This window comes from Mixophyes fleayi, chromosome 11 (genome assembly GCF_038048845.1).
Source record: "Mixophyes fleayi isolate aMixFle1 chromosome 11, aMixFle1.hap1, whole genome shotgun sequence".
Lineage (NCBI taxonomy): Eukaryota > Metazoa > Chordata > Amphibia > Anura > Limnodynastidae > Mixophyes > Mixophyes fleayi.
Genome location: NC_134412.1, coordinates 80,894,970 through 80,961,609, shown reverse-complemented (window position 1 = coordinate 80,961,609; position 66,640 = coordinate 80,894,970). Strand labels below are relative to the sequence as shown.

The 66,640-nt window shown below is 38.4% G+C and overlaps 4 protein-coding genes and 2 pseudogenes across 4 annotated transcripts; all 6 read left to right on the top strand.

Moving 5' to 3' along the window:
• Positions 1-6,038: 6,038 nt before the first annotated feature.
• Positions 6,039-6,984, top strand: LOC142106670 (olfactory receptor 5AR1-like; annotated as a pseudogene).
• Positions 6,985-17,948: 10,964 nt separating this feature from the next.
• On the top strand, positions 17,949-18,887 carry LOC142106669 (olfactory receptor 5AP2-like). The gene has a single exon (XM_075189659.1). The coding sequence runs from the start codon at positions 17,949-17,951 to the stop codon at positions 18,885-18,887; it is 939 nt and encodes a 312-aa protein (XP_075045760.1).
• An 11,429-nt stretch (positions 18,888-30,316) lies between these two features.
• Positions 30,317-31,255, top strand: LOC142106667 (olfactory receptor 5AP2-like). The gene has a single exon (XM_075189658.1). It carries the CDS (start codon positions 30,317-30,319, stop codon positions 31,253-31,255), a length of 939 nt encoding a protein of 312 aa, XP_075045759.1.
• Positions 31,256-40,693: 9,438 nt separating this feature from the next.
• Positions 40,694-41,623, top strand: LOC142106666 (olfactory receptor 5V1-like). The gene has a single exon (XM_075189657.1). It carries the CDS (start codon positions 40,694-40,696, stop codon positions 41,621-41,623), a length of 930 nt encoding a protein of 309 aa, XP_075045758.1.
• A 7,680-nt stretch (positions 41,624-49,303) lies between these two features.
• On the top strand, positions 49,304-50,228 carry LOC142106665 (olfactory receptor 5V1-like; annotated as a pseudogene).
• An 11,531-nt stretch (positions 50,229-61,759) lies between these two features.
• LOC142106664 (olfactory receptor 5V1-like) lies at positions 61,760-62,695 on the top strand. Its single transcript, XM_075189656.1, has one exon. It carries the CDS (start codon positions 61,760-61,762, stop codon positions 62,693-62,695), a length of 936 nt encoding a protein of 311 aa, XP_075045757.1.
• Positions 62,696-66,640: the final 3,945 nt, after the last annotated feature.

Below are 66,640 nucleotides of genomic sequence, written 5' to 3'. Positions count from 1 at the left end.
GAAATAATTTGAGATTATCCACTGATTGATACACCAAATCCACTGCCAAAAATGTTTTCCTTATGGCAGATAGTTTCCCCCCTAACTTGTTAATTAATAACAAATATAATAACTAATATTTAAAGGACAATTTTTGCACCGAGATGAGTCTGGGACTGTTACAGAGTCCCTGGGCCCTGGCCCTCTTTGGGGGCCCAGCAGTGGCAGATTATAGTGGGCACAGGCCCCATCCGCTGAGCCAACTATCCCGATTCGGGTTGAACAGTCCTGACACTGATTTATAGGGCAAAGCGGGGAAAAAAATCTCAGGCACAGACTTCCATTTTGGCAGGTGGTGATAGGGCATTGTACACTTTGATAAATCTTCCCCTTAGTGCCTGTTAAATCCCTTATTATTGTGGTTTTGAGAGAGATTGTAGCGGTGTCTTCGCCTTAGCAATATGGCGGTGAATGCCCAACATTACCTAATACCAGCACCACTTGGAAGCGGCACCCGTGAGCATTGTACCCACCCCTGCTGCTTCTTACCATGGCCGGCGGGAGGTGGGAGCGGCATCCGCGGCTCCTCAGACTGTTTTGTGATCCAACTCTGTTACAAGTTTCTGGTATTTAAAAAAAAAATAGTGTATACTGTGATGGGGAGCACCAAACAATACATTTAAATCTTAATATGCTCACCTGAAGCATTCACAGAATGTGTTTCAGGTGCGGTGATTATAGGACCCAGCCAGGGGCCAATATATTTTTTAATTTCAGAAACTAAGTAACCTCCCAAATGCTCCTCACTGATGCTGCCTATCCTATAGCAAGGGGTCATCCTCTCCTTGAATATAAATATCTAAAAACTAAAAGTTAAGGCCATGGTGCTTTCACTATAACTAATTGGTTATTTTTATTTTTATTTGCTTGAAAATTGATTAGTCGCTTCAATTTCGGACACATAAGCAAATTTAGAGTAGAAGATTTGTAATTCTCAAATGTTATCTTTTATTTCAGAACTGTGTAAAGTGGTGAAGGTTTAGGTTAAGAAAGTAAGAACAATTAAGGTGCGATATTTTGTAATAATTGTTTGTTGCACAATTAATGTTGCCATACTAGATATAAATTGTTTAGTGCCTCAGAACATTTATATCTAGTATGTGCAACATTTAATTGTGCAACAAACAATTATTACAAAATATCGCACCTTATATTGTTTTACTTTTTTCCTAATTCACCATGCACAGTTCAGAAAAAAGATAACAGCTTGGAATTACAAATCTTTATAAAATTTGTTATGTGTCCGAAATTGAAGGACTAATATTTTCACGGATCTATGTGCACAATGTTATAGTGAAAGCTCCATGGCCTATATTTTTTTTAATTATTTAATTTTTACATGGCCGTGCAGATTCAGCAGCTGGACAGTGTAACAATGCAAGTAAGATAGACTCTCATGGCTTGGGCTTCCGTAGTTACCACGATTTCTCGTCTTTCCCTGCTGCTCATAACTCGCCATGGGGTTGGAATTGACTTCTGAACTCTACTCCTTGCTACTTATTGCATGGCTGTCTGCTGCTGGGATAAGTGAAGAACAATAAGCAGTGAGATATTGTAGTGGTTCATACCCTTATGGTCAAAGCACTCTTACCATTTGTTTAATACAAATATTCATCATCATCATCATCATCATTTATTTTTATAGCGCCACTAATTCCGCAGCGCTGTACAGAGAACTCACCCACATCAGTCCCTGCCCCATTGGGGCTTACAGTCTAAATTTCCTAACACACACACAGACAGACAGAGATAGAGACTAGGGTCAATATTTTGATAGTGGCCAATTAACCTACCAGTATGTTTTTGGATTGTGGGAGGAATCCGGAGCATTCGGAGGAAACCCACGCAAACACGGGGAGAACATACAAACTCCACACATATAAGGCCATGGACGGGAATCGAAGTCGAAATATTAAGGGATGACTGTATGATATATTTTTATTACAGGATTTTCCCTAGCTTCTATAATGGAGTCAGTAAGTCATTTTGCAGCACTCATCATATAGTATAGTTCCATTATTAGATGTATTTCTTTTTAGCTTCTCACAGAGCTCTCCTTCAATCTGATGGAGCTGATAATCACACAGTACAATAGGGAGTATGAGCAAATAGCAAAGGATAGGTGTGACATAATTGAGGTAACATGAATGGGAGCATTGCAAGGTTAAGAGAAGTCTGAAAATATGTCAAAAACCCGGCACAGATGACAGACACAACTCACTAAGTTTGCTTATAACCTGCACAAAGGTATAACACATAACTATGTGTTCTATGTGCCCTTGACAGGGTTAACTAGGAAAATTGCCCCTGGGAAGGAAATTGGGAGTCAGTGAAGGGGTCAGAACAGGGCCGTCATCAGTTGGGTACGGCCTGTACAGTTGTGAAGGGCCCGGACAGACTAGGGAGCCAGGACAGACCCCTCAACCTGTCCGGGCCTTGTGGTCTGTTTCGGGCCCCTTAGACTGTCTGCCTTTCTCCCTCTGCGATGCGCCATCTCTCGGTTACTCCCATCACTGCGCGCCACGTGCTCCCTGTCTATCAGCGACCGGGAGCCGCCACATTCTGTGAAGAACAGGTAAGTAAATTGGGCATTTATTCTGATAGGGGAGGGGGGAGAGAGGAGCATTTATTCTGATAGGGGGAGAGGAGCATTCATTCTGATGGGGAGTGGAGTATTTATTCTGATAGGGGAGTGGAGCATTTATTCTGATAGGGGAGGGGGGAGCGGAGCATTTATTCTGATAGGGGGGAGCAGAGCATTTATTCTGATAGGGAAGAGGGGAGCGGAGCATTTATTCTGAGAGAGGGAGAGGAGCATTTATTCTGATAGGAGAGGGGGGAATGGAGCATTTATTTTTACAGGGGGAAAAAGAGCATTTATTCTGATGAGGGAAAGGGGCATTTATTCTGATATGGGGAGCGGACCATTTATTCTGATGGGGGAGTGGAGCATTTATTCTGATGGGGAAGGGGGGAGTGGAGCATTTATTCTGATAGGGAAGTGAGGAGCGGAGCATTTATTCTGAGAGGAGGGAGAGGAGCTTTAATTTTGATAGGGGAGGAGGGATCATTTATTGTGATGGGGGGCATTTAATGTGATAAAGGGGAGTGCGGAGCATTTACTTTGGTGAGGGGGGGTGAGATGAGCATTTACTGTGATGAGGGGGGGAGCGGAGCATATACTGTGATGAGGGAGGGTGGAGCATTTATTGTGATGAGGGGGGAGCGGAGCATATACTGTGATGAGGGGGGGTGGAGCATTTACTGTGATGAGGGGGGTGGAGCATTTACTGTGATTGAGAGGGGACGGAGCATATACTGTGATGAGGGGCGGAGCATATACTGTGTTGAAGGGGGGTGGAGCATATACTGTGATGAGGGAGGGTGGGGGGGGCATTTACTGTGATGTGGGAGGGGGGCATGTACAGCAAAGAAGGGGGGGGGCTGCCAGATTAATTAGTCCTGGGCCCCACAGTTTCTCATGGCAGCCCTAGGACAGAGGATTGAAACAGAGTCTAACCAATCCAGTAGAGCGAGATTGTGAGGCAGCTGTATGCGAAAAGAATAGAAATCTTTACTGTTACACAAAGGTCGGAACCTGATTGGTCTAACCTACCAACCCCTAATTGAGACAAGAGAAGCTAAGGGGGAAGAGGGAAGTGAGCATTATTCATATCAAGTCCAAGCTGTTGACAACCTTCTCCGGCAATTGACTTGAGTTGTGGTCTAGAGATCTCAATGTCCAGAGGGGGAGAGTGACAAATCAACCTTAAGGTGAAGTGCAAGGGACGTAATAGTGGGGAGAACAAGAGAGGAAGCTGCTACAGAGGACACGGAGGACACAGTACAAGAGCTCAGCTCTCAGGTAACAACATTTGTGTACTGTATTTTCCTGAAATGGAAAAACTTTGACATGAGGTGCTTAAGTGGATATTATTCAGAGATTGGTGCCCATGATTACACCAACTATACTGGGAACAACATTAATGCACTCATGATAATTTCCAAACTTGCATATTCAATGTCCCTTTTCCTACATTTCCACCCACAAAGCCCTGAGATGAGGAGCGTCTGAGCCAGCCCGAATGTGTCCTGGGCAGACTGTAGGTGCACTACTACAGACTGAAGCTAAAGACAGAGTGAGCCCAGTTGTGCACCCACATCACTAACACTTGTGAAAAGTGGGCTACATCTAGCACATGCATACACCTGTTCAAAGACCAATTAAGCACAAAAAATGTTTTAGGTTAGTGTCTCTTCAAGCAGAGGACACCACTGCCCAATGAAGGGACACACATTGGTCTTTGTTGCTGATTACCAGAAATGTCTGAACATCCCTCAATTCACACTTCTACTTTAGTCAATTTTTTTCACAAATATTTTATTTCTTTTTGAGACAAAAAAAAAATTGTTTAGAATCTTTGTTAAAATTGTTGTCATTTTATTCTTGAATATCTTGTACAAAAGTTACATTATAAACTACAGGTTTAAGCAATTAAGCTTTTATTAATAAACATTTAATATAGGAATATAATTAATTTGCTCGACACTTTGTTCAATACTCCGGGGACTTGACCCCAATAGTCTACAAAGCAATATAAACTCAGTATAGCTTGGAGATGAGATCAGACCAGACTTAATTTTGATCAGATAAGTCAGTATATTGTTAGCCTAAATATTTATTTTATTCTTTGTCTGCTTTTTCTGATGTAGAAGAATAATTAATAATATTTTGCATAATAAAATATGTTCAGCAATTTTTCCGGCATATAGGAGAGAGAGAGAGAGAATAGAATAACATGTTTCACTATACTATTTTGTCTACAGCAAAGAAAATTACTTTAAAGGCTCACACATGCGGTGATTTTCTATTTACAATGGCTTATTGAACTGTGTTATTCTAGTAGGTTTACAGATACAGAAAGTAAGTAATTTCATGCATTTATTTCTTTATTGCATTTAATTTTTGAAAATGAATTAAACGTTTTTATTATTTGACATATATTTAGTGATTTTTTTTAGTGATTTTTGTAGTGAGTTTTTATGCAAAATTGGTTTAAAATATGCCTGATTTACTCAGAAATATACTCAGGTTATATTATAGGTATAATCATTGATTAGATTATTAAAATAACTGGGATAGCTGGGCAGATATTTGGGAGAATAAATGAAAAATAGGCATAATCCTGAAAGTAGCAATGTGCGGCTGTGTTAACCACAATGGTCTATGTTCCAGTGTTAATGTAAATGTGACAAGTGCATAGTGTATATGCTATTAATACTGATCAATCTAAAAGTTTTGTCCATGGGTAGTATATATATATATATATATATATATATATATATATCATGAGATTAAATAACACAGAGTGGAGTCTGATATGAATATATCCAGTCCAATGAGTAGTAAATATAACAGAATATAACATCAAGAGATTATACAATGTATTTTTCTATACATCCCCGTGTCCAATATCTAAAAATATATCATTTAAAATTCACAGGTAAATATTTGCAACTTGTATACATGAAAAAATAGCAATGGCTCACTGCTGGTAAAAATAAAATATGATAAATACAAATGATATACTAATAAGTGGATAAAAATAATTATTAAGAATGAATAAAAGATCAATAGCTGCATAATCAATGCAATGTTTTGCAAACCTGTAGAGGATTATCCATTTAAAACAAATTAAACATGGAAAGTTTTAAATTGTATTCGATAGATTATATTTAATTTCCAAACAGTTACATTTTAATAAAATAGTATACTTTTAGACAAGGTAATTAAAAGGAAAAATCGTAGAAAACAGAATCATATGTTCCGGAGCTGATTTACAGTTTAATCGGGATCCTTTCGCGAAACAAAACAACATAAATAACAATATACACTGTATACAATTGTTATGAATATTTATTTCTTACATATTTATGTTAATGCATTGCATTTTATATGAACATTCTTATCTTTTTTTGTGACAGAAATAAAGAACAAAATGGGCAATGGCAATCATACCAGTATAACAGTATTTATTCTGGTGGGACTTTCAGACGTTCCCCAAACCCAGATACTACTTTTTTTCCTGTTTCTAGGTATCTATGTAATTAGCTTACTGGGAAATATTTCTATAATTCTTATATACATATTTTGTCCAAGTCTTAACACACCTATGTTCTTTTGTCTTACAAATTTATCCTTCTTAGAAATTTGTTACATATCCTCTACTGTTCCCAAAATGTTGTTCGATTTTTTTAGCAGAGCATAAAACCATCTCATTCTATGGCTGTGCTGTACAAATGTACTGTTTTTTGTTACTGGGTAGTGCGGAATGCTATATCCTGGCAACAATGGCCTATGACCGATATAATGCCATATGTCACCCACTTTTATATCGTGTCATCATGAATCAAAGAGTTTGCATATGTCTTATATTTGGGTCATGGATGATTGGAGCGGTTAATGCTGTAATACAAACTGCGCTTACATTTACACTGCCGTTCTGTGGTGCCAATAAAGTTAACCATTTTTTTTGCGACATCCCACCGGTATTGGAACTGGCCTGTGCAGACACCTGGATCAATGAAGTTATAGTTGTTGCCATTTGCGGCTGCGTTATTCTTGGGTCATTTATGCTAATTATCATCTCTTACATTTGCATCTTTTGTACAATACAAAATATCAGCCTTGTCTCAGGACGGAAGAAAGCTTTCTCAACCTGCCTGTCTCACTTCATGTCTGTAACTATATTTTACGGCTCTGGTATTTTTATGTACATGCGTCCAAAGTCAAGCTATTCTATGAACGAGGACAGGCTCATTGCTGTTATGTACACAATTATTGCCCCAACATTAAACCCGTTTATATACACTCTCAGGAATAATGATGTGAAAGTCGGTGTCACGAGGATGCTTCGTCAAACATTGAAATGCTGTTTGGAATAGAATGTTCATTCTCAGCTGTTCCATTCTGGTCACTCTAGCATTCTACAGTTTATTTGTAAGCCAATCAGTAAATAAGGGTCATTTAAAGGGATTTTTTATATTTATATCTTAATATACTTGAATTGTCCACCAATCCTCTCTAATATGATGGCTCTTCATAGTGGAAAACAGTGTGTGGCCCAGGCGCTATTCAGGGGAACGCCAACACCAAATGGCTATATGGTGGGGCACTACTCTTCCTTCCAGCTATGAACATTAGAGTTGCATGGTGTATCTGTCTACCTTGTTAGAAATTATGTTGGAAATTGTCCCAGTAAATAGGTGATAATAAAAGTTATTTTGAAAATCAGTTATATCTGGTCTACTTTCAATCTAAAAGTTATTTTGGGGTGCAGTGTGAGGTGTCACAATGAGAAAATGTCATTGTTTTATTGATATAATAATCAGATACATAAGATGCAACTTTACAAAATGATTCTTATTCTCATATGTTAGGAAGATGATTCTTTCAGTGAACATGTTAACATACAGTGAATACGACTAGACACAAGAGCTGACACATGTGGTTACTCTGATTAAAAAAAAAAAATTAAAACTCTTTAGTCAGTATTTTATATTATTTATATATTTTATATATTGTAGTTTTAAGCAAGAGCATAAATAGGAGTACTAAAACATGGATACTAATTTTAAAATCCTGGGTTGTCTACTTTCTGAAAATGTATAGATTGGGGGACTGCAATCAATCATGTTTTATTGAGCACACAAGATGTATCTATTCAGCATTGGGCCTGGCATTTTAGTTGGGTGGGGAGAGACAAAAAAAGGATCAGGTCCCTACAGCTAGAGAAATTAATAAAAAACGAAAAGCTAGAATAACTGGTTTGGAAAAGTGATTCTGATTTAATGCTATGTAGAGCCACCTTTTGCTGTAATTACAGCCATCAGTCTGTTTATATATGTCTCTACCAGCTTTGTGCTGCTAGATTGGGGAATATTTTTTCCTTGCGGAATTCATCAAATTCAGTCAAATGTTGCGGTGAATGGCGATGGACCACTCTCTTCAAGTCCATCCACAAATTTTCTTTAGGATTTAGGTCATGACTTGACCAGTTAAGGACATTCATCTTCCTATCCTCACGCCACTGCATTGTTTTCTTGGTGGGATATTTTGGGTCCTTGTTGTGCTGGGAGGTGAACCATCTGCCCATCTTCAGCTGCCTAGTAGGGGGCTGCAGGTTTTTCTTGAGAATTTGGGTGCACTTGGCAGCATCCATCTTCCCTGCATTCCTGACCAATCCCCCACTCCCTGCTGAAGAGATACATCTACACAAATTAATATTGCCATCCTCATGCTCCACAATAGGTATGGTGTGTTTTGTGTGGTGTGCTGTGTTTGGTTTGCCCCATAGATAGCGCTTGCTGTTCAGTCCAAAACATTCTATCTTGGTCTCATCTCCCATATAACCTTTTTCCACGTGGCATTAGGATCCTCCAAGGTTTTTTTGCAACGCTCAAATGAGACTGAGAATGGTAGTTTTTCAGTACAGGCTTCTTTCTTGCCAGCCTGCCATATAGGACAGCTTTGTGTACAGCTTCTGAGATAGTTGTCACATCCACAGACCAATCAAGCTTAGCCACAAAGACTTGTAAGTCCTTGAAAGTTGCCATTGGCCTCATTGTAGCTTCCAAGATCAATATCCTCCTGGCTCTGCCATCTAGCTTGGAGGGGCGGCCTGATCTAGGCAAGGTGTTGGTGGAACCATACGCTTTCCACTTCTTAATAATGAGGGAGAGTAAAAGCCATTGAGATTTTTTTGTATCCTCCTCCTAACTTGTTCCTTTATCCCGGAGCACCTTTCCAACCATGGTGAATTCTTTGCCTTACCATGAACTACTACTATTGGAATCCTCAAAGAACAGCTGGTTTTATGCTGAAGAAATAAAAACCACTACAATTGAAGTCAGGTGGTGGATATTTTGCCTGTTGTGTGATCTTGAAGGTCATTGGTTGTACCTGAGCAAGTTTATAATGGTCACTCTAAGGGTATGATGACTTATCCAAACCAGTTATTTTAGTAAATATATTATCTTAATTGTTAAGAAGTTTTGCAAATGTTATTTTCACTTTGACGTTGATTGTTATAATGTGTGAATACAGCTGGAACACGTTTGAATTAATTTATTTCAATTTCCATGGTGTAATGTGACAAAAGATAAGGATTTTGAGAGTGTGATGAATCTCTACAGGCACTGTATATGGATAGTCATAAGCTAGCAATTACAGCTTGCACGGATACCGGTACGAATTCCAAGCATGTGAGTGAATAAACAGAAGAAGATTCGGCTTAAGACATGAATTCAGGATCATGTAAGGTGGACAGATATGAGATAATGGGTAGAGATGACCCTGCACATGAGGTCATTTAGATCATACTCTTCTCTCCTTTAATCTTACTCTGTCTACTTCACAGCTCATCTCTACACAACAGACACTCACACATGGAGACCTATGAGCTTTAGATAAAACGAGAAATGTAGTGCTACAGACCTGACTGTCTCGAATAAAAAATATGATCTGAGTCACGAATCATCAAATATACAATTTATTATAATAAAGCATGTAAATAACCTAATATTGCTAAAAATAAACAATATATGAAACACTACCTCACATAAAGGGAATCACAGTGCACTGTGATGTAATGTAAACGAAGCTCATGAGTTGTCATTAAGAGATAGCCCTACTATATAAAAAAAATATGTTTGATGATTCATGACTTGGTGGGTAGCAGTTAGACCCCACATTGATACAATGAAGTTCATTGATACATTTTATCACTAAAGTGAATGTGGAGGGGTGGACAGGCAATGAACGTAAGAGGGAGGGGCGAGGAAGAGGGGAGGAATTAGATTAGCCCCCCCACTGGTTGTGTGGGTTGAGGGCTCAGCCACGGCATTGCTATGCCAGGAAGCACAACAAATCTGGGGCCATCCTCTGTAGGTGTGGGCCGATCCTAATAAGCCCAAGCTGTCCAGACCAAGGCTCCAGGTCAACCTCAGTCTGTCTTAACCATGTGCCATTGCTGTTTGACTTGATCTTTTCTTGTCTGCATTTATTCACTCAATTATTTCACACTGATCTTCATATGGTGTCAATCACTAATTGGCGCCTCCGTTGCCTGGAGGATTTTTTTAGTGGACATCAGGTGCCTCTTAGACTCCAGGCTCAAAGACGTGGCGCATTCCTCATTGTAGTCCTGTAGAGCCTCAAATTTCATCAGTGAATGTGACAATCTGATAGCTTTAGAAATATTGTCAGCACAGACTAATCTCTGCTTTATAGCACCAGTATTGTCCCACCAGCTCTACAGTATTTAGATGTCACCTGTAAGTGTAAATATGTTTCACTAGAGGTAAGTATACCATGTATGTTTAATTAAGAAATCACATAGTCCTGACTTTATTATTTTTATAGCTATATTTCAGTTCCCATTTTGTAATCCACTTTAAGTGTATACTGTAATGTATGTTGAATTTGGTTTTAATAAAAAAAATAATTACAGAAATAATGAATTTTATAAAACTTTTAAAATGTGAAGTTTTAACAATATAAAGTGTTCTAACAATCGTACATAATTATTTGAAAATTGGGAGTCTGCGTCCTGAGTGATCCATCATCTACATTATATCAATGATTGTATTTGCAAATTATTTTATGTGTTTTAATTTCTCTAGACACAATAATAAACCCTGAAGTATTTATATCTTTATCAGGATAAAGCCAAAAAAATATAGTGACAAATATTCTCTATATTTATATGAGCAAAGCACAGAAGTAGGAGAGCTCGCTTAGGGGAATCTGCCCCTGAGGAGCACTAAGCAATAAAAGCAGAATATGTGTAGCAACAATTCATATTTTACATTTTCTTTTAATAGTAAAGGTCTGTATTAAAAAAAAAATTTGAGAAGCAAAAAATTAGAACTTGATAATCTGAAAAAAAATAATGGTTGAATCCATGTAACTCTCAACAAAAACAATAGCCACAGATAAAGTAAGTTAATTACTTATATATTCATTCTCATGTTTTTGTTTTTTGTTTTTTAAATAACTTTTAGGGCATTAAACTAAAACTTTAGATTTTCATGCTTTATACTAAAATTACTTTAAATCAACTGTTATTGTAGACTGTAAAATACAGATTTGTTTTATTGTGTACATCGTAACATACACAAATCACTTTAAAATCTAATAATTTATGGACTGTTTAAGTTGTCTGATAAAGCAAAACAGCTCACCCTTCAGAAAAGTGGGTAGACTGTTTGTTCGCACACAGAAATTCAAAAAAATTCAAAACCAATTACCTGATCTCTAGTTTTTTTCTCCTCCAAAATACTCCAGATAAACCTAAATTTCAGATCCTTTGCATTTAAGTACTATAAATAAAATCTGACACCATTACATAGTTTTATTTCTTATTATCATACTCACCTTTTTCTACTTCTTCATCATCGCCATCATCGTCATCATCATCATCACATTATTATTATTAATAATAAAATAAGAAATCATTCAAAACAACTATGCAATTCCTGGCCAAAGATGTGAATTGAAAATCATCCCAAGCATAGTATATTATCTGTGCTTCAATCCTTTGTTATTACTTGTCACAACCGTATGTCCACACTCAACATTCCGTATAACTCTCTGTCTTCCGTATTTCCATCTCACTTATTTAAGTATAAAATTGTAATTAATAATAATAATAATAATAATAATAATAATAACAACAACAACAATAAAGAAGCTTGATATTAAATAGATAGTATTGTTATGAATAGTATGAGTGAATATGACATAACTCATTGAAAGCTTGAGAGCAGGATCCTCTTACCTCTTTGTGTGTTTCTTTATACACAGTCTTGCTTTATTACACTGTTGACTCCCAATTTAGAAAAGCTGACTCTATATAAATAAATGTTAATAATCATAATAATAATTATATTATAATCACCCTTTCTTCCTCACTTATCTATTGTTTATTATATATGTATATTTCCCAGTGTTGAGTGGTGATACTCAGGGATTCTTTGTGGGTAATCCAAATGTATCGTCAGATAACCTACAGCACTGCAGATGTTGCCCATCCGCTTTTGGGACTTCTGGTTTCTGGAGTTGAAGGTATGTGAGTTTTTTTATTTCTCCTTATACTATGATCACATTATAACTGGCCGAACATGGTTTTTGCTCATTCAAAAAGTAATTAATGAAGATCGAAGCAGTAACTCCGCAGGGCAAATGCAGCTTTGGACCTCCTGGTAGCATTGATTTGAACAGTTACACCTGGATTTTTGCCAAGGCCCATAAGTTGACGGAGTAAGATGGCTGTGGCAGAGGGGAGCTATTGGGCATCATTAGGCAGAGTGAAGACTTTCCTAGAAATGTATGGATTTAGTATTTTCATTTTGCAGAGTAAGATTACTGAAATGAGATAAAGGGGTAGGGTGGGCACAGTTTCAGGGTTGTTCTTGCAATGCACGGCCTCTGGCTGGTGGTTATATTAAATCTTATACGTTATATGGGATAAAACAGTTCCATTGCACAGTAGAATGTGTAAAATGTTTTCTTTAAAAATAAAAATAATACAGAAAATGAACAGTGTGCCCCTTCCTCAAATCCTCAATCAGCTTCAGTGTTAGGCAGCCTGGACTAATACATCATAGCCCAAATGGGGGAGGAGGGATCTTCTTTTCTTCTTTCTTGATCAAGTGGGTAACCCAAAATAAAAAATCCCCTCAAAAATTACACGCCCACATACTACCAACGACTAACGTGAAATGAAAATAGTCTGGCCAAATAGGGTCTCCCTTTATTAGCAGCTAATCTTAAGCATTTTGGACACTTCTGATTGACTGCTAGAGAGGGCTAAATCCTGGTAGTGCGCAGTTGGGTCTTTTTTTTTATGGGTATTTTTATGTTTTTTTGCCATTTTGCTATGATAAATCAAGAAAAGAAAATAGGATTTTTTACTAAGACTACAAGGGATTAAAAAAGACCCCGCTGCTATCAGAGAAGCCTTCCAACAATATTATTCAGCCCTTTATAACCTTCCAACTACCCCTGTCCCTTCCTCACAGCAATCCAACACCGCACTGATTTCAGACTTCCTTGCCACATCTAAACTCCTTAAACTATCCCCTCAAGCCCTCCAACACCTTAATGAAGAAATTTCATTAGACAAAATCCAATTCGCTATTAAGTCACAAAAAAGTGGCAAATCCCCGGGCCCCGATGGCTTTACAACCGCCTATTATAAAAAAAATTCGAGCTTGCTCGCTCCCCACCTGCACTCCCTATACAATGGTGCCCTTCAGGGGACCCCCTTCCCACCTGAAATGCTTGAAGCCAAAATAGTAGTGGTCCCAAAAGAGGGAAAAGACCCACTTTATTGCGCCAGCTACAGACCCATCTCTCTCCTTAACCTGGACCTAAAAATATACGCTAAAATCCTGGCAAATCGCTTAAATGAATTCCTCCCATCATTGATCCACTATGACCAGGTGGGATTTATCCCGGGATGCCAGGCAAGGGATAACACCAGGAGAGCCATTGATGTCATCCATATTGCGAACACCAGGAGAACCCCTACTATAATTCTCTCTCTGGATGCTGAAAAAGCATTTGATAGGATCTCCTGGGGTTTTATGAGAGCGGCTCTTGAGGCCTTTGGCTTCGCTGGTGACTTTCTCACTGGCGTCCTGGCACTGTAATCCTCACCTTCAGCTAAAGTCCTGATCAATGGTACACCTTCAAGCTTGGTACCCATTCAAAACGGTACAAGGCAGGGTTGCACTCTCTCCCCTCATTTTCGCTGTGGTAATCGAGCCACTGGCCTCTCAAATTCGATCTAACCCCAGCATTTGGGGCGTGCAGGTGGGGGACGTCAACTCTAAAGTTTCGCTATTTGCGGATGATGTCCTGCTTTCACTTTCTCAACCGGCCATTTCCCTCCCCAACCTCTATAAGGTTCTCCAGACCTAAAGCATGATATCTAACTATAAAATAAATTACACAAAATCAGAGGCCACGCTGATCCATGTCGTCCCCCCCCCTCCCCCCCGGGAGGCCTGCTGCAGTCCTCTTTCAAATTCAAATGGCAAGCCAGGAAAATAAAATACTTGGGAGTCTATCTTACATATAACCTCCTTTACCAGGAAAATTTCCCACCGCTATTCTCCAAAATGCAATCTGATCTGGCTTCCTGGAACCGTCTTGTTATCTCATGGCTGGGCAGGATCATAGCAGTCAAAATGAATATCATACCTAAATGGCTATATCTCTTCCAAACCCTACCAGTTTCTGTCCCTGCCACCTTCCTGTCTAAAATCCAGAAAGCTCTGACTTGTTTCATTTGGAACCACAGGCCCCCAAGGGTCTCATTCAATGTTCTGAAAAAGCCCATCACTGGTGGCGGCAGGGGACTACCTGATATCAAACTATATTATTTGGCATCCCATTTCTCCCAAATTGTTGCATCATATGCTCCCTCAGGTTCCACCTCGTGGCTTGACCTAGAGGCGGCATATATAGCTCTCCCTGACTCCACCCCGTTATGGCGTCTGCCCCCTATACACCGTCCCCCTCCTTCCAAATTACTACCTACCACTAAATTTGACATTAAGGTTTGGGATTCTTACTCCTTTAAACTAAAACTCACATCTGCTCTTTCCCTCCTTACTCCCATTTGGTTTAATACTATATTTCCTCCTGGCTTCTCCAAGGTAAGACATCGAAACAAGGCCAATGGCTCCCACTAGCAGAACTTCAGCCTCGCCCCCCCAGCTAGAATGCTTAATCCTTTCGATTTTTTTCAAATCACCCACTTTTTGCGATCCCTACCACCCAAATATCTACTACGTCCCCTCACCCCGTTCGAAAACCTTTGTAAACTCCACCCCATGGATAAGGGTATGATATCACAACTTTATAATATCTTTCTTGAATCCACTATCCACTCGCAACTACCACATGAAGATGACTGGGAGAGGGATATTGCCCCCCCCCCCGCCCCCCTGATGAGGAGGCCTAGGAGGACATGAGACTGGGGATATCCAAAAGCTCCATTTCAACCAAACTAAAAGAAACATCTTATAAAATGTATTATCGTTGGTACTATACCCCCACCCAACTTCATACAATGTTCCCTTCCTCGTCGCCTGACCATTGGCGGGATTGTGGCCGCAGGGGATCAATACTACACATCTGGTGGACTTGTCCAGTTATTATTCACTTCTGGGACGTGATCCATGGCTTTATCAACACCCTATTTGAGGCTCCCGTGGCGAAGGACCCTTGGATTTTTCTCCTTTGTTATCCTCCCCCAGACCTTGATAAACTTTCTAGAAAATTGACTGCACACATCCTTACAGCTGCCAAATGCCTTATAGCCATTAATTGGAAACGTAGCTCTCCTCCATCTCTATCTACTCTCAAAAAGCAAATATGGCAAGTGGCGGCGATGGAACAGATTACTTACTACTTACACGATAGAGGTTACACTTTCAACCAAGTGTGGGCTCCTTGGCAGTTCGCAGAACATTCGTTCCCCTCTGACCCTTAACGATCTCGTCATGACCCATGTGTGGCATTCAGGACTCTGCTTCTGTTCCGCCATTTTCCGATTCTCTAACATTCACATTTTACATTCCTTGCGACCACACTCCTGTATCAGCCTCTGTGGTCTCTCCCTCCCCCCCCCTTTTTTCCCCTTCTAATTCTCCTTCACCCTTTCCCCCCATTCTACCTTTTGTATTATTGGCTCATATTCCTAAACAAAAGCAGAAAATAAAAATATGGTCAATTTATGTTCCAAGTTGTCAAAGGGCACCTTCGCTGGACTCTATTACAATGTTAATGTCCTTCTGTGTATACTCTCCAAATGCTTGTCCTCATACTGTGTAAATCCATTATTGACTGACCAACCAAAATAAAGAATTTAAAAAAAAAAAGAAGTAAATAACAAAATATTTTATTTATTTACTAAAATGATGAGCTATGGATATACATAAGTCTGATGACTACCAGGCCCAGACTTATGTATGTTATGTATGTTGGGTTGGTGCCCAGTGGTAGCTTAGCCTGCAAATTATTTGCTAATACCAAGCTGTATAGAAGCAAAAAAAAAATGCAAAACAAAATAAAAATGAACTGAAGGACTGGAAAAGATTAGCTGACACAGGTGAAGCTGTTAGAAAAATGTGACATTTGCAGGTTATTGTCAACACATTATGCTGCTATGGAATTGAAAAGAATTGTGGCTAGTAGACAGGGTGGAGCTTAGGGAACGAAATGTTATGTGACTACACATTCCACTTATGCATTTCTGCACATGCGCTAGGGGTGACCGCCCAAGGTGCAGCACTGAAGGGGTGCAGTTATTTTAGGCTCATTTGGTTAAAATTAAAGGCTAGGGGGTGGCATTTTTGTTTCTCGTCCCAGGTGCTAAAATTTTAACTTGCGGCTCTGTGTAAGAGCTGTAGTATAGTAAATTAAATTTGAATACACTCTAGGGGCTATATTTACTAATGGGCGGATTGCTCAATCCGCCACTTTTCGGCTAGTTTAACCGCCGGATTTACTAAAGTCTAAACCGCCGTCAAGACGGTCAGGAATTACATTTTTCAAAACCACCACTTTACAAACCGCCATCCCGATTTTAACAATGAACAATGATGAACATGCAAACAGCCGGATTTACTAAGCTGGGGTTTTCAAAACCGCCGCAAAACAGTCATCCAAACGGCCAAAATGAAAGAGGTGATTGTGAATGGCGAGAGCGATCAAACAGCTGCTGTTTCAGCTATTTTGCCATTCAGAACATAGGAGAAAATTTGGAAAATCATTATTTATTGATAAAGGGACAAAATAAATTTAATATTAATTTATGAGATAATTTTTTTTCTATATATTTTTTTAAAGGGACACTATTATAGCATTATATTATGTAGAAAGTGTGAATATACAATATTATTAACTGATTGTTAATGGTGGATATAATTATTTATGTTGCACAATTGGTCATTACATATTGTCCAAATAGTATAATAATTAAATAATTTTATCCCCTTAATATAATTAAATATTTGTATTCCCTCATAAGTTAATATTTAATTAATTTTGCCCCTTAATCAATAAATAATGATTGCCAACATAATATAAATGTCAATGGTGCTTTCTCTTATGTTCTGAATGGCAAAATAGTTTTAATAGCATGATTAAGCTATCCAGCCATTCTGAAGCAGGTATTAAAACTGTCCTGTCCTGTCTTTTGGATGGTGGTTTTGATGGCGGTTTCATCCTAACCGCCGGCGGTTTTGTTTTTTCAATTCGTCATACATCGCCAGTCATTTAAAATTGAAGCCTCAAGCCGCCCTATATTAAATGCAGGAGTGTGAACCACTAAACCGCCGGCGATGGGTGGCGGTTTCAAACCGCCACTAAACACGATTCTTAGTAAATCTAGCCCTAGAACGTCTTTTAAAACTCGCAATAAGAATTAGATTTAGGGGTAAATGTATCAAGCTGCTGTTTCTGGCGGGTTGGAAAAGTGAAGAAGTTGCCAATAGCAACCAATCACATTCTAGCTGTCACTTTGTAGAATGTACTAAGTAAATGACAGCTAGAATCTGATTGGTTGCTATAGGCAACATCTCCACTTTTCAAACCCGCCGGAGACTCTCAGCTTGATACATTTACCCCTTAGAGTCAATATTGGTACCGAGAGGTGGCTGTATGGAGTCAATACAAGGCACCATGTAGGGAGTTGCTGATTTGGAAATGATAGACATGTTTTATGTTTTAAGTTGCCGAACAATGTGTTTTAAGCAGAATTAAAAAAGCCATCATTTTCTTTTTGTGTTAAATGAATGTCACCCTCTATTATCTCTCATCATCTACAGAAAAAATGGAGAAAAACAAGACCATAATCACAGAATTTATTTTCGCAGGACTTGCAGAGTCTCCAATACTGAATCTCTTTTTCACCATTGCATTTATAGTGATTTATATTGTTACTGTGCTTGGAAATATATCAATAATTATTGCATATAAATGTAGCCTAAATCTTCACACTCCTATGTATTTTCTTCTTGCCAATTTCTCCTTTCTAGAGACTTGTTACGTCTCGGACACGTGTCCCAAACTGCTGTCAAACTCTCTAGTAAAGCATAAGTCTATCTCTTTCTATGGCTGTGTCGCACAGATGTACTTGGGATTGCTCTTTGCTGGTACCGAGTTCTACATACTTGCAATTATGGCTTATGACCGATACAGCGCTATATGTCGCCCGCTGTTCTATAACATGATTATGAATAAAATATTGTGTATTCAGCTTATCGCTGTCTCGTGGATCATTAGCGCTATAAATGCGGCAATACACACTGCACTTATATTCACATTGCCATTTTGTGGTTCTAATAAAATAAATTCATTTTATTGCGATATTCCCCCTTTGCTAAAACTGTCATGCAGCAACACCAGGGTGAATGAAATCGCTGTTTTTGTCATAAGTGGGTGCATCATTTTTGGCTCATTTACACTAACAATGTTATCATATACAAAAATCATCTCGACAATTTTGAAAATCAAATCGACTACTGGTCGGAAAAAAGCCTTTTCAACCTGCACCTCCCACTTAATGGCTGTTACTATGTTCTACGGTTCCATTTTTTTCGTATATTTCAAACCCAAATCAAAGTATGAGATAGAACAGGACAGAGTGGTGTCAGTCTTCTACACAATCATCGCACCTTTGTTAAACCCTTTTATATACAGTATAAGGAATAAAGACATGAAATTAGCACTTCTAAAATTGCTACAGTTGATTGTGCCTAAAAAGTACTAACGTCAGTATCTATTACTGTATATGAGTAGACTTTTCGTGATACTCCCTATTTTTTGTTTATTAGAAATTAGATGTGTGCAGGGAACCCATTATTTAAAGTTTGCTTTAAATGAGTAAGTGCCACATGTTTTGTCTTTGTGATGGAAAGAATTAAATCTTTGTGCATTACCAATCCATGTTTATTGTTCACAAAATGCTGTTCCCTGATTCCCAATATCATCAATTAAGGTAAAGTTTATATATATTTTCACTCTTTTTAATTAATGACACAGACAAATTACATGGGATAGTGCTAAACCTGCTTTTCCTGTTTTAGACGTTTCGAACGTCCACCTCTAAATTGAGACACAATGTTGATTTGAACTCATGTTCCTAATCACTCTGAAGATGTCATATCACTGTTGACTAGTCATTTTAGAATGACAGACTATTACTATACACTCTACAAAGAAAACAACTTGGATATATGCATGACAACAAGTGGAAGCGATGTGGAAAAGAGATTATCATCATCATCATCTATTTATATAGTGCCACTAATTCCGCAGAACTGTACAGAGAACTCATTCACATCAGTCCCTGCCCCATTGGAGCTTACAATCTAAATCCCCTAACATACACACACACACACACACACACACACACACACACACACACACACACACAGAGATGTTTCATTAAAGCCAAAAAAAATCATCAGTTAGCTACTTCTAGCACTGCTTTAATTTGCTATTATAGTAATTGATATACTTAAAAAGAAATAATTACTGCAATATTTCTATAAGACCTAACGTTAGTGCTACAGTATACATTGGTACTATACATATAATAGAATTGAATTTGGGACACAGGGAAAGCATTTACCAAAGTGATTATTTTATCTGTGGCCAGTTACCTATAGACTGGTCAGAAATTTTGATATATCTTGTTGCCATCAGATACCCTTGGGAGGATCTGAAATGTTAAAAGATCAATCTCACCCTGCGAACATGGCTTTTATTATTTAAATACAATTTATGGTTGCTACTGTATCTCTGCAGAATTGTGGCCGTTATCTGGGATATTGGAAAGAGTCAGTAATGAAACTGCTTTTCGCTTTAGCCAATCAGAACAGTTGTGTTGCAAAATAGAATAATTTTGGATTTCATAACATAGGAAGAAAAATTCCATCCATACTGAGTGTTCAGTCCTCCATGGGAAATAATACTCTTATTTGTGATGAATCTAATTTCCACCCAGTTTTTTATTTAATATAATTATTGGGTGGTACACCCTAATGGACTTGGAATTTTGTTCAATAGAAAGAAATGAGAAATCAATTGGTGAACGCCATTGTTATGACTGTCTATGTTTTGCATTTGGCAGCAGTACCTATAATCCACCAGAGGTGCTGCTGTTCTGCTCCTGAACTCTGCAACATGCCTGAAGGAGTTAATCTCCTTGTCTGATGCTATTTAGAACTGCACCCGTTGCACTGCTTCAAATACCTGCCTCAAGCTGTGCTCTGTGAAGCTCATCCGTTTGTTCCTGGCTGCTGCTGCCATGTTCTTGTCTTTGCTCCATTGCTTGATCTTCTGTTGTGACCCTCGGCTTGATTCCTGGACCCTGCTTGTTTGCCCGTTGCCCTGACCTTTGGCTCGACTTCTGGACCTCGCTTATTCGCTTGTGACCTTGATCTCTGCCTGGCTATTTGGATTTTATTTATCTGATCTCTGCTTTATCCCTGGACTCTGTCTGCTTCCCTGGACAGCCTTGTGCCTTCTGGACTGGGGTAAACTTATAATACCTGTTCCTGCCAATTTACTACACAGTCTCTTTTGGAACCTGTTCTTATCCGTGGATTTGAGTTATCTTTGTTTATGTATTTAACTGAATAAAGACACTGTGCTTAATACTTCCGTTGCTCTTCGTGAATGCACTAGGAATCATAACAGCCACGGATGAATTGTATTGCGTGTTAAAATATGACATCTTTATTTTTAATCCATTAAATCATTACACATTGTTTTCTGAAAATCTCTGATCCGTAAACAGGAAAATATTAAAAACAAAAATAAATTTTGTAATGAAGTGACCAAGTTTGTTATTGAACTTTTGTTTTTATATCTTATATTTACAAGGACAATTTTATCATGATAAATAATTTCTTACTAAATGAAGACAACTCTTGGGACCTAATGATGTGGTTTGGGGCACTAGATTCTAAAATATTATACTGCTCATGAGATATCGTTTAAGAGAAAGTAATAATCATAAGCTTCAGTGAAGGTGACTACCAAAAATTGTTAAACTGTCTAGGCTGAGTGTGAGAAATGATTAATATTCATTGATGTTTTCATACATAACAAGGGTTTTGACGTTAACTTTAGACTAATATTCCCTATTCTTTTCCCTAAGCACCATAATACATCTTTTTCCTTTAAAGATTCAATAATTCTTGAATCTTTTCTTGGTGACATTATCTCTGCAAGATTTAATCGGCAACATGTATATTTTTGTTTCAAATCTACTTTTTTGAATGTATTTTGACTCTCAACAATGGAAGAACTATATGTATAAAAATATTTAAACTTTTTTCCTTTTATGGAGAACATCAGAATGTTGATATTTCTTTAGCTCTGTAAATATTAAGTCTACTGTAAGAGCTATTTATTAGGTGCAGTTTGATTTTGGGAAGTTATTTCTTGAAACAAAGGCATACCTCCCAACATTTTGAGGTCCGAAAGAGGGACAAATAAGCCACGCCTCTGTCGAGCCGTCCACGAACTTCCTGTTTGCGCATGCGCAGTAGCGTTTTTTGGACAGACGTCCTGCCCCACTTCCTCCTAGACATCCGGGAAAACTGGCTGCTATGTCCCGGTATCGGAGCGTGCTCTCCAATACCGGGACAAATTGTAAGTTCGGTGGGACAGCTGCACTGTCCCGCTGGAATCGGGACACTTGGGAGGTATGCAAAGATATGTTACATTCTAATGTATCTGTTTCAGACACCAGGTGTAGTCTAATTTTTTGTTTGTTTTTAAACACCACTAATCCCCACAAATCAAACACTAAACTTCATAGAACAATAACCTCTAATGTATTTTTAACACCATCACAAACAATAAATACCTGAACTACATAAAACATACACACAGATAAAAATAGGAATGAACGGAGGGGAAATTATTTCCACTCTGAACTTAACGTTCATCATCTCATTGCTCTAGATCCTGTAACGGGGGCTGCTAGATGCAGTCCAACACTCGCAACCAGGAACAAAATATAAGGTAAGGCAAATTAATAAAATCAATGCCTGCAAATTAGCAAGGAGGGCTCTCATCAAAAGTATCTTCTGTTGCATTGAAGTGGATTGTAGACCTACAGCATCAGAAGCTGACAACACACAGAACTAACACATTGCTGCTCAGCATCTTGATCCATAGCTAGGAGTCGTTTGAGGTTAAGGATGTGTAAGTGTTCTGTCTGAATCTGCAGCACCATATTTGGATTGCACTCTTTCATAACAGACATAGCAAGTAGTCAGGTACAGAGACAGCTATAAAGGTACGGGAACCTACTATGACTGCTAATTTTCCCTGCCCCCACATTTGTGTTTTGTTGCCCAGGTATTGCCTTGGGCTGTGTGGATGGAGCAGAAGCTACAAACCCAAACCACTGGCGTAGGCATTGAAAGCTGGCTTCTTTCACTTGATGACCTCACCAGAGGCTCCATCCATTCAGCTAGGGAATTCACTGCTATTGGTTCCAGGGGCTGGCTGGCAAATTTTAGCCCCGGGGGGGCTGCAAGACCCGACTCAGCAGCCTATTAGGAACATTCTACAGGAAACCAAATGCTGGTGGCCCAGTGACCCAGCCCAAGGTAGTCCACTATGGGACCGGCACTGGGGGCAGATAACCCTCTGCCCTCCAGCCCAGCCTGCCCCTGATTGGTCCCACTGCATGTGGAACACTAGTCATCACAGTGCAGGCTTGCATGTCAGCAAGTTTATGCCAAGCCCATGACAACATTGCCCAGGTCCATCCTGTGCATGTCTGGAAGTATGGGTGGAAGGCTGACACCACGGTCCCTGATGTCCTGCTCTTCTGCAAAACAGTGCTGATGAGATTGCAGGTAATCATCATCAAGGGCTTTGTGGAACCTCCTCTGGGAAATGTAACATCCTGCTAAGCTAGAGACAAATGTGGGCAAATCTCTGGACTACCCACTACTGTAGGCATTGAAGCCTGAACATCCATGAACTTCTGGATCAGTCTTGTGCCTGGGAAGAGACATCTTTCTGCAGCTACGGATTAATGCCAGCTATGCTACAGCAGTGGAAATTGCAGAAAAGAGGGGATTCAGTAATGAGGTGGCCAAAACTGTAAGATTGATTGCTGCCTTTCTCTGTTAAATGCCATGGTATATGTAGGATTTGCAACCCATGATGCCTCCATGTAAGTCACTGAATAAGCTTGCAAAATTGATTCTTCACTAGGAAGAAGATTAGTCCAACACTCTCAAGGAGGTTACAACACTCACTGCTGGAGCTGTCAGTCTCTGAACTGGAACTGCTTGACAGGTCTGGATAGCCAACATTGCTCACCAGAACCTGAGCTCATTCACTGCTGTGAAACTATCACTGGTGTTGGTGTAGCCAGCAGAAAGTGTTATCGCTCCAGCTACTTGACCTGTTTCCCATTGCCAACTGGGACTGAGGAGCTTCTATCTGTGCTGCCTGCTGCTCCCACAAATAATGGGTGATGGGTGTTAGAAGGTGGGAGGGTGATCCAGTGAATCAGAAGGAAATTTGCTGAAATTTGCAAATTTTTATTTGAAATTCTGCTGAATCACAGTCTCCAGATTTTATGTGACTTCATAAAATCTTATTCATCTCCAGATCACAATTCATATGGACACCTGTGAGATTAGGTTAAACAAGCATTTTCAGAATACAGATTCCCCCCCAGCTATCTTTAAACACATATGAGATATTGTAGTTGATATGGGCCAGCTTCCTCTAATGCAATTTCTTCCCCTTATTAAACCACTTGCTCAGCAAATTCAGAATCCAGGACAAATGTGAGAGGGTCATTTTCTAATAAGTGTATTTATGTACATAATAACTTATAACATTAGCTTGAAAGTTTTCTAATTATTATTATTAGTAAGAAATCTACTTAACGACTGTCTTAACAAAAAGATATGCAACACTCTGGAGAATTATAACAGAAGCAGGCAGCTCCCGATTTTCTGGCCACAATTCATAATATAAGATCATGGATACAGGTCCACGCATAATATATGAAACTGATTTGTATCTGTAATTAAGATGATAGCCCAGGATTAATTCAACTCATAGTCAAGGTCACAAGCAAGCGCCTGTTAAACTGAAGAATCAAAACTTTAAAGTAAAAGTCAAAAGTCTGGTACACCGGAACAGGTTAGATAGGTGTTTAGGCACAGCAAGAGTTAATCTCCAAGTAGTCCCCGTACATATGAACACAAGAGTGCAAAGTTTGTGGTTAAAGTATAGGCAAGGGTCTGGTACTCAGGAAATCGGTAAGTACATAGCAAGAGCGAGACACCTAGTACTAAGGGCTCACACTCGGTGAACACGGTGCCTGGTTAATGTAGCATCTGAGGTGTACCAGATTCCAATGGCATAAGGAGGCTCCCACTCCGTTTTGCCACCTCTTTTTTATGTGCAGCTGAAAGCCACTGGCTGTCGCCAGCAACTGGGAACCGCAAAGCCACTACCCCAACCTCCCAGTCGGGATGGAATAGGGTTAGAGGGGCAGTTTGTAGAGCGAGATGATGAAATGAGTGCAAAGACTTTATCTTTCATTACTGCACAGTGAGATCATCAACTTGATGATAATAAACAACGTTTTCCTGGTTAACAAATATTAATAAATAATAAACATATTTTATTTATATGGTGACCCAGCACTCGTATCATTGTCTGGTTGTGGCAGTTGCGGCGGGACAAAACAGCCGAAAACCAGCACCATGCTGGTCACACTATAACAGGCAAGTCTGCAGAATGGGGACACATCCTGGCCTGCTCAGCATGGGGCTAAATTCTCTTGGGGAATCTGTGTTCACACAAAAAATACAGGCCACCCTCTTAGGGAAAAAGCGGCCCTCCTGAATGTAGGTGTTGGGGTAATAGTGTCAATCAGACAATAAATGTAATTTTTGCATAAGGCGCTATTGGTCCCAGCAAGCCCTGACAGTGTCATAATCCAATGGCATCCAGGGTTCAAAGGGACCTGTTGTCCCAGAACAAAACTATTAAAAAAACACCAGCACCATGAAAAAATACATGACATAAAGTCTCCCCCAAACCCTGTTTAACCAATGTATTATTCATCTAAATCCATGGGGATTCTTTTCTTTGGGCCTTTAATCCAAAGGGAAGGAGAAAACCACATTGGCGACTGTGACTTTTTCCTTGCTGAGCAGCAAGATGAATGCTAGGTCGGGAGCCTTGTCACAAAGCGGCTTCACTCTGATTGGTCAGAGCGTGAGAAAGCTGCTCTGATTGGTTGGTAGCAGTTAGACCCCACATTGATACAATGAAGTTTATTCAAGTTTTTTTTATCAATAATGTGAATGTGGAGGGGTGGACAGGCAATGAAACTAAAATGGACGGGCGAAGAAGAGGGGAGGAATGGATTAGCCCCCCCACTGGCTGTGTGAGTTGAGGGCTCAGCCCCGGAATTGCTATGCCAGGAAGCACAACAAATCTGGGGCCATCCTCTGTAGGTTTGGGCCGATCCTAATAAACCCAAGTTGTCCAGACCAGGACCCCACTTTAACCTCAGTCTGTCTTAACCATATACCACTGCTGTTTGTCTTGATCTTTTCTTGTCTGCATTTATTCACTCAGTTCTTTAATACTGATCGCCTCTTGGTAACTATGACTTGTGGGTACCCCTATTGCCTCGCGCCTTTTTCTAGTGGATACCAGGTGCCTCTTAGACTCCAAGCTCAAATACGTGGTTCATTCCTCATTGTAGTCCTGTAGAGCCTCAAATTTCATCAGTGAATGTGACAATCTTATAGCTTTAGAAATATTGTCAGCACAGAGTAATCTCTACTTTATAGCACCAGAGTTTTCCCACCAACTCCTCAGTATTTAGATCAGGCCTGTCCAACCTGCGGCTCTCCAGGTGTTGTGAAACTACAAGCCCCAGCATGCTTTGCCGGTAGACAACCAGTTGATAGCTGAAAGGGCATGCTGGGACTTGTAGTTTCACAACACCTGGAGGGCCGCAGGTTGGACAGGCCTGATTTAGATGTTAACTGTAAGTGGAAATATGTTGCAGTTTCACTAGAAAAAAAGTATACCATGTAAGTTTAATTAAGAAATCACATAGTCCTGACATTATTATTTTTATAGCAATATTTCAGTTCACATTTTGTAATCCGCTTTAAATATACACTGTAATCTGTTTTGAATGTGGCTTTAATAAAAAATATTAGTACAGAAATAATGAATTTTATAAAACTTAAAAACATAAAATGTGAGGTTTTAACAATATAAAGTGTTCTAACCATCGTACATAATTATTTCAAAATTGGGAGTCTGCGTCCTGAGTAATCCCTCATCTACATGATATCAATTAATGCATTTGCAAATTATTTAATGTGTTTTAATTTCTCTAGACACAATAATAAACCCTGAAGTATTTATATCTTTATTAGGATGAAGCCAAAAAAATATAGTGACAAATATTCTCTATTTTTATATGAAGCACAGAAGTAGAAGAGCTCGCATAGGGGAATCCGCCCCCGAGGAGCACTAAGCAATATAAGCAGAATATGTGTAACAACAAGTTATGTTCTACATTTCCTTTTAATAGCAAAGGTTTGTATTACAAAAACATTTGAGAAGCGTAAAATTAAAACTTGACTATCTGGAAAAAAAAATGGTTGAAGCCAAGTAACTCTCAACAAAAACAAAAACCACGGATAAAGTAAGTTGATTACTTATATATTAATTTTCATGTTTTTTTGTTGTTGTTTTTTTAAATAACTTTTAGGGCATTAAATTAAATCCTTAGATTTTCATGCAACTAAAACTATTTTAAATCAAGCATTATCGTAGACTGTAAAACGCAGATTCATTTTTATTGTGTACATCATAGCATACACAAATCAATCTAAACTCTAATAATTTATGGACTGTTAAAGGTCTAATAAAACAAAACAGCTCATGTTTCAGAAAAGTGGATGGACTGTTTGATCACACACAGAAATTCAAAACCAATTACCTGATCTTTAGTTTGTTTCTCCTCCTAAATACTCCATATTAATTTAAGTTTCAGATCTTTTGCATTTAAGTACTATAAAAGAAACTGACACCCTTACAAACTTTTATTTCTTATTATTATCATACTCGTCTTCTTCTTCATCATCATCATCATCATCATCATCGCCATTATCGTCATCATCATTATTATTATTATTATTATTATAAAAAGAAATCCTTCAAAATCACTACGCAATTTCTGGCCAAAGATGTGAATTGAAAATCATCCCAAGCATAGTATATTATCTGAGATAGAGGAACAGTGCAAATTGCAGTTGGAAGTAAAACCAATGTGCTTCAATCCTTTGTTATTACTTGTCACACCTGTACGTCCACACTCAACATTCCGTCTAACTCTCTGTCTTCCATATTTCCATCACACTTATTTAAGTATAAAATCGTAAATAATAATAATAATAATAATAATAATAATAATAGAGCTTGATATTAATTAGATAGCATTGTCATGAATAGTATGTGAAAATATGACAGAACTCTAGTATAATATAGATAGATTGAGAGCTTGTGAACAAGGTCCTCTTACATCTTTTTCTGTTTCTTTATACCCAGTCTTGCTTTATTACACTGTTTGCTCCCAATTTAGGATCTCTAATGCTATATAAATAGACGTTAATAATCGTAATCATATTTATAATATAATCACCCATTCTTTCTCACTTATCTATTGTTCTTCTGTATAGTTCCCAGTGTTGATTGGTAATGCTGAAGGACTCTTTATGGATAATCCAAATGTATCGACAGATAACCTGCAGCACTGCAGATGTGTCCCATCCACTTTAGAGACTTCTGGTTTCTGGAGTTGAAGGTATGTGAGGTTTTTTTTATTGCTCTTTAAAATAGGATCACGTTATAACTGGCAGAAAATGAATTTTGCCTATTCAAGAAGTAATTAACGAAGATCGAAGCAGTAACTCTGCAGCTTTGGACCTGCTGGTAGCATTGATTCGAACAGTTGAACCTGGATTTTTGCCAAGGCCTATAAGGTCACTGAGCAAGATGGCCATGTTTGCAGTGGCAGAGGGGAGCTATTGGGGGGGGATTGGAGGGGAGCTATTGGAGGGGAGCTATTGGGCATCGTTAGGCAGAGTGAAGACTTTACTAGAAAAGTATGTATTAAGCATTTTAATTTTGCAGAGCAAGGTTACTGAAATGAGATTAAGGGTAATAGAGGGTACAGTTTCAGGGTTGTTCTTTGCAATGCACGGCCTCTGCAAAAACATTGCACTGTGTAAAATATTTTTCTGTAAAAAATAATACAAAAATCAAACAGTGTGCCCCTTCCTCAAATCCTCAATCAAGCTCAGTGCTAGACAGCCTGGACTAATACATCATAGTCCAAATGGGGAAGGAGGAATTTTCTGTTCTTCTTTCTTGATCAAATAGGTACCTCCAAATAAGAAATCCCCTTCAAAATTACACGCCCACACACTACCAACGACTAACGTGAAATGACCATAGTCTGCCCTAATAGGGTCTTCCTTTATCAGCAGTCAATCTTAAACTTTTTGGCCACTTCTGATTGACTGGCAGAGAAGGGTAAGTCCTGGTAGTGCGCAGTGGGGTCATATTTATTATTTTTTTTGCCATTTTGACTAATAATAATTCAAGAAAATAAAATATGATTTTCCATTTGGACTACAAGGGATTAAAAAAAGAAGAACAACATATTTATTTATTTAATAAAATAATGAGCTGAGGAGTTTTTTGGAGCCTTTTATTCAGCTACATTTTATTTTGCTTTTTCTTACTCATTAATTATGATGGGCAGGTAGTTTGTTCATTTTTCTGGGACTGTTGAGTAAAATATTTGTTCAAACCTCGATCCTTACAAGTTGGCGGTGTCGATAGGAGCCCCAGCGTTTTTCTGAGTGGGGCAGGTAGCCGCTGGGATAGAGGGACAGGCTGCTCTATGCACCAGTCCCCCATCACATAGAGGCACCAGCCCTGTTTAGTCTGTGTCTGTTTTCTCCTACATCAGCAGGACACAACAGTCTTGGTCTCCCTGTGATGATGGAAACCAAATGAGACTGTCCTGTACTGGGGCTGGATGAGGATTTGGGGTAGAGGCCATGCTGCCCTTTTTTAATTATTTGTTTTCTTTATTTTAATTTTAAATTTGCATTGTGAATTGTTTTATTACAGGTGGTGAATGCAGGTGCAAATGTGCGCGGTCCATTAAAAGAGTTGTCATGTGGCAATGAAATGCGTTTCTAGACGCACTCCAAACAATGTAATATAAAAGCGTCACAGACACAAATTTGACATATAGAAACATCAGAATCCTCGCACTGTCATTGACTTATGATTCACAATTTATTTACTCTACTGCATAAATAAGGCTACATCCAGCTGTGCTTTAGGAAAAACATTTCAAAGTTTATTTAATTAGAGGGGGTAATACTAAAAGGGTCATCTACAATGCGCCTCCTAAATATTTTTTCGCCTCTCCATGAACTTTTAATGTGCACCGAGGAGGCACAGACCTGTATGTCTGCTGGCCAAGCGATGGAGGTGAATTGGTGCAGAGCCGAAGTATATTATTTCGATAGTTTCCGCAAAAAAAATTGGTGATGTTTCGTTGATGCCTACCAGGTTCAGACTTAGGGAACAAAATATTATGTGACAACAGATTCCACTTTTCCACAATTATTATGTTTGTCTGTATGTATGTGTGATAGGGGCGACCACACAGTGCGTACCACTGAAAGGAAGGGGGGAGGCCAGTTATTTTAGGTTACTTTGGTTAAAATTGAGGAGCGGCATTGTCGTTTCTCGCCCAGACGCTAAAATTTTAACTTGTGGCTCTGTGTAGGTGCTGTAATATAGTAAAAAAAAAAAATGAATACACAAAAGTAGAACTTTTTTTAAAGCTCGCAATGAATAAGAGTCAATAAGAATTCGATTTAGAGTCAATATAGCTACAGAGAAGTGGCTGTGAAGAGTCAAAACAAGGCACCATGTAGGGAGTTGCTGATTTGGAAATGATAGACATGTTTTACGATTTAAGTTGCAAACAATGTGTTTTAAGCATAATTAAAATTCCATCATTTTCTTTTTGTATCAAATGCATACCATTATCTCTATTATCTCTCATCATCTACAGGAAAAATGGAGAAAAACAAGACCACAATCACAGAATTTATTCTCGCAGGACTTGCAGAGACTCCTTTTCTGAATATCTTTTTCACCACTGCATTTATAGTGATTTACATTGTTACTGTGCTGGGAAATATATCAATAATTATTGCATATAAATGTAGCCTAAATCTTCACACTCCTATGTATTTTCTTCTTGCCAATTTCTCCTTTCTAGAGATATGTTACATCTCGGACACGTGTCCCAAACTGCTGTCAAACTCTCTAGTGGAGCATAAGTCTATCTCTTTCTATGGCTGTGTCGCACAGATGTACTTGGGATTGCTCTTTGCTGGTACCGAGTTCTACATACTTGCAAGTATGGCTTATGACCGATACAGCGCTATATGTCGCCCGCTATTCTATAACATGATTATGAATAAAATATCGTGTATTCAGCTTATCGCTGCCTCGTGGATCATTAGCGCTATAAATGCTGCAATACACACTGCACTTACATTCACATTGCCATTTTGTGGTTCTAATAAAATGAATTCATTTTATTGCGATATTCCCCCTTTGCTAAAACTGGCATGCAGCAACACCAGGGTGAATGAAATCGCTGTTTTTGTCATAAGTGGGTGCGTCATTTTTGGCTCATTTGCACTAACAATGTTATCATATACAAAAATCATCTCGACAATTCTGAAAATCAAATCGGTTACTGGTCGGAAAAAAGCCTTTTCAACCTGCGCCTCCCACTTAATGGCTGTTACTATGTTCTACGGTTCCATTTTTTTTGTATATTTCAAACCCAAATCAAAGTATGAAATAGAACAGGACAGAGTGGTGTCAGTCTTCTACACAATCATCGCACCTTTGTTAAACCCTTTTATATACAGTATAAGGAATAAAGAAATGAAAGCAGCATTTCTAAAATTGCTACAGTTGATTGTGCCTAAAAAGTACTAACGTCAGTATCTATTGCTGTATATGAGTAGACTTTTCGTGATACTCCCTATTTTTTGTTTATTAGAGATTAGATGTGTGCAGTGAACTCATTTAAATTTTGTTTTAAATCAGAAAGTGCCATATGTTTTGTCTTTGTGATGGAAAGAATTAAATCTTTCTGCATTACCAATCCATGTTTTTTTTTCACAAAATGCTTTTCATATAGTACTGCGATAAGCTTAAATGTAACATAAAACATAATGTACCATTTCTTACATTTTTTTAAGGTAATTTGCAGGGTGCAATTTGCAATTTGCAGGGTGAAAGAGGCTTTAATACTGAACATGGGAAATTCAGAAGAATGGCAGACAGGATACAAATAAGGCTACTTATGAATGAAATTCTGAATGCATCAGAGCCCTTAGAAATAAACATTTTTTAGGTAAAGAAAGGTAAACTGTCTGAAAGAAACAGGGGAAGGAATTAGGTGAATCAGAGCAGTCTAACGCTTCACATGTCCGTAAGTAACAACCTATAATAGTGTATAGAGAAGTAATACGAGTGAGAAAAGTTCTTATTTGAGAGTGGAAATGGATGGAGAGGGGAATGGGGAGTTTATTAACCTCCAATGATATAAAATGGTGTACTGTACCTTTAAGTACAGATGGTGAGTCTGGGGAGTCAAGTAATAGAACAACCAGAACCAAGGGTCAAGGGTCGTGTGAGAGTCAAGGGCCAGGAGCCAGAGAGGCAGTTGTCCAACCTGTTTGTTTTGCAACTAGCATGTTCAGCTTTGTTCCTGGACCATATAACAATGTCAGCCCTTTGTATAAATTACGTTTATTTGGTACTGCTATACTTGGGGGAAATAGATGGCTACATTTTAGTTTAAATATTTGGCTGAAAGAGAGAAAGTGGAATAAGAAAGACGTTTCTGATGAATGTGGTGATTTGTCCAGAAAAAAGAAAATAGCTGACATTCAATACACCATTTATACAGATTGAGAGGAAAGAAAAGGATGATCTTATGGGGCACTCTTGAAATGAGTTTAGAAAAATATAAATGTATATTGACTTCGTAGTTAAAATCTTTAGATAAATCTTTATTAGTACATTAAGAAAATTATCCTAGTAGCGAAATATTAAAACTTGTAATGACATATCATGTAAATTGTAACATAAACTGTTAAGAAGACAAGTGACCCTTGTCCTGCCGCAACCCTGCTCTGATTGACTGGTTTATTGATTATCAACAAATGTATTCAATTGTATCACCAGCCCTTGTACTTAATTTCACCCTTGCTCTCAGCCAAAAGAATATCTCCTTGTAGATAGCAGATTCAGTGTTACCTTTTAATAACTACAATGTATCTATAGTGACTTTGCTACAGTATAGGGCATTCCCTCATACAGCCACAGGGAAAATGTTAGCCCTCACTGGGTCTTCTAAGCTGTAAACTCCGTTATAGACATGTGTATATATTGATATTAATTAACCAATCTTGTCTGTTTATGGCTGACCTCTGTGGCTGTGAGGTGCAAGACTATCTGCACTTCGTGCCCCACTGTCTTCTCCTTATAACACTCTACTACCTATCTAAGGCGGAATAAACCGCTCTAGGTTATAATTGTCTGGCTACAGTTGAGGGCATACTGTCTGCACTCCGTGCCCCACTGTCTCCTCCTAGTCACTCTCTGCTATCTATCTATAGCGGAATGAACCGCTCTAAGTTCTAATTGCCGGGCTGTTGTATAGTTAAGGGGACTAACTGATTCAGAGCAGCGAGCGCGGTGTCCGCCGACGCGCGTTTCGCTATTAGCTTTCACTTAGGCGGTTCATTCCGCTATAGATAGATAGCAGAGAGTGACTTCTCATGCACCACTTTACCACTCAGAGTGTCACTATCACCTCCAAAACAGCCAAAATCAGTGCCTGAGAATAACACTGAGGCTAATGAACAACTTGGGCACCAGGGCCGTCTTTCCCATTGGGCACAATGGGCAGGTGCCCGGGAGCCCGTCGGAGGCAGCAAAAAAAAAAAAAACCTGGAAAAAAAAAAGACAATACTTACCCTGCGGTCAGCTGGCGATCCGGCTCCCTCCATGGTCTCCTCCTCCGTACGGCGCTCGCAGTGCATGTCGGGCGTGACGTCATCACGACCGCCCGACATCCATTGCGGAGCGCGACGGAGGAGGAGACCATGGAGGGAGCCGGATCGCCAGCTGACCGCAGGGTAAGTATTGTCTTTTTTTTTTCCAGTTTTTTGGTTTTTTTTGCTGCCTCCGACGGGCCCCCCTGGGCTGCAGGGCCCATATATATAATCATTTTTTTTAAAAAAATTGTATATATAGGGGCCCAGGTCCACTGCTGTGCCTGGGGGCCCAAGATGTTCTTAAAAGGGCCCTGTTGGGCACTGACAGTATCCTGAGGACAGTCTACGGAGGGTATCCTATAAAAGTGTCTGGCGTTTCAGACTCTGACACTAACTAACATTATACAGCAGCCTCCTTCCAAAATTCCTTAGTTACCTCCAGTATGACAATCACCATAAATAAACACAGCACCAATTATCTATGAATTATGCCTAGATTACTCGGCATGGAGCTGTCAGTGTCTACTGGAGGTAACTGCAACTGTAAAAAGGCAATCCCAACTATTATTACTTCACTAATATATTATATGTATTATAGTTGTTTCTTCCCTGGCCAGGCGTGGATGGTGCAAATAAATGTAGATTAAAACTGCTTACAAGCTTCTTAAATCCTGAACTGGAAACACTGTATAACCTGCCAGTCCTGAGCACTACTTCCGCTAGTCACCATTAATACGCTGTTAGATATGATGGGGCACAGTTTTACTGATACTATACAGGGGAAGCTAAAGTGGACATTCCTCTTAGGTTTAACTGATGATTTTTAGCAGGATTTGGGAATACACAACTGACTGACTCTTGTAAAGTTGTATTTATCATAAAGTATTTTGCTGGGTGACAGAACAAAATGGCCGACTCCCTAGGTCACTATTGCTGGACTCTAACTCCTCCACCTTACAGCTCTTATTCTTTAATATTCTGCAGTTTTTCTAGTGTGGAAAGCTGTCACTGTTCTCTGACAAACTCCTTTCTGTAGGATAATTAAGTCTATGTAAGTGTAAGTCAAACTTTAACTGTGCAAAATCTGTCTGTGAGAGAGTAACTAGCATCTCACTGCTGCAGCAGGAATTACCTCACATGTGCAGACAAACTACTAATGGCTGCCGTCTCTCACTGTATCCTTATATGACTCCTGGGTACAGGGTATATTCACTCCTGTCTGACTACTTCAGGCTTTCTCCTCACCATACCAGCTCAGTTACCTGTCACTGTCCGCCGCCCGCTTACATTTGCTTACTAGAAATCACTGGGACAACGGACTATTTATTCTCAAAGGAGATCCTGGGGTAAATGTATTATAGTCCGATTTTGTCAAGTCGCCGGAAAATCGGCGAGTTTACAGCTAAAATTTAAAGCGGCGCTGGCTTCTAAAGGTAAGTTTGCTTTTACAAGCCAGCGCCGCTTTAAATTTTAGCTGTAAACTCGCCGATTTCCGGCGACTTGACAAAATCGGACTATAATACATTTACCCCCCTGTGTTGATTGGACGAAGAGAGTCATGTGATCGCTCTTTTCTTGTATAAACCATGCTGGAGACGAGTACCTTGCCTCTGATGAAACAGCCACTCAAGGCTGAGAAATGCGTCAGGGGACACTGTTTTCGGCTCTATCTATTTGACATCTTTTTGGATTCCTATAAAACCCTGCTCCATCACCCTCTCTCTGGCAGTCAGCTGACTATCCCCATGGCTACAATGACAGCTTGTCTCACTTAGGTGGCTCTCACAGTCCTCTCCTTCTCTCCCAGCAGGTCACATGGTTACACCCCACAAACACAGTTGTCCATGTACTCTCAGATTGCATAGGGTTCCTCATCATACCACCAGATATACATCACAACCTCAAGAATAATGCAGATAGGCCTAATATCAATTTATATATTTGGTGCACAGCTACCTTGTATTACGTTTGTTAGTGCACTAGGCTTTGTGTTAATACACTACATCATTAGGCCCCTATTCTCTTTCTTCATTCTTTTCTGATGATAGCTAATACATGATTAGGGTTACAGCTTGTGTTCTACTGATGCTGTTTTTAAATAAGCACTACCTTGGTTCTCATGTAATCTCTGCCAAGCAGGGTTCCACCTCTGAAGAAAATAATGAAGTGAAAGTGATTATAAAATCCTTTATCTGTTACTAAATAAGTTGACTAAGGCTGGTGCTTCAGTTGCACACATTTAGAACACCTACATTATTCCTTGATAATTAAAAAAAAAATAACATATTTGCCAATTGATAATAAGATGATTTATAATTTGTATTAACTTGTTTGCAACCTTCTGTCTTTATTAAAATATTTTCTCGTTATAGATGGGCAAATCTCCCAAGGATTGGCTTGCAGTAAGATCAGCAATACTGGCTCCATCATTGGGTTTAGAAAATCTTTTATTACTGGTTCTGACGAAATAAATATTTGAACTATATTAGGTGTATAAAGTGTCATTCATAAAGTACATGCTTCCAATTTATTTTTGTTTTTAAAAACAATTGTATAAATTGACCTCTCCAAAAGAAGAAGAGTTTATAAATAAACCTCTCCAAAATAAATCTCTCCTAAAGACAAGGTGGATTTTCTATAGAAAATTCACCCCTAGATAGTTATGTCTTGGCCTGTTTTGGTCTCATCAGTACAGGGCAGGTTGCTCTGGTCTGCAGGGTGAAGAACCATAGAAGCAGCCTCACTGGAATGAGTAGTGATAGGGAAAATATTTAAATAAGACTTTCCAAAAGGTGAAGGGCCTTATATTAAATGGCATTTCCAGATAGCACTTCTCCTTTTAGGATTCTTAGTTAAATATTTTTTATGGGATGTGTATCCTGACAGTGTCCTTATTTAATAGGCTTGGTTCTAGTTACCTGCCATTTACCGGTGAGAGTAAAGCAGGACAAAATGAGTCTGTTGGTGGCGATGTTCTTGGCTAGAGTGTAGTACGTCCTAGTGAGAGGACACCAGGGGGTAAATATATCAAGCTGATTTAAAAGCAGCGTGTTGTATTTGGCGATTTTGAATTCAAACTCGGGTGAGTTTGCAAGATCGCAGCTTCATACATTTAGCGATTTGTATAGCTAGAGTGGGGAAAAGTCGAGACAGCGATTTGCAGCGATTGTTGAAAACGTTGATTTTGAAAGAAACTCATCTGCAGTAATTTTACATCAAATCGCTGGCTAATAACTCAGCGATTTTAAACTCGCCGAGAAAATCGCTGGAAATTCAAAATGGCAGCTTGATACATTTTCCTTGTTTGCATATATTTGAACTGACTCAAAGGAAAGCCTTGGTGGCCTTGTAGAAAAGAGTGGTCTAAAGACCCTTGCCCCAATGGGGGCCTTATTGTACAAATGGTCATGGATGAATTGACCCTTTTGCTTTTTTACAGGGCCTAAAGACTGCACCCATGTTTGATTTTTTGTGTGTTACACAGTATATTATACACGTGATTGACAGAAACAAAGCATCTCAGGCTTTCAAAAAGAAAAGAAAATCTGTGTCAACAGAAGCTGGGTGTCATGCTCTGAAAATTCTAATCAGTAAGATATTGACTCAAAGACTGCCATATTCATGGTATTTTCAGAAATCTCCTTTTATGGTGCTTATTTCAATATTTTTTCCTATGGTAACAAAAATTCTAAAATCATTTTACATAATTTTTTCTAACATATCCCATATGTGCCTTTCATTGATACGATATCATGAAATTAGTGTAAGCTTACAGTAATGGCTTTCTCACACAGGATGTTGTCACCATCCTTTAAATCCTTCATCAACAGGCGCCATGACCACAGCGTGGTTTACTGTGGGCTGAAGCCACAGCTAAGAACTCCAGAAAGCTACTGTTGGTGGAACACAGGTCATATTATTATTATTATTATTACCATTTATTTATATAGCGCCACTAATTCCGCAGCGCTGTACAGAGAACTCACTCACATCAGTCCCTGCCCCATTGGAGCTTACAGTCTAAATTCCCTAACATACACACACACACACACACACACACAGACTAGGGTCAATTTGTTAGCAGCCAATTAACCTACCAGTATCTTTTTGGAGTGTGGGAGGAAACCGGAGCACCCGGTGGAAACCCACGCAAGCCCGGGGAGGACATGCAAACTCCACACAGATAAGGCCATGGTCGGGAGGTGAACTCATGACTCCAGTGCTGTAAGGCAGAAGTGCTAACCACTAAGCCACCGTACCGCCCATATTCAGGAATTAAGGGGCAGGCATGTAGACCCTAATTCCCTTCCTGATCACATGAGTGGGGCAGACTGAACTGGGGGGCAGGGAGCATCTGCCCCCCAGGCCTGTCATATAGTGGGCTACCTTGAGCTGGTTCAGTGGGCCACCTGCATTTTTGTTACTTTAAAATGTTCCTAATAGGCTGCTGAGTGGAGTCTTGCCCCCCGGGCTAAAATTTGCCAGCCCTCCCCTGCACATGAACAGAATGATATCTATCTATCTAAAAATCCTAGTGATGTGATAAAACAAGGTAAAAAGGTGAACACAATACACAGGCATAAACACTTTAAATAAAAGTACATATGTTTGGTATCTCCATGAACACTAAATATCACAGAATAAAATTAGGATTTTATTTAGTGGCTTGAATTAATTAAAGTAGCATAAAAAAAATGTGGAAAATGCTTTCCTTTAAAATGTTCGTCTAGTTTCCTTATGTAAAGAACATAAATAAGAGAGATGACTTATTACTCGACTACGGTACATAAAGAAGACAATCTAATTCTCTATTTATTCTATATTTTTCAGGTCAATAAAACAAGAACACAAGTATAATTATTTCATAAGCATTGCAAGTCCCTCTTTGACAATTTAGCAAAACACTGCCATGTCTGTGATATCCAGGGAATTGTCCCCGTTGGACCACGAGGCAATATAATAATGGATAATATGTTATATTAGTCAGAAATGTTATGACAATGAAGCAATTATCCTATTCATCTGCTGTTCCAGATCCATTTATTACTGTCTTCTTCTCCCTTATGTTCATGTTCAGTGAAATGTCGGAATGAAAAAACATTTTATTATACACCAAAGGGTGCATTTTGAAAAGAGTAGATACTCTAGACTTCTGTCTGCGTCATTTATCTTTTATAGAAATGTCATTTTAACATATATGCAGCACAAATAACAGCGTGTAGACAAATAGTACAATTCAGTTTTGAATAGTAATGTTGTAACGTGTTAACGAAGTTACCAGTATTCCTATTCCTTCATGGTGTGGTCATCAATATTGACGATATGTTAAAAAAGCGTAAGAAAACAACAACATAGTCCGTGGAGCTGTACAAACATGAGATGATCACTGTACAGGTATAATACTAAACACTGACGTTACACAGAAACTTAAGGTAAGAAGATGCTTTCTGATGTGAGTTGGGGCCTGAAAAACAGTAAAACCTGGGGTCATTTAGAAAGTGAAGGCGCAAGTGTTGGTGCGATATCACAAAATTGTAGTTGGGGACTGAGGACCTATTGTTACAAAAAAGTACATAGATGTCTGCAGCAAAATGCCATATGCTGTGAACACGGCATTCCGCACAACTTTTTATTTATTTTTTTAAAGAGATTTGAAATATTAAATTCTTATTTTTCAGGAGGCAATCCTAAACAGGGGTCAAACCAGCAGTAAATTGGGTGACAAGACACAGAAAAGTGTAATGAGAAGGTTTTAATAAATGTGATAGTAGGCTGTGTTTTGTGGTGATCTTTTCAGTTGTCCAAGACGTTCCCAGTCCCACTTTCTAAACCCCAATGATTGTACACATTGGGTCTGAGTCATTAACGAGAGCAAAGCATAAAAAAAGGAGTAACTTTGCACCTGGGCAAAACCATGTTGCATTAGAGGGGAGAAGTAAAATTAAAATGTGGGGACAGATTTATAGTTGGGGTGGGGCATGTCCTAGATCAACTTTAAATAATAGTAACGTTAAATAAACTTTAGGTAATAATTTAAGGAGGCAACGCCTGTACAAGGTACATGGTATAGTAATGAACCTTGTGCAGGCGTTGACTCCTTAAATTATTACATGAACAAGTCGGATCACATTGAGTCTCCTTAATGTGATGCCAGCCACCACTGCCGGCGTCTTCAGAGGCCGCAATTGAGAAAAGTCATCCTTGTAAGCCGTCATTCATTTCAGTCAGTCGGCGAACAGCTCTTCGGTTTCCTCCAGCCGGGGTAAGCACTGTCGGGTTTCCACGGCCGGAAAATGATACCCAACCCGTCATAATGATGATGGCCTTAAAGAGTACTACTACTAATGGGTGTATGTGACACTCCATATTATTATACTAATAAACTGTCAAATTGCATGTCTAAGCTATTGTTAGGCATAAGTGTCTCCCACTTAATTTCCTACCTTTTCTTCTGCCTCTTCCTCTTCATTCCCCTTCCCTTATCCCCCGTTCCTCCTTCTCTCCCCCGTGTCTCTCTGTCTGTCTGTCTGTCTACCCCACCCCTTAGATTGTATGCTCCTTTGAGCAGGGTCACCTCTCCTCCTGTCTTCACCACTGTTAACTCTGCTCTCCAGCTACCTTGCCCTCCTCCTCGAGGACCCTCCTTCGCCCCGTCCCCTCTCGCTCCCATCTCTCCCCTCTAGGGGTCTCCCTGTCATCCGTGCCCTCCCTCTTGGGCTCCGTCGTATACGGTCCTTCCCCTCTCCCCTCCCCCGCCCCTAGCTGTGCTTTGAGCTCACGGAGTTACTGTGCTTATTGTTTACTGTACTGTGCTGTCTCTCCTTGTATTGTAATTTTATTTGTCCCTGTACGGCGCTACGGACACCTAGTGGCGCCCTATAAATAAAAATTAATAATAATAATAAAGTGTACACACTTGTATGCCTGACACATAAATATTGATGTGTGTCTGCCGCTATTACTATTGTTTTTTTAGCTGGATGCATCATGATATGTGTTCGACTCAACATACATATGCGTCTTTTTCCACCTACGCTCGGTTCTCAAATGCATCCAACTCTAGATGAGACCCATGGGTTGTCCAGGTACCCTTCACCTGGATTTGCTCCTAACTCTAAATGAGACCCTATCTGCTAAAGGGGCCAAATACTGGTAAAATATATTGTAAAACAATGGTCTACCAAGGTTGTCAAGGAAGTTGGCAGTCACCATAACGCCATGGACATCTCTAGTTTCATATCCATTTCAAAAACAATGTTTTCTATTAGTTTCTTTACTACTTTGTATCATGTTTCGCATCATAGATTATTACCATAGTTCTATGAAAAACCAAATCAATCTTTCTTTTACAGAAACAAGTGACAAAATGAATAGCAAAAATCATACAACTATATCTGAATTTATTCTCGTGGGACTTTCAGAAATTTCAGAAGTCCAGATTATATGTTTTGTTTTACTCCTATGTATATATATAGTTACACTGCTTGGAAACATGTCATTAATTATTGCTTATATATTTAGTGCAAATCTTCAGACTCCTATGTACTTTTTTCTTGCAAATTTTTCTTTTCTAGACATATGTTATATATCATCTACTGTTCCCAAGATGTTGTCAAACTTACTGTCAGGGAGTAAAACCATCTCTTTCTATGGGTGCGCTTTACAATTGTACAGTTTCGGAGTCTGTGGCGGCACAGAGTGCTATGTACTTGCGGCTATGGCTTATGATCGAAACAACGCCATATGCCATCCACTACGGTATAGTGCCGTCATGAATAAATCAACTTGCATTAAGCTCGTAGCTGGCTCCTGGCTCATTGGTTCAGTCAATATTATGATACATACTGTCCTCACGTTCAAACTGCCTTTCTGCGATAATAAGATAGATCAAGTATTTTGTGACATTCCTCCCTTGCTAAAACTTTCATGCATCGACACCTGGACCAACGAACTTGTTGTTTTTTGCACTAGTGGTTTTGTTATTCTTTGTTCGTTTATATTAATAAATGTTTCGTACATACAAATAATATCAATAATTGTAAATGTCCACTCAACTTCAGGAATGAAGAAAGGTTTTTCAACTTGCACTTCCCACCTAATAGTCGTCACCATATTTTATGGATCTATCATGTTTGTGTATCTCAAACCCAAATCAAGCAATGCCATGTATCAGGATAGACTGGTTGCCGTCATGTACACAGTGGTGGCCCCACTATTAAACCCTTTTATATATAGTTTAAGGAACAATGATGTAAAAAAAGCACTCATGAATATTGGATTGTCTATATGGACATAGAAACCAATAAATCATTCCTGGTCTTTGCCTATTAATTTATGTTGATTTACCTTTTTTGCTTTTGATTATTAGTAAAACGTATGGCTGCCAAATAAACTGATCTGTGGCTAATCTGGCCACACACTTACAAGCCAGATTTTCACAGATCTGGGGGTATATTTACTAAAGTGCGGGTTTGAAAAAGTGGAGATGTTGCCTATAGCAACCAATCAGATTCTAGTTAACATTTATTTAGTACATTCTACAAAATGACAGCTAGAATCGGATTGGTTGCTATAGGCAACATCCCCACTTTTTTTAAACCCGCAGTTTAGTAAATATACCCCTTGGTCATTCGATAGCCTGGCCAAATAAGTAGAACACAAAGGTCATAATGTTTCCTGTAGATAAGTAACTACACACACCTGAATTTATATTCTTACAAAATTTACATTTGATCCCACTTTGTTTGGAGCAAACAAGCATTTTTGGTCAAAACAAGTGTAAATTTTGAACCAGTTTGTTAAAAAAAAAAAAAATTGTGGCCAGCTTTAGATTTAAATAAATACATAATATATGGTTATACAACAAATCAAACATCACATTAACCTTTATTCTGCAAAAACACAAACCTCGTCAAATGTTCATGAAACTTGGTGTGTTCAGTTGATTATGCACAATTGCTGAGACACTTAAAGTGGATCCAACGTACTTTTCCTATCTCCAATTTATTAAAAAAAATCATAGCAAAAGGGCTCAGTGGTATGACCAGGAACCATACAGACTTAGGGCTAGATTTACTAAGCTGCGGGTTTGAGAAAGTGGAGATGTTGCCTATGGCAACCAATCAGATTCTAGCTGTCTTTTTGTAGAAGGTACTAAATAAATGAAAGCTAGAATCTGATTGGTTGCACTTTTTCAAACCTGCCGCTTAGTAAATTTAGCCCTCAGTCTTGTGCTTGTTGTACATTATGTGCAATGTTTAATGCTGAAGTGCATAATCAAAGATCCCTGTGACTTCATCATGTGATATCACAAGAATCTCCTTGCAGAATAAAATACCCTGTTAAATGCATTTGAGACCATGGAGTAAATGTATCAAGCTGAGAGTTTTCCGGCGGGTTTGTAAAGTGGAGATGTTGCCTATAGCAACCAATCAGATTCTAGGGGCTAGATTTACTAAGCTGCGGGTTTGAAAAAGTGGGGATGCTGCCTATAGCAACCAATCAGATTCTAGCTTTCATTTATTAAGTACCTTCTACAAAATGATAGCTAGAATCTGATTGGTTGCTATAGGCAACATCCCCACTTTTTCAAACCTGCAGCTTAGTAAATCTAGCCCTAGATGTCATTTTGTAGATAAATAACTAGAATCTGATTGGTTTTTCAAACCCGCCAGAAAACTCTCGGCTTGATACATTTGCCCCCAGAAGTAGCCTTCCATGCAAAGTTTTGCTAATTGATTTGTTAAAATTTGAAATATGTTCCTAGAGTTGCATAAGTGTACCTCAGGGAAGATTTCATTTTTTATGGTCTTCAAAAGTTTTTCCTTTATCTAATTGCAAGAAAATAAAAAAATATATTTAATCTAGCCTATTTCTGCACATTTCAATGCACAAGTGCTGTTTGTATTCTATTGCTAACACATTAAAATGTGAATTTGGCATGTGCAAATGCTTGGGCACCCTGTCAGTCAATACTTAGTAACACCTCCAGTTTCCAAATTTTTTTTTGTAGACAGCTAAGAATATTTCTATTCTCACCAAGGAATTGTTCCCACTATTCTTTGCATAACTCTTCTAGCATATAAATAGTATATTAAATAAGACTTCATGCATTGCACTATATGTTTAAGATTTGCCTGAATAATTTCTATAATATTTAAGACTGAAAGACATTCCCAAACCTTATTATTTAATTCCTGTAAATAATTCATAGTTAATTTTAAGGCAAGGTTTGTATTGTTGTGCTACTGAAATATCCAAACTGTTTTCAATTTCAATTTATTCACTTACTGTGAGAAATTATCTTCTGCCATTTGTTAATGTTTGGTTGAATTAACTCTTCCTTCAACCCCAAATATACCTCATGTACCACTGGCTTCCACACGACCTCATTAAATAACGGATCCACCCTATGCTTAACGGTTGGCAAGGTGGATTTTACATTTTTTTCACCTGTTTTTCTTCAAAAGTATCTTTTGGTCATGGACAGAAGGTTTTATTTTTAATTTAAATTTATAGTTTATCAGTCCGCAGTTCCAAAATCCTTCTGACTTATATATCTATTGTACAGAGAACTCATTCACATCAGTCCCTGCCCCATTGGAGCTTACAGTCTAAATTTGCTACATACACACTCAGACAGAAAGAGAGAGACTAGGGTCAATTTTGATAGCAGCCAATTCACCTACTAGTACGTTTTTGGAGTGTGGGAGGAAACCGAAGCACCCGGAGCACATATTAGGAGAGAGACGGATGGAGCGAGGGAGGTCGTTCCAGTGAAGGGGGGCCGCACGGGAGGAGTGTTTGATTCTGGAGTGGGGTTATGGAATGAGTAGCCTTTGCCATTTGGCACATGTACTTAACCAGTCAGAAACCTGGTAAGTGGTCCAGCTGCCAACTTGACAGAGAGGGGCCAAGAAGTTAAATGAATAGAGGCTACAGGTATTGATGGAGAACTTGATCAAGTAGCAGCCTGTTGGACAGGCCGCTGTCATTGACTTAACAAAATACACGACTAGAATGCAGTAGTACACTTTACACACTAATCACAATAAGGAACAAGTGTGTATAAGACTATATTTTTATTGTATAATATAGAAATTGTTAGTGTAGATACCCATCTGCGGTCATCTTGTTGCGTTAGATGGGCATTCACGATTTCATCATCATCTTCACCATTTATTTATATAGCGCCACTAGTTCCGCAGCACTGTACAGAGAACTCATTCACATCAGTCCCTGCCCCATTGGAGCTTACAGTCTAAATTCCCTAATACACACACAGACAAACTAGGGTCAATTAACCTACCAGTATGCTTTTGGAGTGGGGGGAAACCGGAGCACCCGGAGAAAACCCACGCAAACACAGGGAGAACATACAAACTCCACACAGATAAAGCCATTGTCGGGAATTGAACTCATGATCCCAGAGCTGTGAGGCAGAAGTGCTGACCACTGAGCCACCGTGCCGGTGACTACATATTGTATGTATCTATTTATCTATCTATTTATATATATATATATATATATATATATATATATATAGTTTTTACTTTTATTACTGAAATTTTTGCTCTATAAATACAACTTATCTAATAATGCTGGGAGGCAAAAGTGCTAACCACTTAGCTGACTGAGGTTATGCTGTGTTTGTGAAAGATATAATGATAAATAAAGAATAAATTAATAAAAAAAAAACTCAGTACACAATAATTTTCCTAACAAGTTCTAAAGATCGAGAGTGAAGATGAAATGAGTTCCCCCTTAAACAAAATGACCAGCCAAAAATAATGCTTCACAAGCTGTCCTTACCCAGGTTGATATTTTACAGCATACAGACATAGCATGTCCATAGTATTCACCACTTCTGGCTCAGATGTGCAGTTAGAGAGTTGCCATTTCCAATGGAATGCTAGTAGAACTCATGAAAGATCACATGGCTCTTCCTCAATATGGTCACCATATAAGACCAAAGAACAAATTCATTTAATTTTAGTAGAACAACAAAGGAAGTAGAAAATTGTTTTACTTGTCTTCAAAATTCTCCAGAGGAACTTTGAAATTTCATTGTCAGATGCGGAAAGGGAGAGAACCAATAACTGGATTCTCTTTACTACTAGTATTGGTCCTTCTACTGCTTGTACTAGAATGCCCAGTGCTAAAGTGTGTTCCCACCAAGAACATGGATCTTCTGAAAGTTCTCATGCGTCACCTTCTAGTTCTAGATATAGGTCTGTCACCAAACAGGAAATTCAAAGGGTCAGAACACTTAGATTGAAGAATGAATTGGGCCTTCATGTAACTTTGAGGAGAAGGTGTCCATGGGTTGTAAATCTAACATTTCTTAAACTGACACTGTAGAACAGCTTGCACCCCTTTACCAATTCCTCTAACAGTTGGAAATTTGAGAATAAAGGTGGAGGGTGGTTCACGCTCCCTTGTTAGAGGGTATTGAAAGAATGGCCGTCTGGGGGACAAAGAATTAAGGGGTAGTCCCAACCCTTAGACAATACACTTGAAATCAAAAACAGGAGGACCCTTGGTGCACACATAAGGTGCAGAAAATAGCAATAGAAAACCCTGGTATTTATTCCTGATAGGGTTGTATAGATCACATAAAAACATGCAATGTGAATACAGAGTAAGGTTGCAACCTAAAGAAGTATCTCATATCATACAGTGCAAAAGGACAAATATTCATAAACATACAGAGATTATCAATGCAGTAATGTATCACAAAGTAATGGTTCCTCGTATGGAGCTATGAAGTCTGGTAGGCAAATTGACAGACTTCCCAATAGGCAGAATATTGATAGGTATGCCTTTAACGAGGCAGTAATAGGGTCCCAAGTATGAGGTGTTTCAAGTCTTGTTCCCTTGTAGCATATAGCCAGGGCCGGATAAGGGGATTGGAGGCCCCTGGGCTAAGGGGGCCTTCATTCCCCTGCCCCCGACCGATCAATACTGCTGCTGAGCACTTTCAAGGGCCCCCTGGATGCCATAGGCCCCTGGGCTATAGCCCAGTTAGCCCTATGGTTAATCCGGCCCTGCATATAGCTGGGAGCTATATGTTGAGGGTTGGTAAACAGTATCCACTTATAAAGTCTGCATATAGCAGGCTAGACCTGCCAATGTCTGTTGTTGCCAGAAGTCATAGGGCTCAAATGAGCTTGCTGGCTTGTTGTCAGGACAGTAGAAGGCTGAGCCCACAGGCAGTGCCTATGGGCGGAGCTCCAGTATAACCAGTCTGATAACTTGCTGTTTTCAAGAAATCTCTGCTACCAAGAGGGATTGTGTTTTAAATGGGATTTGTGCTTCAGAGTGAATGTCTACTGATTTAACCACACACTTGGAAAACAAAACTTGAAAAAGAAGCTAAGCTTTGTTCTGCATGGGCATATTAATTATTTAACAAATTTCGTGCTGATTTTATCCTGAATAATTGACAACCAAGAGATAGAGCTGCAGCCTTTTTAGCACACTACTGTTGTACCTATACCTTATGCCAGGACATCTCTGTTATAAGCAACTCTCTGAATTTCTGGAAAATATCATCTCGCAACACCGGGTTGAGAAAATAAACTGGACCTCTTTGCCTAAAGAGAATGTGACCTGATCGTGCTGTCTATGGAACATCATTCCAGATAAGCGGAAAAGTTTTTATTTCTGGTACGCATACATCTATATATATGTGGATTTGGTGATCCCTAATTCAGGCTAAGGGATTTGTTATTGACAATACACTGGTCATATGTCGTGGAATTTCCATGTTTGATACGTATACACCCCTATCACTTACACCTGGGTGATATATACATATTTTTTGGTCTCTGGTTTCCTCATCATTGGTGCTCAAGTCCCACTGTGGATTCGTGTATGACTCCATTTGCATTATTGTACTACACTATTGTGCGCCTCCTCCTCCATCTCTTTTTTCTACAGATTTTTCCATGCAACACCGCCTGGCGAAAGGAGGATTGGCAGCCACCTGTACATGGGGAGTGTACTTCTAAGAAGAACATAGACTTTATGTTGCAATTAATTTGTGTACTGATATATGCCTTAAGCGCCATTGTATATCTTTTATTGTGATATATATATATATATATATATATATATATATATATATATATATATATATACTAAAACAGATCAATATATCAGCAAAATGTTACAATATGTGCAGTGTAGTGTGTTATAATGTCACACTGGGAATGTCTCCTTATCATATATGATGTATAATATGTCCTCAATTAGACATCTAAATTATATACTTATTCTTACTTTTTAACTTGCGCAAGAGAGATAAAAGCTTCTTGCAAACTGGTTGTTGTGGTTAACATTTTGCTTCTAAATGCAAAGCAATTGTTTTGATGAGTTATTTTGCTCCAATTATTAAAGTTTTGTTTATTGTCAAATAACAGTATCCAGTTTACTACTATTCACTGTGAATTACAGTAGTATCAGACAGGCACTTTTTATGCTAGCACTTTTCCAGCTGTAATATAACTTTATTTCTCCAGTAATGGTTACACTGAAATAAAGTGGAAATGGAAGATGTAGAAAGTGATTATGCTTTAACCTCTTCATTGCAAAGTGAGCAATGGAGTGATTGAGCTTTTTTAAGGTTAATAATACAAGATGGATAAGAACTTGTCTGACACCATCTTTACTCTGACTTACTGCTGCCTGATGCTAAAATGATTGACATGACGTCCTGGAAGGAAACTAAGCAATGCAAATGACAAACCGATTATCTGGTAAAATTGTAAAGAGATAACAAAAAAGCAATAGTAAAATGTTAACCAAATCACAGCAAATGGAATTTATGTGGTTTTATACTCTAATAATAACTTCTATGGAGGAAAGACTATTATTTTAATAAGATGGTAATAACTTAAATAGGAAAGTAGTAAAGAATGCCATTTTTGATATATTCTATGGTTCACTGTATAAAGCAGTGTTTCTCAATTCCAGTCCCCAGGACCCACTAACACGCAGGATTGCCAGGTGACCAGTGATATAATTATACCACCTGCTACACTCAGTCAGTAATGAATACACCTGTGCTCCAGCAAGGAGATATGGAAAACATGTACTGCTAGGGGGTCCTGAGGACTGGAGTTGAGAAACACTGGTATAAAGGGACTGTAATTAAGGGAGAATAATTAAGTGAGATCATTTGGCTTTCTCAGTCCTATGTAGGCAATGTCATCCTTGGTAAACAATTTTAAAGAAAAAATTGATTGCTATGTTGTGTCAGGTGCTCAGTGCTTCTGATTAAGAACAAATGACTACAAAAAATAACACTAATCCTAATTTTTCCAAGTTTTTTCCACTGTTTAAAACACTATTGTCACAAACACGACAGTCTGTGCTCAGTGATATTACTGCACAAGTAACATTTTGCACGGTATGATGATTCATTTGCATTTATTTGAATATGCTACAGATATTGTTTAAGGTGCTTCAACAATTTAAGCCCAATCTATGTTATTTACTATATGTGATCAACTGGGAGATAAACTATTTTTAATTTGTGTGCACAAGAGTAGAAATTAACAAAACACCAGCAATTTGGTTCACAGGACTACTAATGGTATTTGACTAGTAACTCAATTTCCAGCAAATCATTTCACAATTTTTTTTTTGATTAATGGCTCAAACAAAAATCTGAATTTGAAAGATGTATTAAGGGTTTATAAAAGTAAGTTCTAATGTACATTTTGTTCAATTTGAAATTTTAATAATATTTCGTGGATATTCTAAAAGTCAATTTTGTTCTGAATTCCAAACATTTTTAGTGTGACTTCCTTGTACTGATTATGCTTGGATGAAACACTAATATATGTAGACACTAAAAACTGTTTTGCTTATCTCTAAAAAGAAAAGACCATAACCTAATTTACAACCTATATTTAAACCTGCAATAAATCAATTCTGATTTCTCTTTTATCTACAAATAACACATTCCAAAATGAATGGACACAATCTTACAGCTATATCAGAATTTATTCTAGTAGGACTCTCTGAGATAAAGGAACTCCAAGTATTTATTTTCTTGATCTTTTTGTGCATCTATATAATTACAGTAAATGGAAATATATATATAATTCTTGCCTATAGATTCAACCCGAATCTTCACACCCCAATGTACTTTTTTCTAGCCAACTTCTCTTTTTCTGGATATATGTTATATCTCAGCCACTGTTCCCAATATGTTATCAAACACCCTATCAGAACATAAAACAATCTCTGTGACTGGCTGTGCTGTACAGATGTACTGCGTTTGGTTGCTTGCTGGAGCAGAGTGCTATATACTTGCAGCCATGGCTTATGATCGATATAGTCATCCTCTTATATACTTCATCATTATGAACAAACTAGTAGGCAGAGTGCTTATCACTGGCTCATGGATTATTGGGGCAGCAAATTCTCTCATACACACTGTCCTCACTTTCTCTTTGTCTTTCTGTGGCAATAAAATTAACCATTTCTTTTGTGATGCTCGACCTGTTTTTGAACTGTCATGTACAAACACCTGGATTAATGAGCTTCTTGTTTTACTCATCGGTGGATCCGCCACTATCGGTTCATTTATATTAATAATGTTTTCCTACATTCAGATCATCTCAACAATTCTCCAGATCCATTCAACTTCCGGTAGGAAGAAAGCGTTTTCAACCTGCACTTCTCACTTAATAGTCGTTATTATATTTTACGGATCTGGAATAATTATGTATTTTAGACCGAAATCAAGTTACGGCATGGCTCAGGAAAGAATGGTCTCTATCATGTATACCGTTGTTGCACCAATGTTAAACCCTTTTGTGTATAGTCTGAGAAATAGTGAAATGAAATCAGCTATGAGGAGGATATTGCATCACTTAATTAAATTGTAATTATTATTATAAATACATGTACAAATAAATAAAAATATTTTATAGGAATATGGTGTGACTACAATTATATAGATCACAAGCACAGCCTGCAACTAGGTCAAAACCTAGTTCATGCAATATCATTAGGGTTTGGAGAATGTCTTTTAACTTGCTTTCTAAATCTATGCTGGTGTGTATGTCATCTTTGCTCTCTGATCTGTGCCGGTGTGTATATCCTCTCTGTTCTCTGATCTATGCTGGTGTGTATGCCCTCTCTGCTCTCTGATCTGTGCTGGTGTGTATGCCCTCTCTGCTCTCTGATCTATGCTGGTGTGTATGCCCTCTCTGCTCTCTGATCTGTGCCGGTGTGTATGTCCTCTGTGCTCTCTGATCTATGCTGGTGTGTATGTCCTCTGTGCTCTCTGATCTATGCTGGTGTGTATGGCCTCTGTGCTCTCTGATCTATGCTGGTGTGTATGCCCTCTCTGCTCTCTGATCTATGCTGGTGTGTATGCCCTCTCTGCTCTCTGATCTATGCTGGTGTGTATGCCCTCTCTGCTCTCTGATCTGTGCTGGTGTGTATGCCCTCTCTGCTCTCTGATCTATGCTGGTGTTTATGCCCTCTCTGCTCTCTGATCTGTGCTTGTGTGTATGCCCTCTGTGCTCTCTGATCTATGCTGGTGTGTATGCCCTCTCTGCTCTCTGATCTGTGCCGGTGTGTATGTCCTCTGTGCTCTCTGATCTATGCTGGTGTGTATGTCCTCTGTGCTCTCTGATCTATGCTGGTGTGTATGGCCTCTGTGCTCTCTGATCTATGCTGGTGTGTATGCCCTCTCTGCTCTCTGATCTATGCTGGTGTGTATGCCCTCTCTGCTCTCTGATCTATGCTGGTGTGTATGCCCTCTCTGCTCTCTGATCTGTGCTGGTGTGTATGCCCTCTCTGCTCTCTGATCTATGCTGGTGTTTATGCCCTCTCTGCTCTCTGATCTGTGCTTGTGTGTATGCCCTCTGTGCTCTCTGATCTATGCTGGTGTGTATACCCTCTGTGCTCTCTGATCTATGCTGGTGTGTATGCCCTCTGTGATCTCTGATCTATGCTGGTGTGTATGCCCTCTCTGTTCTCTGATCTATGCTGGTGTGTATGCCCTCTCTGCTCTCTGATCTATGCTGGTGTGTATGCCCTCTCTGCTCTCTGATCTATGCTGGTGTGTATGCCCACTCTGCTCTCTGATCTGTGCCGGTGTGTATGCCCTCTGTGCTCTCTGATCTATGCTGGTGTGTATGCCCTCTGTGATCTCTGATCTATGCCCTCTGTGCTCTCTGATCTATGCTGGTGTGTATGCCCTCTGTGATCTCTGATCTATGCTGGTGTGTATGCCCTCTGTGCTCTCTGATCTATGCTGGTGTGTATGCCCTCTCTGTTCTCTGATCTATGCTGGTGTGTATGCCCTCTGTGCTCTCTGATCTATGCTGGTGCATATGCCCTCTCTGCTCTCTGATCTATGCTGGTGTGTATGCCCTCTCTGTGATCTCTATTCTATGCTGGTGTGTATGCTCTCTCTGCTCTCTGATCTATGCTGGTGCATATGCCCTTTCTGCTCTCTAATCTATGCTGGTGCATATGCCATCTCAGCTCTCTGATCTATGTTGGTGTGTATCCTCTCTTTGCTCTCTGATCTATGTTGGTGTGTATGCCCTCTCTGCTCTCTGATCTATGCTGGTGTGTATGCCCTCTCTGCTTTCTGATCTATGCTGGTGTGTATGCCCTCTCTGCTCTTTGATCTATGTTAGTGCATATGCTCTCTCTGCTCTCTGATCTATGCTGGTGCATATGCCCTCTCTGCTCTCTGATCTATGTTGGTGTGTATGCCCTCTCTGCTATGCACTTGATTTCTAAATGAACCGGGCTATGATTATTCTCACTTTATCTGGAATATTGATTTTATTCTACCAGAAAACACATTTTTGCTAGCAATCAAATAAAATACATTCAGCTCAACACTTGACTAACAGATATTAATTTTTATTATGATTTTATTCACTTGTACACATTTCATTAATTCAAAGAAGTGCAGGTGTATCTATTTCACAAATTTTATGTATGATAATATATCTGATTAAGCATAATCCCTTAGGCAGCTACATCATTTCTTACAGAGACAAGTACTGATTATCGCATATTTACAGAAATCTGTTATGTTAACTCATGAAATAAGGCATATTTTCACACTGGCAACCATGTCAATGAAACAACAATAGGTGTACATTTTATTTAATATATTTCAGTTAAGAGGAAATTGTTAAAAAATAATATTTATATTGTTCAATGTCGCAAAAAGCCACGAGTCCCAGAAAATCTATCTGTGTGAATATTACACAAATAATGCCCTTAATGTCTGAGAAACTTCTACCTCTATACAATTATTCAGCTTCCGAGATCCTGCTTGGATTTTCAAATTGGTGATATACACAAGGGTGTAACTATAGCCATTGCAATGTGACTGCTATGAGACATACCCTTGAGATAAAATGTCTTAAAGTACAAATATAGCATGTTGCAAATTGATCCAATTGGAAAATATTGTGGGGAAAATTACTGTATATAAAATTCAGACTAATGCACCAGATTGTTGTTATTGAAATTAGTATTCTGCTCTATTAGATACGGTGACATTGTGGTGAGTATAATGTTATGATGGTGTATGGAGGGGTCTCATCTTGCTATAAGATCCAGATATTTACAGTTACACCCCTGGATAATCATGTTAACACCATAACCTTAGTGAGGTTTCATTTAATAAATTTCAGCTATGAGTATGGGATTATATTCATACAGATACTCTACATGAAATAACATCTCAATGTGGTCCCATCACCTACTCCTAATCCATTCACTAGGAATCCGCAAAATCCCCAGAATCTTTTATTTTGCACAGTTTATAGTCTATGAATAGATCTGCTATATTAAAAGTCAATAGTTTGCTATGTGGTGTTATTGGGACGGGACTGGGAACATTTAAGGCTAAATTCCAGTAGCGTATCATGTAAAATTTCCTGGCCAAATTCTGAGTGAGGCAAATTTTTCACAAGACCAATATTTTTCAAGAGACCATTCAGGTCTCGTAACGTCGCTACGGTTTATGGAATAAATTATCATAATTTTTTTTTGCATTCTCTGGGGCTGGTTAAATTTAGCCGTGTTATTCTAGCAATATCGCGGCCTGCGCGCTATTACCATTACTAAGGTAAAAGTGCACAGTATTACTGGTAGTACGGTAATTTTAACGCAGAATTTTGCTCACAGCCCTCGGGGCCACATGCAAAAATCTGGGTTCAAATTGCCATATTAACGATAATATAATTAGTGCCGCGTTAGTCCTATACTAACGTGGCTGAATTGAATCTGCCCCTCTGCATTTTCCATTATTTTCTAATGTATATATGAATATATATATATATATAAAAAAAATATTATATATATATATATATATATATATATATTCTGAAAAAGAGAAATATATTTATTTTTGCTTTAGAACAAATGCACATTTAACAAATAAATTAGACATAATCCCCTAGATAAATAATCTCATAGAAGTTTAAAAAAATAATATCTTATAAACCTGTCCATAAACAACCCAATATTAAAAAAAGAATTTAGTACACTGTGCCTGATTTAAAGTAGGCTGCAATCAGCCCGAACGTAATGTAAAATTATGCCTGCAAAACTGAGGACCTACAAGTGTATTTTGAGATGCATGTTTATTTCCAAGTCAATATAATATTCCCTGAGAGTATCTTGATGCGGCTGAAGTAAAGAAAAGGCAGCAATCATCATCAACTTGATGATGAGGATAATGATGACTACCACACACTACACAAAATATAATAATAAATATTTTTTAAAAAGCTCTCACTGAAATAAGTAACCACATAACAAGACCTAGTAAGAACTGGCAGCCACTGATTGCTTGAAGAACCAAAGAAGAATTATCCACTGTGAAAGAATGCTGGAGCTTGTGTACTAGAATGACGCAGCAGACAGAGCTTGCTGGAACCTGTAGTTCCCCAAAAGATTAAAATATACACAGTGAATGTTGTATTATTTTATTAGCAAATCTAATACAGCTGCACTGATATTCCCAGCTGTCGTTCCCTGATACTGCCTACTAATTGACCCTTGTTTTGCGCCATTGCCTCCCATTGCCACTACTACTAAAAAGGCTAGGGCACTGGCAAAGTAAATATGTTTATGACTCTATTATTTTATTTTCAAATACATTGACTATTATTGCATTTTTAACTTTGTAGCTAACACTGACTTAAAAAAATCTTTAGTGTCATTTTCCTGCACAATCTTGAACAATCTTGAACAATTTTATGTATACTGTAATGTTTTTGCCAGATATAGGTACCAGGAATTGTCAAGAAATATTATTCAATGGATGCTAACAAAGGAAAGATAACAGAATAAAACAGCAATACCACTTATGACCAACAAGTGGCGATGCAGAGCACTTCCATTCAAACAGTTAATTTACTGTAGAATGTAGTTTGTACAATCATGGCCAAAAGTTTTGAGAATGACACAAATATTATTTTTTCACAAAGTCTGCTGCCTCAGTTTTAATTTACATATACTCGAGAATGTCATGAAGAGTGATCAGATGAATTGCAATTAATTTCAAAGTCCCTCTTTGCCATGACAATGAACTTTATTCCAAAAACAACATTGTCATTGCATTTCAGACCTGTCACAAAAGGACCAGCTGATATCAGGTCAGTTATTCTCTCGTTAACAGGTGAGAGTGTTGATGAGGACAAGGCTGGAGATCACTCTGTTATGCTGATGGAGTTAGAATAAAAGACTGGAAGCTTTAAAAGGAGGGTGGTGCTTGAAACCACTGTTCTTCCTCTGTTAACCATGGTTACCTGCAAGGAAACACATGCAGTCATCATTGCTTTGTACATCATTGCTTTGCTGCTAGTAAGATTGCATCTGTCACGAACACGCTCCCAGCTGCCGTGACTTTGGGGGTGTTTGCTGTATGAAGTCACATGATTCCAGCCCACAGTCTCTCTTTACACAGGTTATAGGCCTACTGAATCACCCCCAAACAACGCTCACACCTCATATACTTCAGGTTTTCCACCACCTATTGAATACGGACAATAGAACCCCAATATACTGTCCCACACTGGCACACAAGGCTTCTAGCTATCCACAGACTAACAAAACCCACACTAGCAAGCAAAGGGTTAACTCTTCACACCTCCAGACTGTTTCACAAATGTAAATGCAAGCACACACAGCTTGTTAAGCAAATGTATCAACAAATCATACACTGGTATTCAAAGGGTTAACTTGGTCAAGCTATATTTTTCTCAATAGGCTAATGGATTGTTAGAGTATCAATGACGCCACATATTAAATTACAAGTTAACCCGTGCATGATACTCATGCATTCTAGTCAAATCAAGCTACTTAAGGTGTTAAAAAGGTTCTTGTCATGCATTTGGGCCTAGCCCAGGCCTCCTCAGGGGAATAGTGTTACTTCCCAATGCAAACGCCCTTTTTTTAACGTGGTTAAAATGAAAAATGTTTGTTCCCCGGGGCGATGTTAGGGCGGGGCGACTTCTGAGGCTGCCGGGGGCTGCACAGTATGTGCAGGTCCGCTTGGCAGTGACAGGCAGGGACAGTGTGCTGCCCGGCTGCTCTGATTGTGTTTAAAACACAATCAGAGCAGCCGGGCAGCACACTGTCACTGCCAAACGGACCTGCACATACTGTGCAGCCGTCGGTAGCAAACCCCTGCTAGGGGGGGGGGCGATTACCCCGATCACACCCCCTGGATCCGCCACTATACACATGTGTGTTCATAAGGTAAAATTACCTCACGAAAATGAGTTTGACCCCTCAACTCGTCAATAATGTCAGTATACCAAATTTCAGCCCTTTTTGATTTTTTTTTTCAACACACACTAAGAATTTAGTAGGTCAGTTAACCCGTGCATGATACTCATGCATTCTAGTCAAATCAAGCTACTTAAGGTGTTAAAAACTCCCCACTGTCCCCCCCCGGCAACCACCAACCACTCCCAACTGTCACTTCTCCTTCAATAAATATATAGGTCAGTGTATAACTCTGCCCAGCAGGTGGCGCTGCAGCTTGGGGTTTTTTTTTCACACACGCCACTAGGCTTTTATATAGTAGATAGATTTAATATACAAAAGTACAGGGCATACAGATATAAAAAAAAAATAATGAATAAACAATTGCTTGACATACACAAGTAAAATAGTTTCAAATAAAAGGGGTTACCTTCAGAGTGTCACTTACATGAATTGCATACTCTGTGCCATGAGAAATTGGCAAGGAAGATGGACAGCTTATCAATGTGAATTGATTTCCCGAAGTCTGACCCTTTCCTGTATCTGGTCTCAGTTTTTTAAAGACACTTCCACACTTTTTTCTACCCCCAGGGGGTTGTGGCCTGTGACACTTTTTTCAATCACCTATTTGCATGTTGTCTGATTTACTAACCAATTCTACTATGTGACCTAACTTTTCTGTGGAGCATCACACAGATCCAATTTTATCATTAATAAATCCCCTATGACTCTGTCCATCTTTTGATACCAAACATGATGAAATTTTGACAATGTGATACACCTTTTCCAAAGATATGTGATTTTATCTGTTTCCGGATACCACCCGAGCCTGTCTTTCACAACCCTGGTGTGATTTCTGTTCCTCAGTATAGAGTATCACCCGGATCCCCTAAAATATGAGTTATGAAGACATTTTCCTTTGAAGCTCATATATCTATATACCTGTATAGGCCTTCACAATGCTGCCTTGGGCTGCAAGGATGTCCAGCTGCGACCGGCTGCACAAAGTCTAGTTAGGAGTCCAAAAACTAACTTGTGTCAGGATATATCTCACAGCAAGAGCTCTTTGAAGCTGCCACAGTTGACACTCCTATCTTCTCATACTGGAATGTGCAAAGCCATCAAATACATTTACATCAGACTTTGTCTTCACATTTTACACTTTAGTAGGTGAAATTATTAATGGATTCATTTGCTATAACATATTTACACTGCAGTAATGATTCATCCCTTATAAATAACTGTAAGTTCCCTATGTTTATGACAGCATCTAAATCAACCATTTGTCGTATTATCAAGAACTTCAAGGAGAAAGGTTCAATAGTTGTTAAGAAGGCTTCAGGGCGCCCAAGAATGTCCAGCAATTGCCAGGACTCCTAAAATTGATTCAGCTGTGGGATCGGGGCACCACCAGTCAGAGCTTGCTCAGGAATGGCAGCAGGCAGGTGTGAGTGCATCTGCACACACAGTGAGGCCAAGATTTTTGGAGGATGGCCTGGTGTCAAGAAGGCCAACAAAGAAGCTACTTCTCTCCAGGAAAACCATCAGGGACAGACTGATATTCTGCAAAAGGTACAGGGATTGGACTGCTGAGGACTGGGGTAAAGTCATTTCCTCTGATGAATTCCCTTTCAGAATGATTGCATCTGGAAATACGCTTGTACGGAGACGGAAAGGTGAGCGCTACCATCAGTCCTGTGTCATGCCAACAGTAAAGTATCCTGAGATCATTCATTTGTGAGGTTGCTTCTCAGCCAAGGGAATAGGATCACTCATAATTTTGCCTAAGAACACAGCCATGAATAAAGAATGGTACCAAAACATTGTCCAAGAGAAACTTCTCCAACCATCCAAGAACAGTTTGGTGATGAAGAATGCCTTTTTCCAGTATGATGGAGCACCTTGCCATGAGGCAAAAGTGATAACTAAGTGGCTTGAGGATCAAAACATAGAAATTTTGGGTCCATAGTAAGGAAACTCCCCAGAACTTAATCCCTTTGAAAACTTGTGGTCAATCCTCAAGAGGCGGGTGGACAAACCCCCCCCCCCCCCCACAAATTCTAACAAACTCTAAGCATTGATTAGGTAAGAATGGGCGGCCATCAGTCAGTATGTGGCCCAGAAGTTGATTGACAGCACGCCAGGGCGAATTGCAGAGGTCTTCAAAAAGAAGGGTCAACACTGTAAAAATTGACTCTTTGCATAAACTTAATGCAATTGTCAACAAAAGCCTTTGACATTTATGAAATGCTTGTAACTTTACTTCAGTATACCATAGCAACATATGACAAAAATGTCTAAAAACACTGAAACAGCAAACTTTGTGAAAAACGATATTTACATCATGCTCCAAAAAACATTTGGCCATGACAGTAGTCTATATAGGACAGTGTAAGTATAATACAATACCACATGTCATATATCAAACTATGAAATGGCCTTTTACAAAATTAAGTGTAGAATTGCACCCATGCAAACTAAGGGCTAGATTTACTAAGCTGCGGGTTTGAAAAAGTGGGGTTGTTGCCTATAGCAACCAATCAGATTCTAGCTTTCATTTATTAAGTACCTTCTACAAAATGAAAGCTAGAATCTGATTGGTTGCTATAGGCAACATCCCCACTTTTTCAAACCCGCAGCTTAGTAAATCTAGCCCTAAGTGTTCTCCCATGTGATAGCTTCCATTCTACTATACTTTTTACATTTGTAATCCCTCATTTAAAATCTTCTGCTTGCCCCTGAATTCTACTTCGTCTGTTGTAAATACTCTTTTGTGCACAAGTACTACTCAACATAAAGACAGCTATATTAGAACATTTTGCACTGCACTTACTAAAAGGTTTACTTTGAAAGGTTTATAGTTGTGTTTGTGAAGTTCACAAACTATAATCATATGTAGGCTATTTTTATTCTAACATAGCAGAGCAACATAATTTTAGTTACTCCAGAGATTAGTCTCTAGTGATTTACAAACCATTATATAGCCATGAAATGCTATTGTCTCCAGCCTGTATGAGCTTTTTGATTTACACTTCAGAGCAAATTGTAATTATTTAACAACACACCAACACACAGCCAATACAACAAACATTTTGCTACCAGAATGGCTCCTGATCTTTGTGAAGAGACAAGAAAATTATTTGTATTTGTGAATCAATTGTCTGTTCTTTCAATTGACCATATATACACAGCTTAAATGTTACAAAGATACTTCAGGATATTGGGGTATTCAGTTCCTGTGCAAATAATATTAATGTCTTAAAATATACAGTAAGTTATTTATAGTCTCGTACTTGCTATAGGTTCTATTTATTTCTATGTATCAAGCTTAAAACTTTATGCATTTTTCTTTTACTTGTAGACATATCTAAGTCAGTTATGTTATTACAGATTTTAGAGTCACTTAGGGGGTATTCAATTGACCACGAGTTTTTTTTTTTCACGCCACGGTAAAAAAAAAACAAAAAAAACACCCGCGGGTTTTTAACTGCTATAACGACCGTTTCTAGTTAACGCAGCGTGAAAACTCGTGCAATTCAATTGGGAAAGAGGGAACGCTGCCCCCGCGTGTTAATCATTGTGTTTGTGAGTTTTTAGGGGCGTGAAGGGGAGTTTTGACGCGATCATGTATAACACACAAAAAAGGACTGGCATACATTTTCATACATTTTATTGCATTACACAATGATTCTAGTTGATAATATTTACATTACAGTACCTTCATTAGCATATTTTTTTATTTAACTATTTTTTTTACTATAGAATCATCTATAGCATGTTAAAACACATTAGTACAAACATATTTGTACCAAAAACATACATAAATATATTAATTAGTGATTTTTATTTTTTTATGTTTTTTTTATTTCATTATATTTTGAAAGAAAATCAACTTTTACATGTTAGGCATTAGTGATAAACATAGTTTATCTTTTTTTTTCTCATTATTATATGATTTCAAATAGTTTTCAGAGGTTTTTTATTTTTATAACACCCCAAAGAGGTGCGAGAGAAAACAGCATATTGGCCTGTTTAACGCGCCTGCCTCTCGCACACCCTATACTTTCAATAGACCTCCTACTGTAACGCGAGAGGACCGTTTGTTAAAAAAAACCCGGAGCGTTAAAAATGGAATTAAATCTTGAAAATGTTTGAATGACTTAACGCGGTCTTAAAAAAAATCTTGCGGTCAATTGAATACCCCCTTTATTGTCAGACCTACTTAAGACATTGATTTTATTGCAATAAACGAGGCTGCAGATTTTATTTCAATTTGATGTAGTTGAGGGTTAGTTAATAAATGTAAAGCACAAATGGACAATAACCCATAAAATAGACACCAAGGACCTACCTGATTTAGAATTAAATGAAAATATGCAGCATTTGTGTTAGAGCAAAGTTACGTCTGCACAATTTCCATGTCTGTATTTCTGGTCCTAAGATAAGTGCAGCCTTAAATCTAACATATAGAAGTATCCAGAACAAAGATATACTAATCATCATCATCATCATCATCTACCAGGTTTATGTAGGTGCAAAATTTGCATCTCATCATTCAACAAATTTCAGTGTTCGTGTAACTCAGAATAAGACATATCTCTGCGTGTGCACACCCGTACAGTACTCTACTTGCCTGTTAATGTCACTGATCCATCTATCCAAGTGCAAGAGGCTGCAAAATATTGCTAAATACGTATGCAATTCATGCACACATGCAGTTTACCAATTCTGCACCAAAATGCATCAATGCACTTACAATACAACTCTACATCATGCTGAAGTTTGTCCTGTAGATTATTTAAATGTCACATGCATATGACAATGTCTAATATTTGGAATATTATTAATATTTTGGAATTTAGAGTGCTTATAAATATACAGATCATATCAATACCCCTCCCCACCCGGATCTAGATCAATCATTTGCCCCTCCCAAAAGATTTACAGTACAAAGCCAAGCGCAGAGGTGTAAGACCTGAAGACAATTTTTTTTAGTACTGAAAACTTATGCCCCGAAGATATGTATAAGATCCAGGTTTATTCTACATTTGTGCAAGACATTTTATCACACACATAGCACTAATATTACACCGTGGTGTGTGCAGACCAGTGTATAAGTTTGTCTTTAGTCATATCATCATCATCATCACCATTTATTTATATAGCGCCACTGATTCCGCAGCGCTGTACAGAGAACTCATTCACATCAGTCCCTGCCCCATTAGAGCTTACAGTCTAAATTCCCTAACATAGACACAGACAGACAGACAGACAGAGAGAATGAGAGGCTAGGGTCAATTTTGATAGCAGCCAATAAACTTACTAGCAGGTTTTTGGAGTGTGGGAGGAAACCGGAGCACCCGGAGGAAACCCATGCAAACACGGGGAGAACATACAAACTCCACATATATAAGCCCATGGTCGGGAATTGAACTCATGACCCCAGTGCTGTGTCATTTGGTAGTTATTGAAAGAACTGCAGCTTTTGTTGACACAAAAACATGATTAACGTATCAGACATATTACAATAATCTATAAATAACCAGAAAAAACTCTGAATGGTACAATTTTAAAATTGGACTCAGAAATGCAGTATACTCATAGTACCATCTGTTTTTCTTGTTCTAAATTTTCCAGTTTAGCAGAATTATTTTCTAACATGAATGTAAATCAGACCATTCCAACAGAATTTATTCTTCTGGGATTCTCCAATTTACATTCTCTACAACTTTTGCTTTTTCCATTATTTCTTTGTATTTATATTGTTACTGTGGGCGGAAATGTGTCTATAATCATCACTTACACGCTAAGTCCAAGGCTTCACACCCCTATGTATTTCTACCTTGCTAATTTCTCCTTTCTGGAAATATTTTATGTCACCTCTACAGTTCCCAACATGTTGTCAGGTTTGTTATCAGAACATAAAGTGATCTCTTACTATGGTTGTGCTACACAAATATATTGTATCTTACTGTTGGGTGGAACCGAGTGCTGTATTCTAGCAGCTATGGCGTACGATCGGTATAACGCCATCTGTCACCCCCTATTATATACTATCATAATGAATAAAATTGTTTGCATTGAACATATAGTGGCATCATGGCTTGCTGGTGCGCTAAATGCTTTAATACACACAGCCTTCACGTTTTCTTTACCGTTTTGTGGACCTAACCGAATAAACCATTTCTTCTGTGACGTTCCACCAGTTCTAGAGCTGTCATGTAAAGACACCTGGACCAATGAACTTGTTATATTTGTGGTTGGCGGCTGTGTTGTTATTTCTTCATTCATACTAACAACGATTTCTTACATTCGGATCATCTCAACTATTCTCCAGATCCGTTCAACTTCTGGGAGGAAGAAAACTTTCTCAACCTGCACTTCTCATGTAATAGTCATTACTATATTTTATGGTTCTGTCATTTTTATGTATTTTAGACCCAAGTCAAGTTATGGAATGGAGCAAGACAGAGCGGTCTCTTTAATGTATACAGTTATTGCTCCACTCTTAAACCCTTTCATATATAGTCTAAGAAACACAGAAGTAAAATCAGGTATCATAAATGTATTGTTTCGACTAACAAAATGTTTGTGAAAATTATCGTATATATTGCTCAAAGAGATAGTCTGCCACTATACTTAATCATTGCAATCATAGTGGACCTATCACAGGGTCTTAAGATGCGCTGATAGATAACGATCAAGTAATTTTTTTTTTTCAATTGGCCTTTATTAGTTTTCTCCTCCATTGTTAGTTTACATTTTTGACCAATTTTGGGCAGCAATGCTATCAGCATATAGCTTCTGTTTCTCCTATTCTGCAACGAAAAGTTAGTTTGGTTATATTTTTTGTTTTATTTTTGTAAGACACACATTTATTTATGCTTTCTCTCAAAGTATGGAGGAACTTAGGCATTTTTTTATTAAACTTAAAAAAAACATGAATGATTTTCCATTACAATGGACAAGAACACACAAAAAAAATGTTCCTGTCCAATATAAATCTTTATTATTATACTTGGTTCCTTATTCTGTTTCGAAAAAACATATTTGTCCAACTTTGAGGAGGTAAAATCTCCATAGACATTATCGTTCATACATGACCTGATTAAGGCATGCAAAATGAAAGTATTGTGCGTATACCCGTATGTACACACAATATTTCCTGTAACAGTCCTGTCCAACTTCTTAGACATAGGGTGACACAGTGGCAAAGTGGCAAAATAGCTAGTCGCTGGGGCCCAATCCAATCAGGGCAACACTTACTGTGTTTGGCTGGGTTTCCTTCAGCTGCCTAACCTTCCTCCCACAATCCAGAAACAATACTAGCAGGCTAATGTTTGGGTAGAGAATTTAGACTGTGAGCTCAGCTGGAGCAGGGGTTGAAATGAACAAATATGAAATATTCACTGAAAAGTGATACATAGTATCTTAGTGCATTTTTGCCAATGCTGCAGAATAGCAAAGCTACAGTCCAATGGAAAACACCTACAGTGTGCGGTTCTCGGGTCTCCTAATGAAAATGGCCAGATCTGTTCTAGGCTTTAATGTCAGGAAGATTTACAAAAATTCCAATGGGTGGCACATTGGCTTAAAGTGGCTGCCATGTACATGTCATTATCTAGAATTTAATTCTCCTTTTTAGTACTATTTTTTTGCATGTTGTTAGAAGTATAATTTGGAAATCTATTAAATTTCTATTATATTTTTTTATTCAATTCTCTGGGGGGTATTCAATTGTCCCGCAAGTTTTTTCTTTAGATCGCGTTACATCATTTTAACGCTGTTTTTTTTTATCATTTTCGAGTGGATTAACTTTACCCACGATTCAATTCCATTTTTAACGCTACGTTTTTTTCTTCATGAAACGGTCCTCTCGCGCTCCAGTAGAAGGTCTATTGAAAGTATAGGGTGTGCGAGAGGCAGCCGCGTTAAAAGCTATTCAATTGTTTTTTAATATGGTGCGTTAAACAGGCAAATATGCTGTTTTATCTCGTACCTCTTTGGGGTGTGTTAAAAATAAAAAACCTCTGAAAAGCATTTGAAATCACACAATAATGTGGAAAAAAAGTTAAACTATGTTTATCACTAATGTCTAACATGTAAAAGATGATTTTCTTGTGAAAAAATAATGAAATAAAAAAAACATTAAAAAAAGAAAATAAATAAATTACTAATTAATTATATTTATGTATATTTTTGGTGCAAATATGAATGTAGTAATGTGTTTTGACATGGTATAGATGATTTTATGGCAAAAAAATAGTTCAATAAAAAAATATACTAAAGAAAGTACTGTAATGTAGATATTATCAATGTGTAATGCAATCTAATGTATGAAAATATATGCAAAACCTTTTTTTTGTGTTATACATGACCGTGTTAAAACTCCCCTAAAAACTCGCAAACACAATGATTAACGCGTGGGCGCAGCGTTCCCTCATTTTCAATTGAATTGCACGAGTTTTCGCGCTGTGCTAATTAAAAACAGTCGCTATTGAAGGTAAAAACCTGCGGGAGATTTTTTTTTTTTTCACACAGTGGGGAAAGAAAAACCTTGCGGATAATTGAATACCCCCTTTGTGGTGAAATATATGTTATATTTGTTTCAGGCCCCATTTTGAATTGTTTTATATGATTGTTTATGTATCTATTAAATAATCTAGTTTTTACTTTTACTTCAACTCTGTAAATTTATAAATGATTAAATTATAGCTTCATACAGACTTCATATCCTCAAGTGTTAAGATCATATTGTAATCTGACTCTACAGGGACATGTCCCAAATGACTCACAAAATAATATTAATACGGATGTGCTAGATATCGAGGCAGACTACAGTATTCCACATTCGTACTATCCCACATTGGTATTATTTTGTTTTCTAAGGAAATGAACTACATAGGGTAAGTTAAATATTACAATATAAACAAATAAGTGCCGACTGCGCTCGCAAGGTGATAATAGAGCAGAATAAGATGAATAGTCAACCTGATATTAAATAATATAGAACCATATAATACAACAGTTGACCATATAATAGCTTTAGATGGTGTATCAGTGTATAATGTAACAGAAATATTAATATCAATCTACATGTAGTTGGTTGCAGAATCCCTAATGCATGAAGTCACATGGATATCAGGTCTCTTTACAGTAACGAAAGTTGGTAGACTAGCGTGGAAATATAGCTGGATGGAGATGCGATAAGGTCCGTTGATTTCCTTCCTAGAGAAACTCCAGAGCGGGCCAAGTAGTGGCAACGGTCGCGCCTGTATGTGTGGATCCGCAGAAGCGATGCATTCCACAGTGGGATGCAAACACACTTCCTGTCTACGGATGCCAGTAAGTGTCAAAAAGGACCCAACGCGTTTCGTCTCAGACGGAGACTTGCAAAAGGGTTAGTATTTAGGGTTAGTATTTTTTTTTTAAGAAGTTTATTTATTGTGCAGTCGACAGAGCCACACAATGACATATCAGACGTTTTATATCATTTTAACGCCTATAAGCCTGCTCACTTGTCCTGTTCCAGGGTCTCTGCAATATCTGATTACCAGTTTAGTTAATGAGGATAGTTGATGAATGCACTTGGAGCTGTAAGCTCAGGGTGTATTGTAGATATAAGGTATGACAGAGTCACATGCTTTCAAAAGTGGTGAGGGGCATGTTGGACGTTTTAAATTTGACTGAAGGGTGGAAATTCCTAAACTGTAAATATTGATAGAAGTTTTTAATGGGAATGGTAAATTTTGCCTGTAGGTCTGGGTAGGAAGGGAAGATTTGGGTATGTATCGGGTCATTCAGGAATCTCACACCACCCACCAGTCAGGGCTAAAAGAATTGCATGTTCCATCCAGTTGGAAATTCTATATTGTTCTAAATTGGAATTATGGGGGATGGGAAGGATCCACATTTTTTTAAGATCAAGCATGCAGTCAGTACGTTTCACCACTGTCTCTGACCACACTATTGTTGTACTGGGAAACAGTACTCATAAATGTAACAGGTATTATTTCATTGATCATATATTAATCCTCTGCTGGACAGCCTGTCAAACAGCCTATAAGCAAACATTTGTCCACATAAATATTTTCTTTCCACATGTAACACAACAGGGATATACACTTCCCCAAAGAACAGTGATATGAAATGAATGACTAAAAATTCAAGTGCTAATAGTGTTAATGTACTTCAAGAACAAATATGTATAACTAGAGGGACTTAGTCCTCTCTATACATAACCACCTAATCAAACTTAACCTAATAATCTTGTATCAACCATATATAATGAGTGTTAAACATAAAAATATTTATATTTGTGACCGAAGATGTATCATCTTCTCTTCTATAGCACTCGTGCATTCACAAAATAATATACATATGTGAAAGAAAAAGAAAAAACCAAACATAGCGTGATACTGTATAAACAGTATATAATAATCCACATAACAAGGGCTTGAGTTCTTTGTGATGATATTCTAAATACTTCTGGGGGACCTTCCCCTAAGGGGGTGCCCTTACAAAGACAATGGGCTAGATT

Coding starts and splice junctions, on each gene's coding strand:
- LOC142106666 (XM_075189657.1), top strand. CDS start 40,694: ATGAATAGCAAAAATCATACAACTATATCTGAATTTATTCTCGTGGGA.
- LOC142106664 (XM_075189656.1), top strand. CDS start 61,760: ATGAATGTAAATCAGACCATTCCAACAGAATTTATTCTTCTGGGATTC.
- LOC142106669 (XM_075189659.1), top strand. CDS start 17,949: ATGGAGAAAAACAAGACCATAATCACAGAATTTATTTTCGCAGGACTT.
- LOC142106667 (XM_075189658.1), top strand. CDS start 30,317: ATGGAGAAAAACAAGACCACAATCACAGAATTTATTCTCGCAGGACTT.